Source organism: Triticum aestivum, chromosome 1A (genome assembly GCF_018294505.1).
Source record: "Triticum aestivum cultivar Chinese Spring chromosome 1A, IWGSC CS RefSeq v2.1, whole genome shotgun sequence".
NCBI lineage: Eukaryota > Viridiplantae > Streptophyta > Magnoliopsida > Poales > Poaceae > Triticum > Triticum aestivum.
The window spans coordinates 317,376,100-317,448,188 of NC_057794.1; positions in this window are offsets into that span (position 1 = coordinate 317,376,100).

Genomic DNA, 72,089 nt, shown 5'->3' on the forward strand with positions numbered 1-72,089 from the left:
ATCAGTTGTTGGGAGGACCTGGAAGCCGCATTCCTCGACAATTTCCAGGGCACTTACGTGCGACCCCCAGACGCCGATGACCTAAGTCACGTAATTCAGCAGCCAGAGGAATCGGCCAGGCAATTCTGGACACGGTTCCTAACAAAGAAAAATCAAATAGTCGACTGTCCGGACGCTGAGGCCCTAGCAGCCTTCAAACACAATATCCGTGACGAGTGGCTGGCCCGGCACCTTGGACAGGAAAAGCCGAAATCTATGGCAGCACTCACGACACTCATGACCCGCTTTTGCGCGGGAGAAGACAGCTGGCTTGCTCGTAGCAACAATATGACCAAGAACCCTGGTAATTCGGACACCAGGGACAGTAGTGGCAGGTCGCGTCGCAACAAGCAGAAGCGCCGCATTAACGGCGACAATGCTGAGGATACGGCAGTTAATGCCGGATTCAGAGGCTCTAAATCCGGTCAGCGGAAAAAGCCATTCAAAAGGAATCCTAGGGGCCCGTCCAGTTTGGACCGAATACTCGACCGCTCGTGCCAGATACATGGCACCCCCGAAAAGCCAGCCAATCACACCAACAGGGATTGTTGGGTGTTCAAGCAGGCAGGCAAGTTAAACGCCGAAAATGAAGACAAGGGGCTGCATAGCGATGACGACGAGGAGCCCCGGCCGCCGAACAACAGTGGACAGAAGGGTTTTCCCCCACAAGTGCGGACGGTGAACATGATATACGCAACCCATGTCCCCAAAAGGGAGCGGAAGCGTGCGTTAAGGGACGTATACGCGGTAGAGCCAGTCGCCCCAAAGTTCAACCCATGGTCCTCCTGCCCGATCACCTTTGATCGAAGGGACCATCCCACTAGCATCCGTCATGGCGGATTCGCCGCATTGGTTCTAGACCCAATTATTGACGGATTTCATCTCACTAGAGTCCTTATGGACGGCGGCAGCAGCCTGAACCTGCTTTACCAGGATACAGTGCGGAAAATGGGCATAGATCCCTCGAGGATTAAGCCCACCAAAACGACCTTTAAAGGCGTAATACCAGGTGTAGAGGCCAACTGTACAGGCTCAGTCACACTTGAAGTGGTCTTCGGATCTCCGGATAATTTCCGAAGCGAGGAGTTAATCTTCGACATAGTCCCGTTTCGCAGTGGCTATCACGCACTGCTCGGGCGAACCGCATTCGCTAAGTTCAATGCGGTACCGCATTACGCATACCTTAAGCTCAAGATGCCAGGCCCTCGAGGAGTAATTACGGTCAATGGAAACACCGAACGCTCCCTCCGAACGGAGGAGCACACGGCGGCCCTTGCAGCGGAAGTTCAAAGCAGCCTCTCCAGGCAGTTCTCCAGTCCGGCCACTAAACGACCGGACACCGTCAAGCGCGCCCGGAGTAACCTACAACAAGACCGCCTGGCACGATCCGAGCAGGCGTAGCAATGCGGCCCCAACCCCAACCCTCGCAAAAAGGCGACGCCAGTACTTCGCGTACATAACTACGCTCTAGAGATACCATGGGCACAGGGGGAGGGGCACCATCACGGCACGCCCAAAACACGGCTTAAACCGTACCAGGGGCTGCCGATTTTTTAATTTTCTCTTACTTTCAGGACTTCATCCTTCGGAAGGCCTGTTCGGCAGTTCAATTGCCGCACAAACGATGCAAGAACCAGGGAAGCAGACAAGCCACGCCGCACTACGGAACTCCCAGGTGGTCTCTATCACGAGCAGTATACCCGTTCCGCATACTATTCCGCAGCTTGCCCCTGGAACGGACATGTTAACTAGTCCAACCTTCCACTTATCGCATTATTTGTATCGTTCTGCTTTGATCGCAGCCCTTTTTAATAAACAATGCATAGCTTTCGTCTATTTTTGCATTACCTTTTTTCTTTATATATGTTCCTTAACGACATGTTGCACCCGTACACGTTGGTACGGCCAAAATACGCCAGGGGCTTTAGTACCCCTCAATATGGTGTGAGAAGTCCGAACACTTTAACAAGTGCGGCACCCCGAACTTATAGCATTATATGCATCGGCTCCGAATCATGTCTTGGGTCAATAGTTGGGTTTGCCCGGCTCCTATGTTTTGGTGCCTTACGTTCCGCTATATCGGCTAAGGTAGCACTAGGAGAACCACTGCGATTGTGCCCCGGTTGAGCTGGGTCGAGCACCTCAGTGGAGAAAGCTAAAACTGACTGTCATGATGAAGCGAGAGCTGGTCGCTGTTCGAGAGGTTTTTTCGAGTCCCTAAAGACTTATGCCGCTTAGGGCGAGGAGCCGGCTCTGTCCGGCCAAGGCGTGGATAGCGCCCCGAACTCGGTCTTCCGAATACCAGGGGCTTCGCCGAAATTTAAAATTATAGAATTCTATGGCTAAGTGAGAGTGTTCACGCATTATAGTCCGATTGCCTTGTTCGTTGGGCTGAGCGCCTCCCTCGAAGGACCCAAACATGGGAAAAAGAGCGCTCAGGTTTATCCCCGAACACCCCAGCACTAGCGGCACGGGGGCAGAAGCCGACGACTCGCCATCTCTCAGAATTGATAAACAGCCGCACAGAAGGTAATATTTTAAATTCCAACAGCATTGCTTAGCGCATATAAACAAGTTTTCAGCGCACAGGACAAAACGAGCAAGTTTCACTCAAAAATTACATCCCTAGAACATTCATCCGCCACAAGGCGGGCACCCTTCAGAACATCCTTATAGTAATTCTCGGGCTTGCGATGCTCTTTCCCCGGCGGTGGCCCGTCCTTCACAAGCTTCTCAGCATCCAGCTTGCCCCAGTGCACCTTAGCACGGGCAAGGGCCCTACGGGCACCTTCAATGCAGACGGAGCGCTTGATGACTTCGAGCCTTGGACAGGCCTCCACCAACCGCCGCACCAGCCCGAAATAGCTCCCAGGCAGAGCCCCTCCAGGCCACAGCCGAACAATGAGGCCCTTCATGGCCTGTTCGGCCGCCTTGTGGAGCTCGACCAGTTGCTTCAGCTGGTCGCTCAGGGGCACGGGGTGTCCGGCCTCAGCGTACTGAGACCAGAACACCTTCTCCATCGAGCTGCCCTCCTCGGCTCGATAGAATGCGGCGGCATCGGATACACTCCGGGGAAGATCTGCGAACGCTCCTGGAGAGCTCCGGATTCGGGTAAGTAACAAGTAACTCACGTTTATGTGTTTGCTTTGCATAAAGAATGCCTTACCCGCCGCTATCTTCTTCACCTCATCCAACTCCTGGAGGGTCTTCTGGGATTCGGCCTTGGCAGACTTGGCATTTTCGATAGCCACAGCGAGCTCGGACGCTTGCGTCTTCGAGTCAAGCTCCAAACTCTCATGTTTTTCCATGAGAGCCTGGAGCTCTTGCCGCACCTTGCCAACCTCGGCCTCATACTTCTCCCGCTCGATGCGCTCCGAGTCCGCCCTCTTCTCGGCCTCGTCCAACGCTTGCTTAAGGGTCGCCACCTCAGACGTGGCCCCTATAATAGCCACGATAATCCTGTCATTTTTTGCAATTGCACCTTTTTTATATATATTTAAACAAGGTATTTCTTACCTTCATTGTCCTCGAGCTGCTTCTTGGCACGACCGAGCTCTTGCTCGGTCCGCTCAAGGTTTTGCTTTAGCGTGTCCACTTCCGCAGTTAGTGCGGCGGACGCAAGCAGGGAAGCCTGCATATGCATATTGACTCATTTTTGTTAGACTCCTACGAATTCTATTTGATCATCTATTCGGCTTTTCTTCCCGAACGCCAAACAGAGCATCAGGGGCTACTGTCTATGCGGTACTATTATTTACACATTCTTTACTTACCTCAAAGCCTGTCAAAAGGCTAGTACAAGCTTCAGTCAGTCCGTCTTGGCGGACTGAACCTTCTGGACCACCGCACTCATAATAGCACGGTGCTCCTCGTCGATGGAGGCGCCTTGGAGCGCCTCCAACATATTGTCCGGCGCCTCCGGTTGGACGGGGGCCGCTGGCATGGTGGACTTGCTCCCCTTGGAAGGAGGTCCCCCGCTGGACTCTGGAACCTTTGAAGGTTCCGGAGCGGTGTCCGGCCTAGAGCCGGACTTGGAGCCCTGGGGGGTTTCATCCCCTTTACTGCTGGAGTCCGGGAGGTCGCCTTGCGGCGCCTCCAGGACCACCTCCTCCCGACTGGGAACCTGTTGGGACAACACTTCGGTGTCGTTCGTAGGGCGGGGGGAGGAAGCCGTCGGAAGCAAGTTCACATCCGACGAGTCCAGTGAGCCGCTCGACGACGCGTCGAGCTGGTCTTTGGGTGGGTTGCATAAACATATTTGACATGAGGGAAAGCTGTGCAATAAACGAATACTATGAATTACTCTGGTATCCGGATACTAACGATTTGGCCAGGGGCTTGGCCCTAGGCGCCCACTCCTCTCCGCCGCCGTCGGCGTCGGTGGAGCAGTCCGGAGGAAGGATTTTCCCCTTCTTGGACCCTTCGGCCTCCCCAGTTGGGGCGGCCTTCCTTTTCTTCCCTTCCCCCGCTGGAGGGGGAGGGGTCTCTTCTTCCTCCTCCTCGTCTTCGCGGGAGGAGTGCGTCTTGGATTCGTCGGATGATGAATCCGACACCTCCGGGCGTCGGGCACTCTTTCGAGTCCCCGTGGCCTTCTTCTTGACCTTCTTCTCCGGCACCACATAGGGTGCCGGAACCAGCAGCCTCGCCAAGCGAGCGTCCGCTGGGCCTTCGGGCAAAGGAGCCGGACAGTTGATCTGTCCGGACGTCACCTGCCAATCCTGTCAAAGGAAGGGAGCTTAGATCCCGCATGGAGTCAAACTATGAAAAACTGATACCCTGTAAAAGGAAAAAACAGCTTACCGCGAGAGCGTGACGCTGCGCACTGAATCCGCGATCCTCAGTAGCGGATGCGGGAGCCTCGGCGCCCTTGAAAAGCACCTTCCAGGCATCTTCGTACGTCGTGTCGAAGAGCCTGCTCAGAGTTTGGTGCCGCGCCGGGTCGAACTCCCACAGGTTGAAAGCCCGTTGTTGGCACGGGAGGATCAAGCGGATGAGCATAACCTGGACTACGTTGACAAGTTTGAGCTTCTTGTCCACCAGGGTTTTGACGCATGTTTGGAGTCCGGTCAGCTCTCCTTTTTTACCCCACGACAGGCCCGTCTCTTTCCAGGACGTGAGCCGCGTTGGGGGTCCGGACCGGAACTCGGGGGGTGCGACCCATTCGGCGTCGCGCGGCTCGGTGATGTAAAACCACCCCGATTGCCACCCCTTCAGGGTCTCCACAAAGGAGCCCTCGAGCCATAGGACGTTGGCCATCTTGCCCACCATGGCGCCTCCGCACTCCGCTTGGCTGCCGCGCACCACCTTCGGCTTGACGTTGAAAGTCTTGAGCCATAGGCCGAAATGGGGGGCGTATGCAGAGGAAGGCCTCGCACACGACGATAAACGCCGAGATGTTGAGGACGAAGTTCGGGGCCAGATCGTGGAAATCCAGGCCGTAGTAGAACATGAGCCCCCGAACAAATGGGTGGAGAGGGAAGCCCAGTCCGCGGAGGAAATGGGGGAGAAACACCACCCTCTCATGGGGCCTAGGGGTGGGGATGAGCTGCCCCTTCTTGGGGAGCCGATACGCGATGTCGTTAGACAGGTATCCGGCCTTCCTCAGCTTTTTGATATGTCCCTCCGTGACGGAGGAGACCATCCACTTGCCTCCTGCTCCGGACATGGCTGGAGAAGGTTGAGGTGGGGAGTGAGGACTTGGGCGCTGGAGCTCGAGTGCGCAAGAATATATAGGCGAAGGAGGAAGAAGGCGTAGGTGAAAAGGTGGATCTTTATCCCCTTATATGAGTGGATGCAACTACATGTCCCCACCATCCTGGTAAAACTCGCTTATCTCCAAGCCCCGTAATCGACGGTGCGGTTGGGTTACCCACGCCCGTATTGATGAGAATCCCGGGATAAGGGGACACGATCTCTACTTTAACAAGACGTGCCAAGGAAACCGCCTCGCATGACGCGGTGAGGTGGGATAATGAAACGACTCGAATCAAGGCTTGGCTGTGGTGTGACACGCTACGGAATACGTCAACAGATTAGATTGGTGTAAATATTATTCTCTCTATGGCAATATGTGGAAACTTATTTTGCAAAGTCGGACACTATCTTTGTGTTCACTATCTTCTATGAAGTACTTGGAGGAGGAACCCGCCTTGCAATGCCGAAGACAATATGCGTGCCGGACTCGTCGTCATTGAAGCCTGGTTCAGGGGCTACTGAGGGAGTCCTGGATTAGGGGGTGTTCGGATAGCCGGACTATACCTTCAGCCGGACTCCTGGACTATGAAGATACAAGATTGAAGACTTCGTCCCGTGTCCGAAAGGGACTTTCCTTGCGTGGAAGGCAAGCTTGGCGATACGGATATGTAGATCTCCTACCATTGTAACCGAGTCTATGTAACCCAACCCTACCCAGTGTCTGTATAAACCGGAGGGTTTTAGTCCGTAGGACAACATACACGTCAACAATCATATCATAGGCTAGCTTCTAGGGTTTAGCCTCCTCGATCTCGTGGTAGATCTACTCTTGTACTACCCATATCATCAATATTAATCAAGCAGGACATAGGGTTTTACCTCCATCGAGAGGGCCCGAACCTGGGTAAAACTTCGTGTCCCTTGTCTCCTGTTACCATCCGGCCTAGACGCACAGTTCGGGACCCCCTACCCGAGATCCACCGGTTTTGACACCAACAATGCCTCATTGAACCGGACATGCATCATACTTGATTGTTCATCATGCCATGTTTATGTGATGGTTTTTTACCTTGATGTTTGCTTATTTCTGGTTGTGCTTCTCCTTGATAGTTCCGGTTAGGTTGCTATTGTGAGGATCCGTTCGACTATGTTGGCCTGTCTTCTTCATGGACTCGTTCTTCTTCCTAGGGGGATTTCAGGCAAGATGACCGTCACTTTGGATCTCACTACTATCTTTGCTATGCTAGTTGTCTCGATGCTGTCGCTATGTCGCACCACCTACCACTTGTTTATCAAGCCTCCCAAATTGCCATGATAGCCTCTAACCTTTTCACCCTTCCTAGCAAACCTTTGTTTGGTTATGTTACCGCTTTGCTCAGCCCCTCTTATAGCGTTGCTAGTTGTAGGTTGTTCCGTGTTGGGACATGGATATCATGGGATATCACAATATCTCTTATTTAATTAATGCATCTATATACTTGGTAAAGGGTGGAAGGCTCGGCCTTATGCCTGGTGTTTTGTTCCACTCTTGCCACCCTAGTTTCCGTCATACCGGTGTTATGTTCCTTGATGTTGCGTCCCTAACACAATGAGGGGTATGGGACCCTCTTGACGTTTCACTTTGAATAAAACTCTTCCAGCAAGGCCCAACTTTTGTTTTAACATTTGCCATAATAATACTTGAACCTAATAATTAATTGGCATAGGGCGTCGTGAACCCAAGGTTTTTCTACATAGCAGGGGGGCCAGTGCTGATGGTGTTGGTCCCAAACGGGTAGACTGCGGGGCCACCTCAGGGAAACTCGAGGGCTGGTTTTACTCATAGGATGTCCCATCCGGACATGGCCTGATACGAGATACGCGCGGCTACTATCAGGGTGTCGGCACGCTGGGAGGTCTTGCTGGATTAGTTTTACCATTGTCAAAATGTCTTGTGCGTCGAGATTTCGAGTCTGATCAGAGGGTCTCGCGATGGAGGATTGGCTCCACGGATCATGAGCTTGTCATGGGCTAAGTTGGGGCACCCCTGCAGGGTTTAAACTTTTGAGAGCCGTGCCCGCGGTTATGTGGCAGATGGGAATTTGTTTATATCTGGTTGTAGAAGATTTGAAGTAAACTCTTTTAAAATACACCAACCGCGTTGCGTAACCGTGACTGTCTCCTTTCGGGGAAGTTCGAGAGGAGAACTCGGTGGGGTTATGTTTGAACATAAGTAGTCCAGGATCACTTATTGATCATCACTAGTTTACGACCGTTTGGGTAGTTTCTCATCTTACTCTTGTATTCGTAAGCTAGCCACCATACTTTGCTTAGTCGCTGCTACAACCTCACCACTTACCCTTTCCTACCCATTAAGCTTTGCTAGTCTTGATACCCATGGTAATGGGATTGCTGAGTCCTTGTGGCTCACATATTACTACACCAACAGTTGCAGGTATAGGTAATGCAATGTTCCAACGTGAGCACGACGTTTGCTTGTGTTGGAGTTCTTCTCCTGCTTCTTCTTCGTTCAGGGGATAGGTTCCTGGTCGACAACCTGGGCTAGCAGGGTGGATGTCGTTAGAGCTTTGGTTTGTGTACTCTTGTATGTTGTATTGATGTATCCTTGCGGCATTTGTATGCCTTGTATGTATCCCCATCTATTATGTAATGGTTGATGTAATGATATCCACCTTGCAAAAGCGTGTCAATATGCGTTTCTATCCTTGGTGGGACCTTCCAGTCTCTTTAGGATAGTATCACATATTGGGCGTGACAGCAGGGCCCGGCCCCGCGCATACCTCAGCCACTGCTGGGTCGTCTGGATCACCTGGACGAGACCAGGGGGTGAGGGGCTACGTGACCAGTTAGGCTCCTGAGTCGCGATGCTCAGGAGTCCCCCTTGATGTACAAACAACCCTTGGGAAGGATATTCGAGAGTAGGCCTTAGCGTTCTACGTCGGTAGGGCCCGGCCCCGCACATACCTCAGTCGCCGTTGGGTCGTCAGGATCGCCAGGACGAGACCAAGGGGTGAGGGGCTATGTGACCAGTTAAGCTCCTGAGTCGCGATGCTTAGGAGTCCCCCTTGACGTACGAACGGGCCTCCATACATTTCCTCGCTGAGGTCCCGCTCGGGAGGCCCGCGCAAAGACCAGGTCCGAGGGACCTGGCAGGGTGGCATATGTTGGGCGTGACCTAAGCGTAGCCCCCGTGCCCAGCCCCCTCGTGCGACTCTCCCGAAGTAAAAGTGTTGTGATGAAGCTGAACATCGAGCCTGGCGGCTCCCTGAGGTTAATGCAACTGTGAGGCCACCCCTAGTTGTTTATCACAGCACGGAGCATGGCGCTTTTGCACTTGCACGGGCATAGCCGCTCCTCGACCGTGTCGACTGCCAGCGCGGAGCATGGTGCTTCCACTGGTGCGTGGGTGGGGGCTCCCTCTGAGTGGAGCCCCCGGGGCGTGTACAGCCCTGCCCTGACACGTGACTTGCACGGCAAGGCTAGAGGAGGTGTGTTTGGGAACTCATGAGCCAGCGCGGGACTCACGAGGCCCTACCTGAAGGCAGGTTGCACCTGGATTTGATTTGGAACACTTGTGATGACCCTGCGAGATGGTTAGATAACCTACGCCGAATGAATCTCCTGAGGCTATCACGTGAGAAGGCCAAACACCAACGACCCCAGAAGATGACGTGAACGGGGACGGCGTGCCAGACAAAGCTCAACCGTTGGGTTTATCGATGCTGTAGGGACGGACCCGAGCACAGACGCCGTGCCCAGTCGTCTCATGCGAAAATCCTAAAGAAAGACAACCGGCGCGCGGCTCCAGTGGTGACGAGGCACCGTGTCACGCACCCTAGCTCGTCTGCCCGTGATTAGCTCATGCGAGAACAAAGTGATGACCCACAAGTATAGGGGATCTATTGTAGTCCTTTCTATAAGTAAGAGTGTCGAACCCAATGAGGAGCAGAAGGAAATGACAAGCGGTTTTCAGTAAGGTATTCTCTACAAGCACTGAAATTATCGATAACAAATAGTTTTGTGATAAGGTAATTTGTAACGGGTAACAAGTAACAAAAGTAAACAAGGTGCAGCAAGGTGGCCCACTCCTTTTTGTAGCAAAGGACAAGCCTAGACAAAGTCTTATATAAAATAAAACGGTCCCGAGGACACATGGGAATTGTCGTCAAGCTAGTTTTCATCACGCTCATATGATTCGCGTTCGTTACTTTGATAATTTGATATGTGGGTGGACCGGTACTTGGGTACTGCCCTTAGTTGGACAAGTATCCCACTTATGATTAACCCCTCTTGCAAGCATCCGCAACTACAAAAGAAGTATTAAGGTAAACCTAACCATAGCATGAAACATGTGGATCCAAATCAGCCCCTTACGAAGCAACGCATAAACTAGGGTTTAAGATTCTGTCACTCTAGCAACCCATCGTCTACTTATTACTTCCCAATGCCTTCCCTTAGGCCGAAATAATGGTGAAGTGTCATGTAGTCGATGTTCACATGACACCACTAGAGGAGAGACAACATACATCTCATCAAAATATCGAACGAATACCAAATTCACATGACTACTTATAGCAAGACTTCTCCCATGTCCTCAGGAACAAACGTAACTACTCACAAATCATATTCTTGTTCACAATAAGAGGGCTATTAATATGCATAAAGGATCTGAACATACGATCTTCCACCAAATAAACCAACTAGCATCAACTACAAGGAGTAATCAACAGTACTAGCAACCCATAGGTACCAATCTGAGGTTTTGAGACAAAGATTGGATACAAGAGATGAACTAGGGTTTGAGATGAGATGGTGCTGGTGAAGATGTTGATGGAGATTGACCCCCTCCTGATGAGAGGATCGATGGTGATGACTGGTGATGATTTCCCCCTCCCAGAGGGATGTTTCCCTGCCAGAATAGTTCCACTGGAGCCCTATATTGGTTCTGCCAAGGTTCCGCCTCGAGATGGCGACGCTTCGTCCCGAAAGCTTCCTTATGATTTTTTCCAGGGCAAAAGACTTCATATAGAAAAAGATGGGAACCGGAGGCCTGCCAGGGGGCCCACGAGACAGGGGGCGCCCAGGGGTAGGGCGCGCCCCCCACCCTCGTGGATGGTGGGTGGCCCCCCTCTGGTGCTTTCTTCGCCCAATATTTTATATATATTCTAAAATTGACTTCCGTGGAGTTTAGGGACTTTTGGAGTTGTGCAGAATAGGTCTCTAATATTTGCTCCTTGTCCATCCCAGAATTCCTGCTGCCGGCATTCTCCCTTTTCGTGCAAACCTTGTAAAATAAGAGAGAATAGGCATAAGTATTGTGATATAATATGTCCACATGTTTAGACCTCGCTTGTCCTCCAAGCTTAGGCATAAGTATTGTGACATAAAAGCATGATGCAAAATGGACGTATCAACTCCCCCAAGCTTAGACCTCGATTGTCCTCAAGCGGAAGCCGATAACGAAAAATATCTCCACATGTTTAGAGATAGAGGTGTCGATAAAATAAAATACGGACATGAGGGCATAATGATCATTCTTAGAACAGCAACACACACACACATATATATGTTGTCATATGATTTCTTATGCTAAAGTAACAATCTATTCACAATGTGAAGTATGAATCAGAAACTTCATTGAAAACTAACAAACTATAATCACAATCATTGAAGCAATTGCAATTTATCATAACATCAGAAAGAGTCAATATAAGAGCTTTTCAGCAAGTCCACATACTCAACTATCATTTAGTCTTTCACAATTGCTAACACTCACGCAATACTTATGAGTATGAAGCTTTAATCGGACACAGAGAAAGATAGGGGCCTATAGTTTTGCCTCCCAACCTTTTACCTCAAGGGTAATGTCAACAATAATAGTTTATGATAACTTACATCCAATTAGCTATATATATCAGGATCTTTCCAACACACAGTGCTTGCCAAAGGATAAAATGTAAAAAGGAAAGGTGAAGATCACCATGACTCTTGTATAAAGTATAGGACAAAAAAATAAAAGATAGGCCCTTCGTAGAGGGAAGCAAAGGTTGTCATGTGTTTTTATGGTTGGATGCACGAAATCATAATGCAAAAGAACGTCACTTTATATTGCCACTTGTGATATGGACCTTTATTATGCAGTCTATCACTTTTATTTCTTCCACATCACAAGATCGTATAAAGCTTATTTTCTCCAAACTAATAGATCATACATATTTAGAGAGCAATTTTTATTGCTTGCAACAATGAAAACTTACTTGAAGGATCTTACTCAATCCATAGGTAGATATTATGGACTCTCATGGCAAAACTAGGTTTAAGGATATTTGGAAGCACAAGTAGTATCTCTACTTGGTGCAAAGAATTTGGCTAGCATGAGGGAGAAAGGCAAGCTCAACATATTGGATGATCCATGACAATATAATTTATTTCGGATGTAAGAAAACATAACCCATTACGTTGTCTTCCTTGTCCAACATCAAATTTTTAGCATGTCATATTTTAATGAGTGCTCACAATCATAAAAGATGTCCAACATCAAACCTCTCTTTCTTTATTACTTCCTATTAATTGCAACGATGACCAAAACTATGTTTGTCAACTCTCAACACTTTTATTCACCATACTCTTTATATGTGAAGTCATTACTCTCCATAAGATAAATATGATCTCTTTATTTCTTTTTATTCTTTCTCTCTTTTTCTCAAGACCATAGCAAGATAAACAAGCCCTTGACTCAAAACTAATCTTTATTATATATAGCTCACGGACTCGATTACATAGAAGGATCATAAAGCAAAACTCAAAACTAAATCATACTAAAACTTTATTCTACTAGATCAAGATACCAAAAGGATCGAACTAAGAAAAACGGTAAAGATAAAAGTATGATGGTGATACGATACTGGGGCACTCCCTCAAGCTTGGCAGTTGCCAAGGGGAGTGCCCATACCCGATACTCAATTCTCCTTTGCTGGTAGTGATGATGGAGTTGTTGATGATGTAGGCTTGTTGTCCATCTTCCAAGGCATAGGCTCACCATCATAGAAGGATGATCGAGTCTCCGGGATCCTAAAATCTCCGTAAGGTAGGGGTTGATGACCCTCTCAAAAAACTTGTCCTTGGGGGCGCTTGAAGACGTCATAGTGATCTAGATCTGTTAGAGAAACAGCTCGAAATAAAAACAGGAGATATTTTCATGGTACGGTGGTCAAAACCTTCAGGAGATTATATAATGAATTTTTACCAACCAAAAGAAGTATCGTGCAAGAAAACGGAGTCCGGAGGGCACATGTGGTGCCCACGAGGCAGGGGGCATGCCCGGGGGGTAGGGCGCGCCCTCCACCCTCGTGGGCGCCTCGTGTCCTTTCCGGACCGCTTGTTATTTTCCTATTTTCTTAAAAATTCCAAAACAGAGAAAAATTGCTATTAGAACTGTTTTGGAGTCAGTTTACTTACCGTACCACATACCTATTCCTTTTCGGAGTCTAAAACGTTCTGGAAGGTGTCCCTTATATACTCCTCCGGGGTTACGGTTTCAATAACATTAGTTTCAACATTTATAGGATTACCTGAGATATAATGTTTGATTCTTTGACCATTCACCACCCTTGGATTTGTGCCTTCGAAGTTGTTGATTTTTATGGCACCGGAACAATAGACCTCCTCGATAACATAGGGAACTTCCCATTTAGAGCGGAGTTTTCCTGCAAAAAATCTTAAATGAGAGTTGTATAACAATACATAACCACCTACATTAAACTCACATTTTTGTATCCTTTTGTCATGCCATCTTTTAACTTCTTCTTTAAACAGTTTGGCATTCTCATAGGCCTGGGTTCTCCACTCATCAAGTGAGCTAATATCAAATAGCCTCTTCTCACTGGCAAGTTTGAAATCATAATTGAGCTCTTTAATGACCCAATATGCCTTATGTTCTAGTTCGAGAGGTAAGTGACATGCTTTTCCATAAACCATTTTTTATGGAGACATACCCATAGGATTTTTATATGCAGTTCTATAGGCCCATAGTGCATCATCAAGTTTCTTGGACCAATTCTTTCTAGACCTATTAATAGTCTTTTGCCAAATTAATTTGAGCTCTCTATTGCTAAGTTCTACTTGGCCACTAGACTGTGGGTGATAAGGATATGCAATTCTATGATTACCATCATACTTAGCAAGCATTTTACGAAAAGCACCATGAATAAAATGTGAACCACCATCAGTCATTAAGTATCTAGGGACTCCAAACCTTGGAAGAATAACTTCTTTAAGCATCTTAATAGAGGTGTTATGATCAGCACTACTAGTTGGAATAGCTTCTACCCACTTAGTAACGTAATCAACAACAACTAAAATATGTGTATATCCATTAGAGGAAGGAAACGGTCCCATATAATCAAAGCCCCAAACATCAAATGGTTCAATAACAAGTGAATAATTCATAGGCATTTCTTGACGTCTACTAATATTACCAATTCTTTGACATTCATCACAAGACAAGACAAACTTACGGGAATCTTTGAAGAGAGTAGGCCAATAAAAACAGATTGCAATACCTTATGTGCAGTTCTATCTCCAGCATGGTGTCCTCCATAAGCCTCGGAGTGACACTTGCGTAGGATCTGTTCCTGTTCATGCTCAGGTACACAACGTCTAATAACACCATCTACTCCTTTATAAACGTGTGGGTCATCCCAGAAGTAATATCTTAAATCATAGAAAAACTTTTTATTTTGTTGGTATGTGAAACTAGGTGGTATAAATTTAGGAACAATGTAATTAGCATAATCAGCATACCATGGAGCAGTAGGAGAAGCATTTATGATAGCTAATTGTTCATCGGGAAAGCTATCATCAATAGGTAGTGGGTCATCAAGAACATTCTCTAACCTAGACAAGTTGTCTGCAACGGGGTTCTCAGCTCCCTTTCTATCAATAATATGCAAATCAAATTCTTGTAGCAAGAGAACCCATCTAATAAGTCTAGGTTTAGCATCTTTCTTTTCCATAAGATATTTAATAGCAGCATGATCAATGTGAACAATTACTTTAGAATCAATAATATAAGGTCTGAACTTATCACAAGCAAATACAACTGCTACAAATTCCTTTTCAGTAGTAGCATAATTTCTCTGGGCACTATCTAGAGTTTTACTAGCATATTGGATAACATTTAATTTCTTATCAACTCTTTGTCCTAGAACAACACCTACAGCATAATCACTAGCATCACACATAATTTCAAAGGGTAAATTCCAATCAGGAGGCTGAACAATAGGTGCAGAAATCAAGGCTTTCTTAAGTATTTCAAATGCTTCTACACAATATCATCAAAGACAAAAGGAACATCTTTTTGTAAGAGATTAGTCAGAGGCCTAGAAATTGTTGAGAAGTCTTTAATGAACCTCCTATAAAAATCGGCATGACCAAGGAAACTTCTTATACCTTTAATGTCCTTTGGACACGGCATCTTTTCAATAGCATCAACTTTAGCTTTATCAACTTCAATACCTCATTCAGAAACTTTATGCCCCAAGAGAATACCTTCATTAACCATAAAGTGGCACTTCTCCCAATTCAAGATAAGATTAGTTTCTTCACATCTCTACAAAACTCGGTCAAGGTTGCTTAAGCAATCATCAAAAGAAGTTCCATATACGGAAAAATCATCCATGAAAACCTCAACAATCTTTTCACAAAAGTCAAAGAATATAGCAGTCATACATCTTTGAAAGGTAGCAGGTGCATTGCATAAACCAAAAGGCAAACATCTATAAGAAAAGGTACCAAAAGGGCAAGTAAAGGTGGTCTTTTCTTGGTCCTCTTTTGACACAGGTTTTTGTGAGAAACCAGAATAACCGTCTAGAAAGCAAAAATGTGTATGTTTGGGTAATCTTTCCAGCATTTGATCAATAAAAGGTAAAGGGTAATGATCCTTTTTAGTAGCTTAATTTAATTTACGGAAGTCAATTACCATTCTATAACATGTAAAAATTCTTTGTGGGATCAATTCATCTTTATCATTAGGAACAACAGTAATACCTCCTTTCTTAGGGACACAATGGACAGGACTTACCCACTAACTATCAGCAACAGGATAAATTATACCTGCCTCCAGAAGCTTTAGTATTTCTTTTCTTACCACTTCTTTCGTCTTAGGATTTAACTGTCGCCGGTGATCAACAACTGGTTTAGCGCCTTTCCCCAATTTTATTTTGTGCTGGCATAGAGTGGGACTAATGCCCTTAAGATCATCAAGAGTATATCCAATAGCAGCACGGTGCTTCTTCAGAGTTTTCAATAATTTCTCTTCTTCTTGCTCTGAAAGGTTAGCACTAATAATAACAGGATATATCTTCTTTTCATCAAGATAAGCATATTTAAGAGTATCAGCAATGGTTTAAGCTCAAACACGGGATCACCCTTGGGTGGAGGAGGATCCCCTAGAATTTTGACAGGCAAGTTATGTTTTAAAATAGGTCCTTTAAAGAATACTTCATCTATTTCCCTTCTTTCATTCATAAACATATCATTTTCATGGTCTAGCAAATATTGTTCTAAAGGATAATTAGGAGGCATGGAAATAGAAGCAAGACCAATAATTTCATCTTTACTAGGCAATTCTTTATCATGGGGTTGTCTACGAAATTTAGCAAAATTAAAATCATGAGACATATCCCCTAAACCAATAGTAACAACATCCTTTTTGAAATCTATCTTAGCATTAACAGTATTCAAGAAGAGTCTACCAAATATAATGGGACAAAAGTCATCTTGTGGGGAACCAAGAACAAGAAAATCAGTAGGATATTTAACTTTCCCACACAAGACTTCAACATCTCTAACAATCCCAACTGGTGAAATAGTATCTCTATTGGCAAGCTTAATAGTAACATCATTACCTTCTAACTCGGCAAGGTGCAATATCATGCATAATTTCGTCGTGTAAAGAATGAGGTATTGCACTCACACAAGCACCCATATCACATAATCCATGATAGCAATGATCTCCTATTTTAACAGAAATAGCATGCATGCCAACAACAAGTGAGGGAGTCCTGGACTAAGGGGTCCTCGAGCGTCCGGCCTGTTAGCCATGGGCCGGACTGATGGGCTGTGAAGATATGAAGACTGAAGACTGCACCCGAGTCTGGATGGGAATCTCCTTGGCATGGAAGGAAAGCTTGACGACCGGATATGTAGATTCCGTTCTTTGTAACAAACCTTGTGTAACCCTAGATCCTCCCGGTGTCTATATAAACCGGAGGACTTAGTCCGGATAGGACACTCATTATCATAGCCATACAAGCTAGACCTCTAGGGTTTAGTCATTACGATCTCGGGGTAGATCAACTCTTGTAATACTCACATTCATCAATATCAATCAAGCAGGACGTATGGTATTACCTCCATAGAGAGGGCCCGAACCTGGGTAAACATCGTGTCCCTTGTCTCCTGTTACCATCGACCTTAGACGCACAGTTCAGGACCCCCTACCCGAGATCTGCCGGTTTTGACACCGACATTGGTGATTTCATTGAGAGTTCCTCTGTGCTGTCTCTAAAAGGTTTGATGGCCCCTTCAGTCGTCAATAATGATACCATCCAAGGAGAAACTTTTCTCCCCGGACAGATCTTCATGTTCGGCGGCTTCGCATTACGGGTCAATTCGCTTGGCCATTTGGAGCAGATCGAAAGATACGCCCCTAGCCATCAGGTCAGATTTGGGAGCTTGAACTACGTTGCAAACATCCGTCGAGACTTGATCTTCGCTGGATTCGAGACCGCGATAGCCGCTCCCAGCCACCCCGATGATCATGACCTAAATCTGTCATCAGGCTGCATCCAGGAGATCGCTCCTGTAACCGCTCTGGCCTAGATCCTGAGCAAGCTGCGTCACCCAAGGACGGGAGGATCAACCCCACCACGGAGGCCACATATTCCATGGCGTTGGAGCCGCATACAGACTTAACCTCTCACGACGTCTCTATCAGCGGAACTTCAGGCTCGTCTCCGGTCGTAAGTTCCGAACCACGTGAGACTACGGATGTCGAGCTTGATCATTTATCGATCTTCAAATTCAGTGCTGCAGACATCTTCCAGCGTTCGCCTTTGGGCGATGTGCTAAAATCATTAAAAAACCTGTCCTTGACAGAGGACTCACAGCCGAACTATATCCGGCTCGAACTAGGGGCTGACAGTGGAGAATTTTGTTTCCCACCCGCCACCCACTTCATAGCCACGGTCGAGGATATGACCGACGAGCTTGGCTACAACTCCGAGGACATCGACAGTATGGACGACGATGCCGGATAAGAAGAGGTCCAGAACCCGTCGTTCACCGGACGCTGGACGACCACTTCCTTGTATGATGTGTACATGGTGGATGCACCAAAGGAGAACAGCAGTAAGGACAAGGAAGATCCAGCTGAGGATAAACCTTCTGAAATATAGTCCAAGCACCGGCATCAGCGGCGCCGCTCTAAATCACGCCGCAGCAAAGACAGTGGTACCGTCACAGGAGAAGACAACACTCCAGAAGGTGTCGAAGACAACGAAGACCCCGAAGATATAGCTAATGAACAAGATGAACGGGAAAGAGGGCAGGTTTGCCCCGGTAAACAGGCCACGCACAAATATTCGGAGGACGATAATTACCTTCCGCTCTCCGAGGACGAGGTGAGCCTCGGCATCGAGGATTTCATCATGTCTGAGGAACCTCTTGAGCAGGAGCGCCTCAAGCGCTAGCTAATTGCCACTACATGGAGCCTGAAAAAGAAGCAGCAGCAGCTTCAAGCTGACCAAGATCTGCTAAATGATAAATGGACCGATGTCCTAGCAGCCGAAGAGTACGGCCTCAAGCGCCCAACTAAAAGCTACCCAAAGCGCAAACTGTTACCTCAGTTTGACGAGTAGGCGCCGAACTACATACCTCCATCGTACAATGCGGCGGACCGACCACCACGTGGTCGAGACAAAACGGAAACTCACGCCGAACTCCAGCCAGCCCCGCCTCAGCGCACAGGCAGAGGTAAATTAGCCCATGGGCATACATATGACCTCCACAAACCCTGAACAGTGAACCAGGACACACTAGATCAATCTACGGATCACGAGGGTGTGCCTCGACACGCGACGAAGGCCACCTATCCGGACGTGACAAACTTAGTCACGCATGGGCCGAAAACCGCAGACGGACTGCATCCAAGCTACGTCGTGATACGACCCGATATAGAGGCGCCACACACCCTCATTGCTTCACTGATGAGGTCCTGGATCATGAATTCCCAGAAGGGTTCAAACTTGTGAATATAGAATCATACGATGGAACCACGGACTCCGCGGTGTGGATCGAAGACTTCATTCTCCACATTCATATGGCCCGCGGCGACAACCTCCATGCTATCAAATACCTCCCTTTAAAACTGAAAGGGCCAGCTCAGCACTGGCTCAACAGTCTGCCTGCAAATTCAATTGGCAGCCGGGAGGACTTGGAAGAGGCTTTCCTTGATAACTTCCAAGGTACATATTCGACCTCCGGATGCTGATGACTTAAGCCATATAGTTCAACAGCCCGGAGAGTCCGCCAGGAAATTCTGGACTAGGTTCTTAACTAAAAAGAACCAAATCGTCAATTGTCCGGATGCCGAATCCCTAGCAGCCTTCAAACACAGCATCCGCAAAGAATGGCTCGCTCGCCACCTCGGCCAAGAAAAGCCAAAATCCATGGCAGCCCTCACGGCACTCATGACTCGCTTTTGTGCGGGTGAGGACAGTTGGTTGGCCCGTAGCAAAAACAATGCAAGTGACGCCGGCACCCCTGAAGCTAAAACTAGCAAAGACAAATCTCGACGCAACAGATACAAGCACCGAAACAACGGTGATAACACCAAGGACACGACAGTCAATGCCAGATTCAGAGGCCCTAAGTCCGGTCAGCGGAAGAAGTTGTTCCAAAAGAACAATTCAGGCCCATCCAGCTTGGACCGCATACTCGATCATCCATGCCAGATTCATGGCACCCCAGACAAGCCACCCAATCATACAAATAGAGATTGATGGGTTTTTAAACAGGCCGGCAAATTAAACACCGATAATAGGGAAAAGGGATCGCAAAGCGAGGACAATGATGAAGATCCCCAGCAACCAAACACGGGGGGATAGAAGAAGTTTCCCCCTCAGGTCAAAACGGTGATATATGCTACCCACATCCCCAAGAGGGAGCGCAAGCGTGCGCTCAGGGACGTCCACGCGATAGAGCGAGTCGCCCCAAAATTTAATCCATGGTCTTCATGCCCAATCACTTTTGATCGCAGGGATCATCCGACCAGTATCCGGCATGGTGGCTCAACCGCACTGGTCTTAGACCCAATAATTGATGGGTTCCACCTGACTCGCGTCCTTATGGACGGAGGTAGCAGCCTCAATCTGCTCTATCAGGATACAATGCGAAAAATGGGCATTAACCCATCAAGGATCAAGCCCACCAGGACTACCTTCAAAGGAGTCATACCAGGTGTAGAGGCCCGCTATACGGGCTCAATCACACTCGAGGTTGTCTTCGGATCTTCGGACAACTTTCGAAGCGAGGAGTTAATCTCCGATATCGTCCCCTTTCGCAACGGCTATCACGCACTGCTCGGACGAACTGTGTTCGCTCGATTCATCGCAGTACCACACTATGCTTACCTCAACCTCAAGATGCCCTGTCCACGCGGTGTCATAACGGTTAATGGAAATACGGAACGCTCCCTCCGTACAGAAGAGCACATAGCTGCCTTAGCAGCAGAAGTACAGAACGGCCTTCTCAAGCAGTACCTTAACTCGGCTGCCGAGCCCACGGACACCGTTAAGAGGGTCCGAACTACTCTGCGGGAGGAGAGCTCATCTCATCAAGAGCTCGACTAGCAATCCGGCCTCTGTCGCGGTTCCGATCAAGTGGTGGCATTCGTGCCGCGCGTACATAACTACGCGCTCAAAATCCCATGGGCATTGACGGAGGCACAACTAGCTTGTGGTCCGTAGTATGGCTCAACCGACGTCGGATACACATATACTTTCATTTTTACTTATTTCCTTTTCAGGTCTCAATCCCACAGGCACCATCCGATGGCCTGGTCATCGGTCCTCTTGAAGGATAAACACACCAAGACGGCGAGAAACGCAGACATATGGGGGACTTTTTAGGTGATTCCGTTAACAATAACTTTACCTATTTTTCAGGACCCACATGCAGCTCTCCCTTGGTTTCGGCATGTCAAATAGCTTGTTGCTCATCGCACCACCTGTATCAATGCGTTTTGACGTACTAATTAAATTACAATGAGAACAGTTTGCGGCGGGAGCTGTAAGGCTCCAACCTTTTTGTACCTTTTTGGTTTTCTTTCTTCTTTCTCTTTTTCAGCTCCCCTGTGGATAACCCTATCAGGTAGCACCCGTACACTTTGGTATGTTTCATGTTCGCCAGGGGCTGCAAAGCACCCCACATTACGACAACAAAAGTCCAAACACTTTTTATAAGTATAGTTTGGCACCCCGAATTTAGCATTATATGCATTGGCTCCGAATCATGTCTTTGGTCAATAGTTGGGTTGCCCGGCTACTGTGCTTGCTACCTTACATTCCACTACATCGGCTAAGGTAGTAAAGGGAGAACTACTACGGTTGTGCCTTGGTTTATCCAACGGAGCACATTAGTAGAGAAAGCCGAAAACTGACTGTCATGATGCGGCGAGAGCCGGTCAGCTGTTCGGAGGTTACAAATCGTTGGATATTTCTTCCGCATTATGCGAAGGATTGGTACTTCCCGATCAGACGCTTATAGCACTCTAGTTCTGATACTAGGGGCTATGCCCATGTTTTTATTGTCACACTCCTATGGCTAAGTGAGGGCGTTACAGCCGCATAGTCTGGTTGCCTGGTTCGTTGCACTAAACAACTCCTTCAAGGATCATCCAATTGGATCAAGATTGTTTATATTCCATCCCGAACACCCCCGTACTACCTACATGGGGGCAGAAGTCGACGACTGGTTAACCCTCAGATTTTATACAACACGGCCGCACAGGAAGTAAAAATTTAAAAACATAACAAGCATTATATGGCATAAACACTTTGTTTTACAAGGTAGAGGGAGCTTGAGTATAGTCACTCAAAGATAACGTCTTTTGCACAATGATCCGCAACAATGCGGGATCCCTCGAGGACACCATCAAAATACAACTCGGGTCGGCGGTGCTCCTTGCCCTCAGGTGGCCCCTCGATCATTAGCTTCTTGGCATCCATCTTTGCCAATGCGTCTTGACATAGGCAAAGGCCATACGTGCACCTTCGATACAGACCGACCGCTTTATCACCTCCAGACGTGGGCAAGCATCAATAAGCCGCTTCACAAGACCGAAGTAGCTGCTGGGCATCAGCGCGGCAGGCCACAGTCAGACTATAAGCTCCTTCATGGCTAGCTCGACCGCCTTGTGCAGCTTGACCAGCTATTTCAGCTGGATGCTGAAGGACAAAGGATGTTCTGGTCCAAGATATTGAGACCAAAACAGCTTCTCCATAGAACTCCTTTCTTCGGCCCGATAGAACTCGACAACATCTGATATGCTACGCGGCAAATCCGTAAACACCCCTGGAGAACTCCAAATTCGGGTAAGTAATAGGAACGTTTCCTTCACAGACTTGCTTTGCATAACAAAAGCCTTACCCGCCGCGATCTTCCAGGCCGCCTTGATTTCCTGAAGGGCGCTCCAGGCTTCGGCTCGAGCCTCCTGCGCGCTCTGGAGGGCCTTCGCAAGTTCGGACGCTTGCGTCTTTGGAATCACGCTCCAAGGACTCGCACTTCTTGACGGCGTCCCGGAGCTCTTGCTAAACCTCGCCAACCCGTGCCTCGTGCTTCTCGCGCGCGGTGCGTTCCTTGGCCGCTTTGTCCTTAGCCTTCTTTAATGCCTTCTTGAGGGCCGCCACCTCGGTCATGGCCCCTAATAAAGTTCATGGCACTTTAGTCAGCACGAACCATTCATCCTTCCTAAACATACATGCAGGTTACTGCATACCTTTGATGTCCTCCAGCTGCTTCTTCACAAGGCCGAGCTCTTCCACGGTCTGCTCCAGGTCCTGCTTCAGCCCGGAGACCTCCGCAGTGTGAGCGGCAGCAACCGGCAGCGACGCCTCCTTATTCATATAGACATATTATGTTAGACTCCTGCGAAAACTATTTTGGTCCCCTGTTCGGCTTTTCCTTTCCGGACACCGAACAGAGCATCAGGGGCTACTATCCACATTGTGATATTTTTTCTATAATTGTTACCTCAAAGCCTGTTAAAAGGCTAGTGCAGGCCTCGGTCAGTCCGCTTTTGGTGGACTGAATCTTTTCGATCACCGTACCCATAAGGACACGGTCCTCATCCACAATGGTGACGCCTTGTAGCGCCTCCAGCAGGTTGTCCGATGCCTCTGGTTGGACAGAGGTCATCGGTGGAACAGACACGCCTCCTCCTTTCAGGGAAGGCCGTTCGCTGGACTCTGGAGCAGTATAGGTCTCCGGAATGGTATCCGGCTGAGGGCCGAAGGGAACTTGGCCCCCACTGCCAGTCCCCATGGGGGATTTTTCCCCCATGTGTCCGGCAGCCGAGGAGTCATCCTGCGTCGCCACCTTAACGATTTCAGGAATCTCCCCCTGGTCTGGGAAGATCCTTTGGGACACCACCTCGTCATCACCCTTGGGTGAAGCAGAATGAGCGGGCGGCGGAGACATGCTAGCCATCTCCATTGAGTCTAGTGAATCCTCTGTCGAGGATCGCGGGCAGCCATCACGGGCCGGACTGTAATGGCATAGTTTAAACATATTAATATTATAAGCTGGAAATGCCAGGAATTGGGAGGTGCGTAGGGTTTTGGTACTTACGAGGCAGCCCGAGGCTTGATCCGGGGCATTCGCTCAGGACTGCTTTTGACATCCCATGCTGAGTTATCCGCAAGGGAGCCTTTCCCCCTCTTGGGCGCTTTCGCCTCCAGATTCGTGGGGGCCTCTCTTTTGTTCTTTCCCCCCTCCTGGGGGAAGCCGCTTTCTTCTTCCTCCTCTCCATCGTCTTCCGCGACCGAAGAGTAAGTCTCGTCTTCGGACGACACGTCCAAAGCACCCTTTCGGCGAAGGCTACTCCTGCTCCCTTTGGCCTTCTTCTCCGGCACATCATAATGTGCCGGGAATAGCATCTTCGTTAGGAGTGGGTTTTCCTCGTCTTCGAGAAGTGGAGCAGGACAATTAATCCGCTCCGCTATGTCGATCCAGGCCTGCAAATTGATAAGAAGTCTTAGGCTCCTCCCAAAATATGCCAGTAAAGGCTATACCTTACATACATGAAAGAACTTTTCGAATTGGCCTAGCGCTTTAAGCTGAGCCCACAATCTTCGGTCATGCGCGGTGGTGTCTTGCCGGCCTTGAAGAGCACTTTCCAGATATCTTTGTGCGTTGTGCCGAAGAGCTCTCGTAACATCTGATGCTTGGCTGGATTGAACTCCCATAAACAGCAAGTCCGGTGTTTGCACGGAAGGATCCAGCGAATTAGCATAACCTGGATCATGTTAACGAGTTTGACATTCTTGGTTAGCATGTTCTGAATGCACGTCTAGAGCCCGGTCAGCTCGCTCGAATAGTCCCAGGCGAGGCCCTTCTCTTGCCAGGAGGTAAGCCGCAACGGAGTTCCGGATCGAAATTCAGGGGCCGCCGCCCAGTTGGTGTCACGCGGCTCGGTGATGTAGAACCACCCCGATTACCACCCCCTCACCGTCTCCACGAAGGAACCTTCGGGCCATATCACATTGGGCATCTTGCCCACCATGGTGCCTCCGCACTCTGCCTGTTGGCCTCTCACCACCTTCGGCTTTACGTTGAAAGTCTTCAGCCATAGGCCAAAGTGAGGCGGGATGCGTAGGAAGGCCTCGCAAATGATTATGAATGCCGAGATGTTGAGGACAAAATTGGGGGCTAGATCATGAAAATCTAGCCCGTAGTAAAACATCAGTCCACGGACAAATGGGTGGAGAGGCAATCCTAGCCCACGGACGAAGTGTGCGAGAAATACTACCCTCTCATGGGGCTCTGGGGTAGGGACGATCTGTCCTTCGGCCGGGAGATGGTGAACAATCTCCTTGGCTAGGTATCCGGCCTCTCAAAGCTCCTTGATGTCTTTCTTCTTGACGGAAGAAGCCATCCACTTGCCACCAGCTCTTGATCTGGACATGGTTGGAGTGCTTTCTTGAGTGGGAAACAGATGAGAACTTGGGCGCTGGAGCTCAAGGGCGGAAAGGCAGAAGAAGAGAGAAGGCGTGGGAGAAGAAAGGGGAATCTTATCTCCTTATAAGGGCAGTGAATATTGAACGCCACCCCACTCGCCTCAAAATTTGCCTGCTCCCGAGGGCTGTGTAAACGGCATGGTTGGGTTACCCACTCCTGTATTGATGAGAATCTCGTAATAAGGGGACACGATCTCCGCTTTGACAAGACCTGCCAATGGCAACCGCGTCTCAAAACATAGAGCAGCAGGCAAAGAACGGTTCGAAATTATGACTGGATGGACGTGATGTCATGTTGTAAAATTTGTCAGCAGATTGGACTCGTGTGTTATTATATTCTCTCTACGGTTGTGTGTGGTGTGTGTTATAGGTCCGGACACGATCAATTCGTCCGAAGACTATTCTAGAGTTCGGAAGGAGGAACCTGTTTGCAATGCCGAAGACAGCACTATGCGCCGGATACCTTGTCATTGAAGCCAGGTTCAAGGGCTACTGAGGGAGTCCTGGACTAAGGGGTCCTCGGGTGTACGCCATGTTAGCCATGGGCCGGACTGATGGGCTGTGAAGATACAAAGACCAAATACTGCACCCGAGTCCGGATGGGACTCTCCTTGGCGTGGAAGGCAAGCTCGACGACCGGATATGTAGATTCCCTTCTTTGTAACCGACCTTGTGTAACCCTAGATCCTCCCGGTGTCTATATAAACCGGAGGACTTAGTCCGGATAGGTCACTCATTATCATAGCCATACAAGCTAGACCTCTAGGGTTTAGTCATTACGATCTCAGGGTAGATTAACTCTTGTAATACTCAAATTCATCAATATCAATCAAGCAGGACATAGGGTATTACCTCCATAGAGAGGGCCCGAACCTGGGTAAACATCGTGAACCTTGTCTCCTGTTACCATCAACCTTAGACGCACAGTTCGGGACCCCCTACCCGAGATCCGCCGGTTTTGACACCGACAACAGGTCTATGTTTATCTTTAGTATCGGGTCTAGCAATTCTAGCAGCTTCATCACAAAAGTAAATAACATGCCCATCAATATTATCAACCAAGAGATCTTTAACCATAGCATTTCTAGGTTCAACTTTAATTTGCTCAAAGGGTTTCGGTGTTCTAATATTACTTTTTTTACCACAGTTGAAGCTTTAGCATGATCCTTTATTCTAACAGGGAAAGGTGGTTTCTCAATATAAGCGGTGGGAACAATAGGATCAACATTTTAAGTGATGGTCTTTTCTTCAACTTTAATAGGTTCAACTACTTTTACTTCAATGGGAGGATGATATTTAAGCCACTTCTCCTTAGGGAGATCAACATGAGTAGAAAATGATTCATAGAAAGAAGCTACTATCTTAGAGTCAAGTCCATATTTAGTGCTAAATTCACGAAAAGCATCGGTATCCACAAAAGATTTAAGACAATCAAACTTAGGTGTTATACTTGAATCCTTACCTTCGTCGAGTTCCCAATCTTCAGAGTTGCGTTTAATTCTTTCCAATAAATCCGATTTGAATTCAATAGTCTTCATCATAAAAGAACCAGTACAAGAAGTATCGAGAATGGAGCGATTATTGAGAGAAAGCCGAGCATAAAATTTTTGAATAATAATTCTCTTGAGAGGTCATGATTGGGGCATGAATATAACATTGACTTAAGCCTCCCCCAATCTTGAGCAATTCTTTCTCCTTCGTGAGGCCAAAAATTATATATATAATTACGATCACGATGAACCAGATGCATAGGATAAAACTTCTGATGAAATTCCAATTTCAGTCGGTTGTAGTTCCATGATCCAATATCATCGCATAGCCTAAACCATGTCAATGACTTTCCCTTCAAAGATAAAGGGAAGACCTTCTTCTTGATAACATCCTCGGGGATACCTGCAAGCTTAAATAACCCACAAACTTCATACACATAGATTAGGTGCAAATCGAGATGCAATGTTCCATCTCGTGTAAAAGGATTAGCTAGCAGTTTCTCTATCATACCCGAAGGAAATTCAAAGTAAATATTTTCAGTAGGTTCAGTAGGTTGAGGAGAAACTCTTTGCTCTACTGGTTGGGGTGAAGATACCCCGAACAAGCCCCTCAAAGGATTACTTTCCATAGTAACAAGCGACAGTAAATTTCAGCACACTATATAAATTTTTCCTTACCAAATTCCACCTACCAAAGGCGCTTCACTCCCCGGCAACGGTGCCATGAAAGAGCCTTGATGACGCACAAGTATAGGGCATCTATCGTAGTCCTTTCTATAAGTAAGAGTGTCAAACTCAATGAGGAGCAGAAGGAAATGACAAGCGGTTTTCAGTAAGGTATTCTCTGCAAGCACTGAAATTATTGGTAACAGATAGTTTTATGATAAGGTAATTTGTAACGGGTAAAAAGTAACAAAAGTAAACAAGGTGCAGCACGGTGGCCCAATCCTTTTTGTAGCAAAGGACAAGCCTGGACAAAGTCTTATTTAAAGGAAAACGGTCCCGAGGACACATGGGAATTGTCGTCAAGCTAGTTTTCATCACGCTCATATGATTCGCGTTCATTACTTTGATAATTTGATATCTGGGTGGACCGGTGCTTGGGTACTGCCCTTACTTGGACAAGTATCCCACCTATGATTAACCCCTCTTGCAAGCATCCGCAACTACAAAAGAAGTATTAAGGTAAACCTATCCATAGCATGAAACATGTGGATCCAAATCAGCCCCTTACGAAGCAACACATAAACTAGGGTTTAAGCTTCTGTCACTCTAGCAACCCATCATCTACCTATTACTTCCCAATGCCTTCCCCTAGGCCCAAATAATGGTGAAGTGTCATGTAGTCGACATTCACATGACACCACTAGAGGAGAGACAACATACATCTCATCAAAATATCGAACGAATACCAAATTCACATGACTACTTATAGCAAGACTTCTCCCATGTCCTCAGGAACAAATGTAACTACTCACAAATCATATTCATGTTCATAATCAGAGGGATATTAATATGCATAAAGGATCAGAACATATGATCTTCCACCAAATAAACCAACTAGCATCAACTACAAGGAGTAATCAACACTACTAGCAACCCACAGGTACCAATCTGAGGTTTTGAGACAAAGATTGGATACAAGAGATGAACTAGGGTTTGAGATGAGATGGTGCTGGTGAAGATGTTGATGGAGATTGACCCCCTCCCGATGAGAGGATCGATGGTGATGACGATGGTGATGATTTCCCCCTCCCAAAGGGATGTTTCCCCGGCAGAACAGCTCCGCCGGAGCCCTAGATTGGTTCCGTCAAGGTTCCGCCTCGAGATGGCGGCGCTTCGTCCCGAAAGCTTCCTTCTATTTTTTTCCAGGGCAAAAGACTTCATATAGCAAAAGATGGGCACCGGAGGCCTGCCAGGGGTCCCACGAGACAGGGGGCGCGCCCAGGGGGTAGGGCGCGCCCCCACCCTCGTGGATGGTGGGTGGCCCCCCTCTGGTGCTTTCTTCACCCAATATTTTTTATATATTCCAAAACTGACTTCTGTGGAGTTTCAGGACTTTTGGAGTTGTGTAGAATAGGTCTCTAATATTTGCTCCTTTTCCAGCCCAGAATTCCAGCTGCCGGCATTCTTCCTCTTCGGGCAAACCTTGTAAAATAAGAGAGAATAGGCATAAGTATTGTGACATAATGTGTAATAACAGCCCATAATGCAATAGATATTGATATAAAAGCATGATGCAAAATGGACGTATCACAAAGCACCAAGGGCCATGGGAGGTGACGTGCACGGGAACTGGCCTGCAAGCCAGAGCTCAGCCTCTTAGGTTTAGCTACGCTGCAGGGATGGACCCAAGCACAGACGTCATGCCCGCCCTTAATCATGAGGCGGTTGTGGGTGGGTTTGCAAGGGCATACGACAATCATGGCAACAAAGTGCCGGACAAGCAGATGATAATCATGCAATAACTCATGGAAGGAGGTAAGCCAACTCTAAATAGATGTAAAGAACGAGACGTGCCATAGGGACGAACCCATGCGGCCTGGGGATGATGCAGCCCGAGGGGCGCTCCCAGCTGAAGAACTAGAAGATGCAAGAATGATACATGTCGCAGGGACAAGCCCATGCGATCTGGGGATAATGCAGCCCGTGGGGCGCCCCCAACTGAATAAACCAGAAAATGTCACCTGGCACCGTTGCTGAAGAGATGTTGGGGTAGCTAAAGATGCATGCTGAAGAAGCCACTCCTCACGAGCCGCCTGGGTCCTGAACCTCGGGAGGCTCTAGGTGCTCAGGGGGCTCGCAAAGAACCGTCGCCATCTCCGCCAGGACCGCCTGGTGCTTGGCCTCCTAAGCCACCAAAACGCTCCGCAAGCAACGCTGGAAGGTAACAGCCGCGTTCGGCGGGCCAAAAGGCATGCGAACGTAGTTGTGAGGGGGGCCCTCACACTGACCAATGTGTGATGGCTAGAAGCGCTCCTGGGATGCGGCCCTGTTGAGCCCTAGAATGTTGACGCAGACGCGTAGCTCGTTGTCCTCGCCAGGACAAGGGGTCGCGCCAGGTGGTGGGCGGCGGTCGCCGCGCATGGCTCTCGCCTCTTGAAGCTCCTCGGTCGCCTTGGTGATGAACTCCTAAGCACCTGGCACCCCGTGCCTTGTGCCCTCGTGAGGGAAACACGCATTGAAGCACGCCTACATGTGGTGCCCAAGCGCCTCCCTCGTGACGTTGGCTAAGTCAGAGGCCCTCCAGAAGAGAGCCCCCGAGCCTAGCCTGAGAGGGGCGTTGGGAGCGCCTTCCTATGCGAGCAAGGGAGGCCCCCCATCCGTGGGCGTCGGTCCTGAGATGGTGCTGCTGGAGACACTGCTCTCCTGAGGCTCTTAGCGGAGCAGCTGCTTCTTCTTCTTGGGGACAGCCTCGGGAGGGTAGATGGTGCCTTCGTTGTCTCGATCCTTGACCGTTGCAGCCTGGTAGGCACGCTCGAGAGACCACACCGCATCCTTCTCCTCGCAGGCGATCGTGATGATGTCATGGTTCCCTGGCATCTTGAGGACATTGTAACCATGATGAGTCACCGCCATGAACTTGCCCTGGGCTGGATATCCAAGGATGGCATTGTACGGAACGCGGATGTGGGCGACGTCGAAGTCGATGAGCTTGGTGCGATAGTTGTCGCACTGGCCGAAGGTGACAGGGAGGCGGATCTGCCCTATCAGGGTGGTGGAGCCGTCGATCACTCCTGAGAAAGGCTTGGTGGGCTACAGCTGATCATAGGGCACTTGGAGGCGGTCGAATGTCTCAATGGAAAGAACATTGAGCCTCACACCACCATCGATGAGGGTCTTGGTGATGAGGACATTGCTGATGACGGGCGAGCAAAGCATCTGGAGGGTGCCGGAAGTTGTCACGCACTTGAGCTGGTTGGACGAGCTGAAGGTGGTGGTGCACTTGGACCACCTGAGTGGACAAGTGGCATCGAGCCCGGGGAGGGCCGAGTTCACCTCACGGGCGAACTGCTTGAAGATGCATTGAGAGGCTGGGGCCTGAGCACCGCCCAGGATGCAGGCAATGGCGTGAGGCTCCTAGAAGCCCCCGGCCCCCTCGTCCTAGTGGTGGTCGTGTGGCAGTGGAGGGAGGCCGGCGTTGCCCTAAGGACGGTCCTCACGAGGTTGATCTCTCCAGGCCCCTCGGGTGGTTGGCCCTGTCAACAGTCCCCACGAGGCTGGTCGCTCCACTCCTGGCGGGGGCTGTGGTCATCCCAGCGTCCTCCACTTCGACCTCCTCCACGGTCGTAACCTCGATCATTGTGCTCGGGGCGACGACCGAGGCGCCCGTCACGGATGGCCCTGAGCTCTTGACAGTCACTGGTGTTGTGGTTGTGTACGTTGTGGAAGACGCAGAACGGACAGCTGCCCTTGGATGACTCTGGGTAGTCGCCGCCGCGCTTCATCTTCGGTTCAGCCGCGAGCACGGCCGCCCGCTTACGCTTCACGTCCTTAGCCTTGGCTTTCTTGTCTTCTGGGTCAGCCGCTAGGAGCTTGAGGAGGGAGAGGCGCCCTTCCTCAGCTCCCGCGCACTTGGTCGCCATGTTGAACATCTCTAGAGCCGTGCACAGGTCCTCGTGTATGGCGAGCTCCTCCTTCATCTTGACATCGCGGACGCCATCAGAGAATGCTGATATGATGGCTTCGTCCAACACCTTGGGGATCTTGACGTGAACGCTATTGAAGCGCTGGATGTACTTCTGTAGGGTTTCCCAAGACTGCTGATTGATGCGCCGCAGGTATCCCGCGGCAGGCGGGCGGTCGCGAGTGCCCTAGAAGTTGGTGACGAAACGCTCGCGCATCTCGCCCAGGAGGAGATCAATCCCGCGAGCAGGTTCAAGAGCCACTAGGGTGCACCATCCTTGAGAACCATGGGAAACCAGTTCGCCATGACTTTCTTGTCGCCGTTGGCCGCCTCGATGCTCAGCTCATAGAGCTGCAAGAACTTGGTAGGGTCGGGGGTGTCGTCGTAGCATCGAGGCAGGTCGGGCTTGAACTTCCCCGACCAGATGACGTGACGTAGCTCGGGAGTGAAGGCTCGGCAGCCCGTGGTGGACACGGGAGCCCGGCGTGGAGGTGGAGCCTGATCTTGGCGCTCATGCACCACCACCGCAGGCGGCGCGCAGTCTTGACGTGGTGGTGCAGCGAGCGCTGGAGCATCTTCTTGCGGCCCCTGGACCTCCTGGAAGCTTTCTTCTTCACGCGCGGGCGCCCTGCACGGCGGGTCACGCCATGGGGCCGCGCGCCTTGGTTCGAGGGCGACGTCTTGACGGGGAGGTGGCAGAGGCGCTCCATGGGCTACGTCACCCGCGGCAGGCGGCGGGCGAGGTAGCGAGAGGGACGGCGCAGGAGAGCCCCCAACGGCGATGCGGTCCAGCCAGTCTTCGTAGAAGTCCTCGACGGGGCGGTAGCGTAGGAGCTCGCGCGCCATGAGCAGCGCAACCTGCGCGCCCGCCGGCCCGCGACGAGCATGAGACGATGAAGCAGCCGGAGTCAGCAACGGGGTGGCCGTGCATCCATCACGCCACAAAGAGGGGTGCAGCGACGAAGCTTTCTGCTCGTGCCCTGCCGGGCCGGTGGCGGCGTTAGCGGCTGGCAATGGGGAACGACGGGGAGGCCCGCCGACGGGCGCCGTCTGGGCGATGTGAGCGGCGAGAGCGGCCCGACGCTCAGCACGGGCTCGACAAGCATTAGCCATGGAAGTGATGGAGCGGCGGCGATTCAATCGGCAGAAGAGAGGCTCCGACGCACCCCTACCTGGCACGCCAAATGTCGGATTCGGGGTTCCGCAGACCCGTGCGAGGTTCAAACTCTGGGGTGTGTGCAAAGCTCTCGTCCTCCCCGGTCTGCCTGCTCAATGATTACAAGGCCTAACTCGACGAACCCAAGGGACAAGAGACACAACAGTTTATCCTGATTCGGGCCACCTTGCGGTGTAATACCCTACTCCAGCTTTGTGGTGGATTGCCTCGAGGGGCTGAGGATGAACTAGTACAGTGGTAGAACAGCCTCAGCGGGTGAGGTGTTCTTGCGCTCATGAGCTAGTGAGATGGTCAGGGTGGAATGGATCCAATCCGATCCGATCCCCTCTATGGTGGTGGCTAAGTCCTATTTATAGTGGCCTTGGTCCTCTTCCCAAAATGTAGGCGGGAAGGGATCCCACAACGACCAAATTTGAAGGGAGACAACTAGTACACGTTATCCTGACAAAGGTGGTCTTCGCCTGCAAAAGCCTCTGGTGGTGATGCTGCAATGGGCTCCGCGATGACCTCCGTCCTGGAGGTCTTGGTCTTGTTGCACCAATATGGAAACCTTTGCTTGATTCCTCAGGACCCCACACCTGCGCTTGCCTCCTTAGCACCAAACAGGAAACTGGTACACTGCGCCCACTGGCGCCCGCCTGGCCTTGGTCGTCACGGCTCACGTCATATGAACCTCGCGAGGTGCATCTTGCATAGATATCTCCGCTCCTCGGGAGCCAGCCTGGTGAGGCTGCCCCCAGGGAGGTCTTGGTGTCGTCCACCTTGCGAGGCTTGGCACCTCGCGAGGGTCTTGTGTTGTTGTTGTCAAAGCTATGCCATACCAGGCTATCGATGGAGCCACGCCTTGGGCCGCAGGCAGGCAAATCTGGGAACCCCCGGTCCCAGGACGCCAACAGGAGGGGACCGACGGTTCAGCCGGTCGTGGCTGGCAGCTCAGGGGGGTGGAGGTTGAAGATGAACTGCAGGCCCTCCCTAAACTACATGTGAAATGCCTCTCTGCTACTTGTTTGTTCAGTTTCGACAGTAACATTCAGATTCCACAGTAAATTTCAGTTTCGATAGTTAAATTCAGAGTCAATAGTTTTTACCTCATCTATTGTAGTCAGGTGTTTTCTGGTGATGTAAATTTTACATCTATCACTCTTTGGTAGTGTATTTTACATCATCTATTGGAAATGCTATTAGAATCTCACTTGAGATTAATGATGTCTGTCTTGTACTACTTCAGCCTCGACGTCTTACGGCTCGCCGGAGCTGCTCCAACGACGAAACCATCCATCACAATAGAGCAGTGCCCTGGACGCCATCTACAGATTCCTCAGATCTTCCGCCACACCTCTGACAGCCACCTCTGCCTCAACTTCTTCAGTGTCCAACCCAATGATGTTGAGGTCGACACGACTACGACAAAGAGGTTGCACACTTGTCGCATCACTTATTACTCTACATTCATGTCGATCCATTAGGGCTATTTTGGTTCAAAGGAAAAACATAGCAATAGGAAATTTTCATATCACACTCTACTATTCAATTATTCATGAATTTTGTTGAAAGGAATGGAGAAAAACATCCACCTGGACCTACTTTTCAAAATCCTATGCATAAAAACAAGACAAAGTGCATTAATGGCAGAATAACATTCTAACTGTGCACGCTTTCATCTGGTTCACTTTAATTTGGCCATGTGTCTTTCCATTCCTCTACTCTTCCAATTCCTGTGAACCAAACACCCAAGTTGACAGAAATCATGTGTTTACAAATTCTTTGTTTCCCACGTGCATTCCTATCCTATTCCAGTATTTTTCCTATCCCTGAGTTTTTAGAATCTTGCAAGCCAAAGGAGACCTTACAGAATTACTTCAGTTACAGGTAGGTGTCTAAGAAAATTTTGTGTGGTTTGTCCTGCTCCTGCCACAATGTTGTCCACCTCACTTGAGCTGCTCCATCGAGAGAAGCATCCACCAAACCAGACATCACAACTCCTGACCGTCTTTCGCTGCCTCAGATCTCCTTCCCTGCCACCGGCACCCACCACAACTGCATCACCATCATTGACTCAACAGATGAACCTGAGGAGTACATGGGTCCACAAGAGAGGTCGCACTCTTTTGTTTCTGCTTATGTTATGCATTGCTTAATATTACCTACTACTTTATCGTCCTGTTCACCTCTTAGACCCCAAGTCAGGTCCAAATTAATGTTCAAACCTGAGTTTTAAAATTACTTGTGAGGCACATATCGAGGCAAATATGAATAGTATCTTTGTCTATTATCTGGTTCACCTATGGTATGCCTATGTTGTTCATCTTGGGTGGGAAACAAATAGTAAAGCAATCATCATCTGTCTTTTTATTAAATTAAAGCTATCATCAGCCTGCTATCATTATTTTTGGATCCATCCATTGGTTGTTACCATCACTCTAGATTTCTGCATGCTCTCCTTACATAATATCACTATATTTTTTCATATCCATGTCAGATATTGTACACGGTCATGCTGAACATGTAGAGAAAAAGAGAAGAGTTTTGTGCAGCAAACAATGTCATGCAAGCATCGCTCCATGGTGGGTTCAATGGAAAACCCTCCCCCTCTCCAGATTGTAATCCAGAGGAAGATATCTATTCTGAGGCAGATTCAGACGCATCTGAGAACTCCTATTTACCCCCAAGGTGTTTGCTTTAACTTGGTATGATGATGTTGGTCATATCATGCATATGTTGCCTTTCAGTGCCTACTTTCGACATCATATATGTTATATGCTTAGTTTAGACATGTTCTATAATGCCACCTATTTAGTTTCTATATCATATATGGGAATTATGTAGTCTCATCTCTTTTAGCTAGCCATAATATATGTGAAATATGTAATGCCATCCTATTTAGCCAGACATCATATATTTGAATGATATCTTGCCATCCTTTTCTTCATTACATTTCCATTTGTTGACAATGTTTGTACATTAAACTACTCTTCCTGTGAATCAGCCATTTGAGTGGGTAATGGAAAAATCTGTAGTGAAAACAAGGTCTTCAGAGCAGACAGTGGTACCTATCGAAGCAGATCTCTTGTTGGGTCCCGATAGCTCCCCAGAGATGGATTTGGGTCCCCCACCGAGGTGTATGCTCTAACTTGGCACGGTTATACTGCTCATATCATGCATATGGTGTCTTGCACTGCATAGTTTAGAGATCATATACACAATACTGCTCATATCATGCATATGGTGTCTTGCACTGCATAGTTCAGACATCATATATGCGAATGCCCTCTACTTATCATATAAATCACATATGTGAATTAAATCATGTGATCCTAATTACTTAGATAACATGTATGTGAATTATATCATGCGAACCTGTTTACTAAAGAGATCATATAATTATCGCATGCCATCCTATTTAGTTAGTCATCATATCTTTGAATTATGTCATGCTATGCTATCTAGTTCAGATAGACATCATATATGTGAAATTAGGGCATGTTATCCCCTTTAGTTAAACAATATACATGTCAACTATTTCATGCGCTCTTTTTCCATACTGTCTATTGCATCTGTCTCTCATACAATGTTTGTACATTCAAATACGTTTCCTGTTTATCAGCCATTTGAATTGGAGCGGGTGATGGCGGTATCTAGTGGAGTAAAAACATGGTCTTTAAATAAAATAGTGCTACCTTTTGGTGGAGATAGCACCCCCGGTTGTACATGCACGGGAACCATCCCTACCACACATACCCCAGACTCTCGCAGATTGTACCCCTGCTGAGATGGACAAAGAACCAGCTTCACCCAATCTAACCCCAACCCCAGCAGATAGTAACCTAGTTCCTATTGACACAGCACCATCTCCACCACAGAGCTCCCAAACAAGAGCAGTTAGTGAGGCAGCTCCAGTGCCCAAAGCGCCAGTACTACCATAGCAAACCCCAAGTCCACCAGTTAGTACACCTATTCCTGTGGAGGAAGCACAACCAGCCAGTCGTAGTTTATCATCTATCGCATTTGATGTCGTTAAATCCTATGTGCATATCTTCCCATCATAGAAATATTATACTGAAGATGAAGGAAAATGCCAGTTGCAGGTGTTTGTCCAGGAGTTATGTGTAAGTAATGTTATTCATGGCAATTACTTTGCTTTGTCCCATACATTCTACCTCCATGATGGTTATAATACAGTAAATTTTCCCATTTTTCTCTATAGAGAAGGACCGATTTGGAAACTCAGGATGAGGTAACCTGTGCTAATACCTCTGCTATCTTCAAGAATGCTTGGTGGCAGTATCGGAATTACCTAAAGAAAACGTACTTCACTGGCAAAGAAACTCATCAAATTCCCTTACGTTCTCCTAAGACACATTTACTGGACGATGACTAGGAACGCCTTGTTCTGTACTGTTCTTGAACCAAGAATGTGGTAAGCTCAATGAGCTCATTTTCTATTTTTTAAGTACTACATTCTTGCGTCTTACTATACTCTATTCATGTAGAACAAGTGCTTAAACCCAAAGAACAACCGTTCTCATTTAAGATTCCATTGCTATCGTGCATACTGCTTTGCTCTTGTATCACTGTATTTACTCATACAAACTTATTTTTAAATTGAAGGATCCAACCGAAACTCAAATGGCACAACAAGTATGTTTACGCATGTTTTTTACCAGGTTTGCTCTTGTAAATATCTCTGTTGATTTCAATTTCAATTGTGTATACAGTTGACTTCTCATATCATGCACATTACTAGCATCACAATAGAGCCAATAGTGTTGTTGTACATGTAGACCCATGGTACCCATCTGAAATCTTGTTGTGCCGTGTAGTTTCCCACGCTTTGTATTCTTTCAGTGCTGCTTTGTCTTGAACTAACACGATTTGAACCGTGTCTCTATTTGATTTGGCAAGACAATGCAGTGACCATAGGACATAGATATATGTTTGTTTTATGCTTTTATTATGTACTACTTGGCAATAGAAGACTTGGTAGTTTAACCTTGTCCACCTTACTAATGAATTGATTCACCGAAATGAGTTTCATATACTAGTACATGCTAGACCTATTATGTGTCTGCTTGTTTCTTCTTTTAGAATGCTAACAGAGTATTGGGGAAGAGTGCCTTATTAAGCAATGGTAAAGGAAGTAATGCAAATAAGGTTTAGGATAGTGAGACATCCTTGTTGGTCTCCAACAAAGCTGATAAAACAACTAAGGAAAACTATCTTGAAGACAGTGAGACAACCCCAAAGTCTTGTCTTGGTTTAGTGTTTGAGTTACTGGCCACTACCGCTTGCACAAGATATTCACACTCGTTGTCTGAATCAGTTCGGTTTATTGAGTCTCAACTACAAGCTGAAAGACATCAATCAGCTGTGTTGCGACAAGAAGCAGAAGGACTGCGGAAGTCCCTGGAGCATTCAGATGCATACTTTCTGGTGCAACAACAAGCGTTGGAGGATTTTAGCGCCAAACAGGACAAAGCTAATAAGATTGCTAAGCTTATTGCCAGCATGGTGGATACCCAGGATAATGTTCCTTGAGCTCTTCTGAAGTTGTTTCAGTTATGGACTTGTTTTGCTACCACACTTATTTGCACTGGTGGCCAATTTAGACGGCCAGTGTATGTAATATGCTGCTTTGTTCCCTATATTTGCACTCGTGGCGAACTTTGATGCCCAGTGGATGTAATATGTGTAATAGCCGTAATAGCCTAGCGTTAGTTGTTTCCTTATTTATTTCCTTATTGTCTTGTTTAGTTGTTTGCTTGTAGTCATTGTAGTTCTTTTTCCGCATTTTTCTAATGGCCACAGTAACCTATTTTTATAACTAGGCCACAATAACCATGGCAACACACGGACTATTGTGACCATGGTCCTGCTACCTGATGTAGTGACCGCGACCCTCCACGGGCTGTATGATCCACGGGCCTTCTACGGGTCGTAGGATCCATGGGCCTTCTACGGGCCATAGGATCCATGGGCCTTCTACGGGTCGTCTCATCTATGGGCCTTCTATGGGTCATATAATCGTTTCGCCAAACATGGGTCGTACTATTCGTGGACCAATAACGGGCCGCAAAATGGGATGTAAATGGGCTAGAATGGAAATCGTTTGTTTTATGGCTCGACCATAACGGGCCGTTAATAGGATGTATTTGATAACGCTATGGAAATAGCCCAATGGGTTAACGGGTCACAAAAAGGCCGACTGTAACCACGGCTGAATTTGGCCCACAAGCGGAACATGCCAGTAACGGACCATAGGTAATCGAATTCTGGATATGAGCCCAAGAATAAATGGGCCCTTAGAAGGCCGAAAGTTAACACGGGCTGGAAACGGCCGACGGACTAATGGGTCGTTAATGGGTATAAAGCGATAGATTGTTCATTACGGGCCAGTTTCACAATGTGCCGTTAATGGGCCAAGAGTCACAAAGGGCCTCATATGGGTCGAATGACGTCATGGGCCGGAAGTTACAATGGGCTGGAATCATATTGGACGGCCCAAATGACGCTACTGGGCCTAATTCGGATAAGCCGTAACGGGCCATCGCTTAGCGGGCTGTAAATGGGCTATATGCGAACACGTCGTTAACAAGCTTTCCGTGGGCCGGCCCGCTACCTTTTGACCAAGTCAAACTGGTCGGCCTTTTCATCGGAATGGGCATATATTGGGTCGTGCCACGTGTCGACGTATCATAGGTGCCTTCGGTCCAATGAGTTGATGACATTTGTCCCAACAGTGAGCCCACACGTGGTTGCTATGGCCATTCAGAATTTTACACGTGGAAAATCCCCATTGGTCCGGGCTATTAACGGGTTATCGGATCCAAACCGGAACCCGATAGCTTAACGGCGACCCGTTACGGTGGATGCCACGTGTCGATTACCCTAGACGAAAGCACTTCTATGACGCGTGATTTATCATCATGGAAGTGGACACTTCTGTGATGATATTTTTGGTAATGTCATGGAACACTTCTACGACAGCACATGTATGACTATCTTGATTCTGTCATAAAATCGTCATGGATGTACATGCATGATAGAAAACATGACCTACTTTTACAAACACATATCATCACGGAAGTGTATTTTTTGTAGTGGTAGCTAGTCGGTTATGGGTTACCGAGGGTGATTCCTCTTTCACCGCCTCCAATGATGCCTCTGTCGTGCAACCCCTCAAGTGTGAACCTATCAAAGGTGATTCCTCCAAGTTCACCTTGACGATTACATCGAGTGGGAATCCATTGAGGGTGATTCCTTGGATTTCCCCCTCGATGACACGGACACACTGTTACCTTTACCTATTGCCCCTTTTACTAGTGTTGTGCGACTGAAGGGACAGGCGGTACCACCCCGGTAGAGGTGGACCTGAGTTCCCGGCAGTCTCTTGTGAGTTGGGTGGACCTGGAGGGTACGCGTGAGATAATTACGAGGCATGGTCGGGCAGGCAGACCGCACTAGAAATGGATGGGCCTGACCATTGTCGTAAGTCCTTGAGACAGGGCGACAGGATCACTGATCATCTTCGCGCGCTCCTAAGACACTAACGGGTTTGGATATGTGATCTGAGTAGGCCTCTAGCCTTTTTCGCACAAACCATCACGCACGAATAAAAGTGGCACTCAATGTCGTACGATTCTCCAAAAGCTCTTTGGACGTTAGTGATTGAGCGGCACGCGCCCGGTTGGACGGTAACCACATGCGCTTGTATAAGGGGGTGGGTCTGCTCCAGGCCGTGTATGCAACACACAGGAGTGCAAAGGGCGATTGGCCCAAGACCCCTGAGCGCTTAGGATGTAGACCCGTGTGCTAGCCTCTCTATTGAGCCTAGGTAGGACTAAGGTATGTCGATCAGCCGAGGCCGGACATGGCCAGGGAAAGTGTGTCCGACCGGAGTTAATTGAGTGTTTTGGGTAAGTTGGTGCACCCTTGCAGGGAAGTATATCTATTCGAATAGGTGTGTCCATGCTAACATACACTCAGAGTTGTGTCCTGATCTATTACAACTAGGACTGTATACTAGAGACACTAAGCGGATATGATAGTCCTGGATCACTTCCTCACGGGGTAGACAAGGAAGGATCTCTGGGCGTTGCTATTATATACTTGTTACTATATGATACGTTACTCTCCTCTCTTCTGTTGCTGCAAGATTCTGCAAGATGCTAGTCTTCGTTAGGCTAGGTGTTCCCTTCTATTCTGGCATTCTGCAGTATAGTCCACAGATACAGCCCCTTTGTTACTGATGCATACTTAGCATAGATCTGATGTAATTCTTGCGAGTACTTTGGATGAGTACTCACAATTGCTTTGCTACCTTTTTCCCCTTTACCCGATTGCTACGATCAGATGACGGAGCCCAGGAGCTAGCTGATCCCGTCCATGACTACTACTACCCCAATGGAGCCTACTACTACGTGGAGACCCTGGCGATCAGGAGTAGTTAGGAGGCCCCAGACAGGAGGCATGCGCATTTTCGATCTAGTTATCATTGTTTTACTCAGTCTTCTTAAGGCAAACTTGTTTACTTATGTCTGCACTCAGATGTTGTAGCTTCCGCTGACTTATGTATTCGAGCCTTCGTGGCCCTGGCTTGAAATATAAAGCTTTATGTTTGGATTTGTGTCTAGAATTGTGTTGTGATATCTTCCCATGAGTCTCTGATCTTGATCATGTGCAATTGCGTGTATGGTTAGTGCATGATTAAGTCGGGGGTGTCACAAGTTGGTATTAGAACCGACTCCCTATAGGAAGCCCCTTTCCAACTCCTTGGCCGAAGTTGAGTCTAGTCTTTGAAAAACTATTTTACTAACATTGTTGTGTGGCTTACGGGCCCACGTCACAAATGGGTGGTATTAGGATCTTTTATTCCTCTCCTATACTCTAGGATTCTGATCTCTCTTCTATTTGGGTTAAAGATTTTGCTAACTCTAACTCTAGGTTCTCGTAACTACTTCCTCCCGGAGAGCCCCTCATTCCAGATGATCGCTTGGTGCACCAGAAGTATTCCGAATATACTCTTCGATGTTTTCCCGAGACCCTTGTGCCCACCGCCTTTGCAATTCCCTAACACCGATAAGTCTCTATGGATAACTACATGCACTTGCTATTCATACAATCATTTCTCATTGCTCTTGTTATTACAAGATACCCCGAAACATTTTCCTATATTATAAGAATCCATAATGACTACTGCCTTGCAGCTCCTTCCTACATGAATACACCTAAGAATGATTCCTCACACTTACTGAGGATTCATTCATCCCAAGTGATCATGTGTTTCACAAAATTCTTCAAAATACTATCCGGTCATTACAAAATCCTCTAGAGCATATTGCTCTTGAAATTCTTGCCTACTTGCATTATGGTGAATCCCATATGTCTAGTGATCTTATTGGCTCCTTTGTCGCTATCATTTTGAGTCCCTTGATTCAATATGTTGTGAATGCTCGAAGTCCTTAGTCGAATCCTATAATTCATCCTTCCGGCTCTCACATCATTTCCGATATGAGCTAGTTTTCAACCAATAAAACCTTGACCGATTGTGCCTCTAAGTCTATTCAACTTACTCATCTTTGATCAAAGCTTCTAATTCTGATATACCGATCTAGAAATCATAATTTCTTTGTATGAAAGCATTGAATTATTCGGATGTTTCTATAATCCGATGCCTTTGCATTCTTTCTTCCTCTGGTTGAGTACCGATACTCACATTAGCTCCATTGTGCACCGCCAGACCCATTGATGGGTTATTATTCGATAGTGTCCTTCCCATTCAAAATCTTGTGAGTTCTTCCCCAGATACATAATGCCTTTGGTAAATTGTATCCTCTACTTTTGACAACCATGCTCTACTATTGAGCTTGTGTTATTTACTCTTGAAGTTTGTGGTATATGTTCTTGAGATGCCCCTATGGGTTGAACCAATGCCTTCCCTAATCTGTGTGAACCCAGAAACTTATATGGGTCATAATCTACTGTTGTTTCGACAGATAAAATTTCAACACTACAACTTCTTCGAAAGCGGGAAGTAAATGAAAGGTTATGTGTTGAAGAAGTGGGAGTCGACCTTGAACTTTGTGTTCATGCCCATGGTACCGATGTAGACCATCATAGAAGCTTCTTTTAAAATATTTAATCATCTAAATGATCCTTCTGGTAACATTAAATTTGACCCCGTGTAGTTATGGTTCTGACCAAGCTGACCTTATTCAATATATCTGAAAGAAATCCATTCCAGTGCCTCGTCTATTTTTTGACAAGGTTAAAGTATCTTATGTAGCAAGTCAATGGCCAAGTTCAACTTATATTATGATCTATCTTTGAGTATTACACCTTTGGTATCTCGATAATATTACAGAACTGCATTACTCCTTATGAGTTCTTCATCAAGTATTGCTTCTCGCCAATTTCAGTTTTTCCCTAGGTTCTGAGTTGTTTGTCACTTGTGAATGCCTATAAGTGAATTGAATCCACTGAAATTCAATACCCCTAGTAATTTTTTGCTGGAAGTGATGAGGACACCACAACCATCGACAAATCTCCAACAATTATAAGTCAAATCACAAGAAGTCACACTAAACTAATAAGTGACTAGGTGAACGCTAACTTAAGTTTACTTGGTAACCTTGATGACACAACTATGCTTTCATCCCCATTGTTGTTCGTTTAACTTAGGTATCACATGGAAGAAATCCAACAACCTATGATCACTTGAAGCAACCAATTTGGAGGAACAATTTTGGAGAAAACAAGTTTCAAGTGAAGTTGATGCTATCAGTTTTTCCTCTGATATTTCATTGTGCCACACCCATGTGGTGGAGATATGGGGCCATAGGGGTACATCACTAGAATCTATATCAAATTTACTTTCCAATGCAAAAACCTCACATCATTTGGAGTTGTGAGTCAAAAGCTCTAGTCACTTTCATGAAGGTGTCCAGGCGGTCAAGGCTTCGCGAATTTCCGAGGAGCTCTCCAACAACTCCCAAATTTGACTGCTTATTCCCCCAAGGAAGCCATGCAAACCTATTTACTTTTGAAACCATTTTCACACCTAACTAAGGGGGTTGTCCCTGCTATAAAACCCCATCTCCCCCATCCTCTTAGGAACCTTTTGTCAAACCATTCAACTACAAGCTTATGCAGCAAGACTGCTAGAGAGATCCGAGAGATCCTTGCCACCTTTGCTCATGTGAGTTCATCCGGATTCGCGAGAAGGAGCCCCAGGTTCCCCCTAATTCATGCTCTACAATTCCAGCCATTTTGTGTGGTTTAGTCCTGGTTTTTGGTTCTGCAATTGTTCGGACAACGGGTTGGAGTTCTTGTAGCTCCAGTCAGCCATCCCCAACGTATGGGTTGCATCCAACCTTGGTAAGTATAAAGCTAGTTATCCCGGCTGCTTGCAGCTAGTTATCCCTCCCGATTTGATCCTATGACATGAAGATCGGGCCACCCTCGGGTGTGAACTCGTTCACCGGGTTCCCACCTATCATCTGGTATCAGAGCCTTTGTTGACACGATATCATCTATTATCCAAGTTTATCTTGCTATCATACCTTTAGACTGAGTGTTTTTCATGCTATATTTTCTTCCCTAGAAGTCCAAAGCCTAGCCAAAAATAAATCCAAGCCTTGTTGGTGCTGAGATCTTGTTGTTGCATACCTTGCATGTTCTGCATCTTTTAGATCTTCACCAAGTTCATCGGCATAGTTGTTTTCATATTTGGTTGTTATGCTTTGGAAAAAGAGAGGAAAAATGGCAAAAAATCAAAGAGAGAAAGAAAAGAGTGGCAGAAAAAAATCAAGAGATAAAAAGAAAGTGTTGCGTAAGATCCAAAAGTTTCAACTTGGTAGAAAAATTTCAGAAGCTTGTGTGTTGTGTATTTTAAATCTTGGTGCAAAGGTGCGGTAGATCTATCCCCGTATTTTCTTGGTTGCATCAACTTGATTTCAGCACAAGCCCCTTTTTTTTACCCCATCGAGCTCCAACATGAGTATTAAGTTAAAAACAGAGTAACGCCTTAAGCAAGATGACATGACGTAGAGGGATAAACTCATGCAATATGATGAAAACCCCATCTTGTTATCCTCGATGGCAACAATACAATATGTGCCTTGCTGCCCCTACTGTCACTGGGAAAGGACACTGCAAGATTGAACCCAAAGCTAAGCACTTCTCCCATTGCAAGAAAGATCAATCTAGTAGGCCAAACCAAACTGATAATTCGAAGAGACTTGCAAAGATAACCAATCATACATAAAAGAATTCAGAGAAGATTCAAATATTGTTCATAGATAGTGTCGGTGTCAAAACCGGCGGATCTCGGGTAGGGGGTCCTGAACTGTGTGTCTAAGGCAAATGGTAACAGGAAGCAGGGGACATGATGTTTACCCAGGTTCGGGCCCTCTTGATTGAGGTAATACCCTACATCCTGCTTGATTGTTCTTGATGATATGAGTATTACAAGAGTTGATCAACCACAAGATCGTAGAGGCTAAACCCTTGAAGCTAGCCTATGGTATGATTGTATATCCTACGGACTAAACCCTCCGGTTTATATAGACACCGGAGGGGGCTAGGGTTACATAGAGTCGGTTACAAGGGAGGAGATCTTCTTATCCGTATTGCCTAGCTTGCCTTACACGCCAAGGAGAGTCCCATCCGAACACGGGACAAAGTCTTCAATCTTGTATCTTCAAAGTCCAATACTTCGGCCAAAGGATATAGTCTGGCTGTCCGGAGACCCCCTAATCCAGGACTCCCTCAGTAGCCCCTGAACCAGGCTTCAATGACGATGAGTCCGGCGCGCAGTATTGTCTTCGGCATTGCAAGGCGGGCTCCTCCTTCGAATACTCCATAGAAGATTTTGAACACCAGAATAGTGTCCGGCTCTGCAAAACAAGTTCCACATACTACCGCAGAGAGAATAATATTTGCACAAATCTAATCTGCTGACATGTTCTGACAGCACAACATTATGTCATGGCTCGGTCATTATTCGAACCATTTTTCTCAACCAGCACCGCACATAACATGGGGCGCTTTTCTCGACACGTCCTGTCAAAGCAGAGATTGTGTCCCCCTTATTACGGGATTCTCATCAATACGGATGTGGGTAACCCAACCGCGCCATCAATTACGGCGCCTGGGGAATAAGCGGTTTTACCAGGCAAGTGGGGAGACGCATCGCCTCTTCTGCCCTTATAAAGGGACAAGGATTTACTCTTTTCACCCACGCCTTCTTCCTCCTTGCTTACCCATTCCCGCACACTCGAGCTCTAGCGCCCAATCACGCGTTCTTCTTCTCAAACCACTCCAAGCATGTCCGGAGCAGGAGGCAAGTGGACGGTCTCCTTCGTCACGGAGGAGAACATCAAAAAGTTATAGGAAGCCGGATATCTGGCTGCGGATATCGCGCACCGGCTGTGCTACGTCTTGAGCTTGCGTTTGGTTTTCCCCGAAGAGGAAGAGATGATGCAGCAGAGTAGCATAAGTATTTCCCTCAGTTTTTGAGAACCAAGGTATCAATCCAGTAGGAGCCCATGCTCAAGTCCCTCGTACCTGTACAAAGCGATAGATACTCGCAACCAACGCGATTAGGGGTTGTTAAGCCCTTCACGGTCACTTATGAGAGTGAGATCTGACAGACAGAATATTTTTGGTATTTTTGATATAAAGATGCAAAGTAAAAAAGTAAATAGCAAAACAATATAAAAGTGATGGAGATCGATATGATGAGAATAGACCCGGGGGCCATAGGTTTCACTAGTGGCTTCTCTCAAGAGCATAAGTATTCTACGGTGGGTGAACAAATTACTGTTGAGCAGTTGATAGAATTGTGCATAATTATGAGAATATCTAGGCATGATCATGTATATAGGCATCACGTCCGTGACAAGTAGATCGAAACGATTCTGCATCCACTACTATTACTCCACTCATCGACCGCTATCGAGCATGCATCTAGAGTATTAAGTTAAAAACAGAGTAACGCCTTAAGCAAGATGACATAATGTAGAGAGATAAATTCATGCAATATGAAATAAACCCCATCTTGTTATCCTCGATGGCAACGATACAATACGTGCCTTGCTGCCCCTTCTGTCACTGGGTAAGGACACCGCAAGATCAAACCCAAAGCTAAGCACTTCTCCCATGGCAAGAACTACCAATCTAGTTGGCCAAACCAAACGGATAATTCGAAGAGACTTGCAAAGATAACCAATCATGCAAAAAGAATTCAGTGAAGATTCAAATATTATTCATAGATAGACTTGATCATAAACCCACAATTCATCGATCTCAACAAACACACCTCAAAAAGGAAGATTACGTCGAATAGATCTCCACAAGAGAGGGGGGAACTTTGTATTGAGATTCAAAGAGAGAGAAGAAGCCATCTAGCTACTCACTATGGACCCGAAGGTCTGAGGTAAACTACTCACACTTCATTGGAGGGGCTAGGATGATGTAGAAGCGCTCCGTGATGACGGACCTCTTCCGGCGGAGCTCCGTAACAGGCCCCAAGATGGGATCTTGTGGATACAGAAAGTTGTGGCGGTGGAATTAGGTTTTTGGCTCCTGTTCTGGTCGTTTGGGGGTACGTGTGTATATATAGGAGGAAGGAGTATGTCGGTGGAGCACCGAGGGGCCCATGAGGCAGGGGGCGCGCCCCCACCCTCGTGACCACCTCTTTGATCCCTTGAAGTAGGGTCCAAGTCTCCTGGATCATGTTCGGTGAGAAAATCACATTTCCGAAGATTTTATTCCGTTTGGACTCCGTTTGATATTTCGTTTATCCGAAACACTAAAATAGGCAAAAAAATAGCAATTCTGGGCTGGGCCTCCGGTTAATAGGTTAGTCCCAAAAATAATATAAAAGTGGAAAATAAAGCCCAATATAGTCCAAAATAGTAGATAATATAGCATGGAGCAATCAAAAATTATAGATACGTTGGAGACGTATCAGGCTGCCAGATGCGGGGCAGATCATCCCAATGCCCGAACCCCATGAGAGGGTAGTTTTTCTTACCCATTTTGTCCGTGGACTGGGATTTCCCCTCCACCCATTTGTCCGCGGGCTCATGTTCTACTACGGGTTGGATTTTCATGATCTGGCCCTCAATTTCATCCTCAACATCTCGGCGTTTATCGTCGTGTGTGAGGCCTTCCTCCGCATCAGGCCCCACTTCGGCCTATGGCTGAAAACCTTCAATGTTAAACCGAAGGTGGTGGGTGGCCAGCAAGCAGAGTGCGGAGGCGTCATGGTGGGCAAGATGCCTAACGTCACCTGACTCGAGGGCACCTATGTGGATACCATAAAGGGGTGGCAATCGGGGTGGTTTTACATCACTGAGCCGCGCGACTCCAACTGGGTGGCGGCCCCCAAATTTCGATCCGGAATCCCCACGCAGCTCGCCTCCTAGAAAGAGAAGTGCCTGTCCTGGGGTTCTTTGGTAGAGTTGACCGGACTCCAGACCTGCATCCAGAACATCACGGGCAAGAACATCAAGCTCGTCAACGTGGTCCAGGTCATGCTCTTCCGCCGGATCCTCCCGTGTCAATGACGGGCATTCGATTTGTGGGAGTTCGACTCGGCCAAGCACCAAACGCTGCGAGAGCTCTATGAGATGACGCACGAGGACGTCTGGAGGGTGTTGTTCAAGGGCGCCGAGATTCCTCCTTCCCTCACCGAGGACCGCGGACTCAGCACAAAGTGCCGCGCCAATCCGGTAAGTATTTATATATCTCAGGGTATTGCCCGGTTTAGTGATATGCAGGATCTAAGCTTCTATGCCATTAACAGGACTGGATAAAGACAGCGGAGCAGCTTGATTACCCAGCCCCCCTGCCCGAAGATCCTGCGGGCGCTCTCCTAATGGAGATGCTGACTCCGGGACCTTACGAGGTGCCGGTGAAGAATACCAAGAAGAAGGTCGCGGGGACCCGAAAGGGTCTCCGACGCAAGGTTGTATCGGACTCATCGTTCGATGACTCCGACGCGCACTCCTCCCACGAAGATGAGGAGGAGGAAGAGGAAAGTCCCCCCTCAGCCTGGGGAGACAAGAAAAGGAAGGCCGACCCAACCGGGGAGGCCGAAGGGTCCAAGAAGGGCAAGACCCTCCCTCTGGACTGCTCCACGACGGCCGCCTACAACGGCGATGAGTGGCTACCCATGGTCAAGCCCCTGGCGAAGTCGTAAGTATCCGAACACCATAGTAATTCATGGTATGTTGTACTGCACTGATTCTTCTCATGCCGAACATGACTATGCAGTCCATCCCGAGCTCATCTCGATGTAACTTTGTCGAGTGGTTCGTTGGACTCATCGGATATGAACAGCGGTTCTCTTCCGACCGCCTCCACTCCTTGCCCTGCGGACAACATCGAGGTGTTGTCTCAACAGGCACCGGGCCAAGGGGAGGCAGTCCTGGGGGTGCCTCGAGGCGACCTTCCGGACCTTGGGCGCAAAGGGAGCCGGACTCCCATGGGCTCTAGGTTCGGCCCCCAGCCGAACACTGCACCGGAATGTTCGATGGTTCCGGACTCCAGCGGGCGACCCCCCATTAAGGGGGCAAGCCTCCCGTGCCGGTGTCCTCTGTCTATCCAGAGGCACCGGACAACTTGCTGGAAGCGCTTCGCGGTGCTTCCATCGACGAAGAGCACCGCACTATCATGAGTGCGGTGATCGAGAAAGTTCAGTCCGCCAAGAACGGACTGACCGAAGCTTGCACCAGCTCCTAACAGGCTTTGAGGTAAGCAATGAAGATATAGGAAAATATGCCCACATGGATACTAGCCCCTGATGCTCTGTTCGGTGTTCGGAAAGAAAGGCCGGATAGAGGATCAAATGATAACTCAGGAGTCTAATCAGAAAAATGTCTATGTGTATGTGCAGGCTTCACTGCTGGCCGCCGCCGCACGTACTGTGGAGGTCTCTGCGCTGAAGCAGGACCTGGAGCGGTCCGAGGATGAGCTCGGCCTTACCAAGAGGCAGCTCGAGGAGAGCAAAGGTAAGAAATACCCTTGTCTATATATTTAAAAAGAAACTTGGGTGTAAAGTAATAGGATCATCATGGATATTCTAGGGGCCACGGCCGAAGTGGCAACCCTGAGGAAGGCGTTGTCCGAGGCCGAAGACAAAGCGGCCAAGGAGCGCATTGAACGGGAGAAGCAAGAAGCTCGAGTAGGCGAGGTGCAGCAAGATCCCGAGGCTCTCGCCAAAAAGCACGAGTCCTTGGAGCTTGACTCTAAGACGCGAGAGTCCGAGCTCGCGCAGGTGCTTGAAAGCGTCCGGAGCGCCAAGGCCGAAGCACACAAGGCCCTCCAGGAGATTGATGCAGTGAAGAAGATAGCACCGGGTAAGGCATTCATTATGCAAAGCAAGCACGTGAAGGAGACTTTCCTTTTTCTTACCTGAGTTCGGAGCTCTCAAGGAGCGTTTGCAGATCTTCCCCGCAGTGTACTAGATGTCGCGGAGTTTTACCGAGCTAAGGAGGGGAGCTCGACAGAGAAGTTGTTCTAGTCTCAGTATACTCGGACCGAACACCCCGTGTATAACACCCACGATGCGGCTATATCTCCCACGTGTCGGAGCACGACTTAGAGGCATAACCGCATTGTAGGCATGTCGCCAGAGGGGTAATCTTTACACATCCCATGTACTGAATAAGAAAGAGGTACAGAGTTGGCTTACAATCGCCACTTCACACAATACATGAATATAACATTACATCAACCAGATACAAACAAGGTCTGGCTACGGAACCAAAATAAAAGAAGACTACCCCTAATGCAAAAGATCCCCGATCGCCCCGACTGGGATCCACTACTGATCAACTAAAACGAAACAACACAATGAACAAGATCTTCATCGTGCTCCTCCTTGAGCTCGGTTGCGTCACCTGCACGGACATCATTGGCACCTGCAACTAGTTTTGGAAGTAAATCTATGAGTCACGGGGACTCAGCAATCTCACACCCTCGTGATCAAGACTATTTAAGCTTATGGGTAGGAAAAGGTATGTGAGGTGGAGTTGCAGCAAGCACTAGCATATATGGTGGCTAACTTACGCAAATAAGAGCGAGAAGAGAAGCAAAGCACGGTCGTGAACTAGAAGTGATCAAGAAGTGATCCTGAAACTACTTACGTTCAAGCATAACACAAGAACCATGTTCACTTCCCGAACTCCGCCGGAAAGAGACCATCAAGGCTACACATGCGGTTGATGCATTTTAATTAAGTTAAGTTTCAAGTTCTCTACAACCTGACATTAACAGATTCCCATCTGCCCATAACCGCGGGCATGGCTTTCGAAAGTTCAAATCCCTGCAGGGGTGTCCCAACTTAGCCCATCACAAGCTCTCACGGCCAACGAAGGATATTTCTTCTCCCAAGACAATCTGATCAGACTCGGAATCCCGGTTACAAGACATCTCGACAATGGTAAAACTAAACCAGCAAAGCCACCCGAATGTGCCGACAAATCCCGATAGAAGCTGCACATATCTCGTTCTCAGGGCACACCGGATTGTCCAAGGTTCCGGTAGGCCAACCCAGAGTTGCCCCTGGTGGTCACCGGCTGCTGACAGGTTGGACCAACACTCAGAGGAGCACTGGCCTGGGGGTTTAAAATAAAGACGACCCTTGAGTCTGCAGAACCCAAGGGAAAAAGGTTTAGGTGGCAAATGGTAAAACCAATGTTGGGCCTTGCTCGAGGAGTTTTATTCAAGGCGAACTGTCAAGGGGTTCCCATTATAACCCAACCACGTAAGGAACGCAAAATCAAGGAACATAACACCGGTATGACGGAAACTAGGGCGGCAAGAGTGGAACAAAACACCAGGCATAAGGCCGAGCCTTCCACCCTTTACCAAGTATATAGATGCATTAATTAAACTAAGAGATATTGTGATATCCCAACAATAATCATGTTCCAACAAGGAACAAACTTCATCTTCACCTGCAACTAACAACGCTATAAGAGCGGCTGAGCAAAGTGGTAACATAGCCAAACAACGGTTTGCTAGGACAAGGTGGGTTAGAGGCTTGGCATGACAATATGGGAGGCATGATATAGCAAGTGGTAGGTATCGCGGCATAGGCATAGCAATAGAGCGAGCAACTAGCAAGCAAAGATAGAAGTGATTTCGAGGGTATGGTCATCTTGCCTGAATCCCGCAAGGAAGAAGAACGAGTCCATGAAGAAGACAAATGGACATAGTCGAACGGATCCTCACAAACGCGACGTTATCGGAACTAACCCAAAGAAGCAACACCGGAAAGAAAGCAAACAACATGGTAAACAAACATCACATAAGCATGGCATGATGCACAACCAAGTATGATGCATGTCCGGTTTAAATATGCATGCCATGGCAAAGTGCAACAACCAAAACTACAAATTAAGTGGAGCTCAATATGCAACGGGTTGCATATTGACGGAACACCACATCAATTATTTAGTTCTCTCCTAGTTAGGTACTCAACAATATTAAATGTTGGTTAACATGGCAAGAGGTGAGGCATAACAAAACTACACCATCTAAACAATTTAAATGGGGTCGGATATAACAAATAACGAATCCGGTAAATCCCCATATGCCTTAGTAAAGGAAGTAGACGTTCTCGCGACGGCGGTAGTGGAAGTAGTCGTTCTCGCACGCTCTAGGGTCGACGGTAGAAGTTCTCGCGATCTCGGCGACAGTAGTGGTACATGTTTATCGTTGCATGAGTTTCCGTAGACGTTCATGTCATCTGTGTCGTGGTACTTGGGGTCTTCGAACTTTCCGGTCCCGTTCTTGCGACGGTAGTCATTCATGTTCGTTTGGAGAGGTACTTGATGACTCCAACGTCTTCGGGACGACGGTAGTGGTACACATGAAGGTAGTCGGACTTGATGGATTCGAGGGCTCCGAGCGTCGTGCACAGTTCGTAGACGTTCGGGTCTCCCGTAGAGGTACTAGACGCATCCCGGATATGTAGTCGTACATGCACGTAGATGAACTTGGCGGGTCCTCGACGTCCTGGTACTTGGCGTTCGGTGCGGTACTTGCCGAGCAAGAGGTGAAGTCGTGGTTCGATGGTATTGACCGCAAAGGTGGTTGCAGTCACGGAAGGCCGTCGGAGAAGGAGCAGGGGCGCGAGGAGGGCCATGGCAGGCACGGGTCTGCCGAGCCTGCAACTACGGTTGATGACGACGGTAGAGGAGACTTTGGGGTCGGCCCTGGCGCCAACTTGACCATGGAGACAACGGAGGTTGGCGGCTGGAGGTGGAGGGGAACACGATGAGGCGGACGACGGCGGCAAGCTCGCTGGCACAGCTGGTGGCGGAGCTCGCCGGGCGACAGAGGCGCGGCACTGGCGAAGGGAGGCCATGGCAGATGGGGGTGGCACGGAGCAGCAACCTGCTGCTGGTCACCGGCGTGGACAAGGCAAGGGGCGGCGGAGCGTCATGGCTGAGGGAGCAGAGGGGGAGGCTGAGCAGGGCATGCTGGTGGCCCCGTGGGCGGCGAGGAGGCCGACGGGGCTCCGGCCTGGATCCCTGGATCGAAGGAGGAGGGAGGCTGAGGGGCGCTGGAGGGAGATCGAGAGGGGGTTCGAGCAGCTGGGGGTGGGGATCGGGCTGCGAGGGAGAGATGGGGTCGGGCACAAGAGTGAGATCGAGAGAAGGAGGAGGTCGAGCGAGGCAACAGTGCTCGCTGCCTCTGGCGGCGCAAGGGAGAGGGTACGAGAAGGAGGGATCGAGGGGAGATGGGATCGGGCGTGCTAGGGTTACCGCGGGGCGCGGTTGGGCCTTGGAGGTCGGCCCAGAAGAGAAGGGGGTTGCGCCTAGATCTTGGTTGGGCTATCTCTCTCTCTTATTCCCTCTCTTTCTCTTCTAAAGCCCAGATAAAAAATAGCAAAGGAAAGAAAAAGAAAGGAAGGGTGGAGACAGGATTTAGGCATGGGGATAAATTTCATGGACTCGCAAAAATGTGCACGGTCCGAGAAAATAGAAAAGGTCAAGTTTGAAAGATTAAATTCAAATTCCTTTGAATTTAATTCAAAAGGCTTGAACTAGGATAGGTTTTTCAAAGTGCCCAAAAATGATGAGAATTTAGGTGGAGCTCCGGAAAATGACGAAAGGATATATGGCAAAGTTAGAGGCCAAGAATTGTGATAACAAAGGCATTAGGATTTTTGAAAGTGTGTTATGGTGAATTTGAAATTAAAGAAATATTGAATATAGCTCCCTACTATCGGGAGGATATGTTTTAAAGAGAAACCACCAGGTGAGTTCCCTCGATTTAAATTGATCAAAGATCCATGCCATTTATTTAGTTGAGTTTTAAAACGGGTTGCATGATGACATGATGCAATGCACATGACGCAATGAACCAAAAGAAAATCACATGACGAAACCCGGAAACCCTGGAAGGCATTTGAAGCTCCGGTCTTGGGGCATCACAACACTCCACCACTACGAGAGGATCTCGTCCCGAGATCTAGGATGGCACCGGATAGAAAACGGAAGAGGAAGAGGTAAAACAAAGTTGCTTATTTGACAAACGAGTGAAACCAAAGAACCTTGATAGGTTGAAGAAATGAAAGAAAGAATACAACAAATATGAACAAAGTTGCAAACACTCCGTTAGACAAGAGGAACAAGGAACATTACGAGAACCTTGTAGGTTGAAAGACAAAAGAAAAGGATTGCAATGGACAAGAAGTACATGCAAACACTCCAGTAGAAACGAGATGTACAAGGATCGATAAAGATCAATTATAACAACACTCCAGTTAAAAGAAGATAGAGAAGGAATAAGAATGATATAATTTGGACAGCACTCCGACTGTAAATGGAAGGAACAGAACATGATATTGACAAAACAAGATGATGGGTCAAAGAGAGCAACATCACAATGCCTCCGGAAGAAAAGAATAGAAGTTACATCATTGTAATAAAACAATGGAGTTGAAAATGCCAACTTCTGCCACAAATGAGCTTGGAAAGCACCCTTCCAAGAAGGTTAAAACGGAGTTGTTGGAAAAAACAACAACGAAACGAGTAAGTTTGTAGTGGGCTTATGGAAAACATCTCAAAATTATGAGGTGAAATTATGTCACTATGGAAACAATGGATTTGGATTGATATGAACAAGGAGACGAGAAACTTATCTCACCGGTAGGATAAATGAAGAACTTGGATCATTTATAAGCGCCATAATTAGCAACAATCCTTATGGAAGGCTTTAGGTGAAATATAACCCAAGATAACCCCAAAGAAGATATTGATGGGTTTAAATATATCATTCTTGTGAATGAAGAATGATATATTACCACCTCAAAAGATAAGGGAGAAACAATTTCACTCCGGCTTGCAAGATGAAGAATGCTTGAACTCCTCTGAAAAGAATCTTGATGAATGTTTCGAGAACGGATTAAGTCCTTGATGAACCATCATGTAGAGCCTCCATGAAGAACTCCGGTAAAAGAATGATCAAACGAAAGGAAAGAGAAGTTGAAAACACAAGGTGAAGCCTTGTAATTATATATATGGATCTTCATGGTGATGAGAGCTTGGAGCTCCGGGAAAAGAAAAGATGAATCAAGTGAAACCGAGAATTTGATGAGCCTCCGGAATAAGGAATTAATCCCTTGGATGAAACAATAATAAGAATTACGTTATGCGTATCCTTCATCAATTTAAATTAATGACATTCCACGGATTTGGCATACCACTTATTCTCATAGAAAAAGGATTGAAAAGAGATATAGCGCAAACTTGAGAAAGGTCTCCAACGATCCACCGGTAGGATTGAAACAACGAATGAATTGATATGATAACGAATGAAGAGAACTCTTGACCGAACCACCGTAAGAATTGAAAAACGAACAAAGTAAAGGAATGAATCACCGATAAGAATTTGAAAATGAACAAAGATACTTGGGGAAATTTAGATACAAGAGAATGAAGAGATCATGAGCTGATTACATAATACTTGCATGAAGCACCGATAAGATTTGGAGAACAATAGCTGAAAGCTGGAATGAATAATATTTGAAAAGATGGCCTTCGGAGGAAATAAGTGGAAACAACTCATGAAATGCTCCGGATGGGTGAAAAGAATTCTCACGATCGAAAACAATTATGAGAGGATGGCATAAGGCTAGCACCACGAGTCTTGAGAGAATGGGTAAGATTTGGAGGAAAAACTCTTCTTCGATCTTCAAATGTTGAGAATGACGATAAGAAACACCACCAAATTGTTGAGATATTCTGGGATGAAAATTAGAAAGGTTGAAACAATGATGAAAAGAAATGAAAGATCTTGGAGAAAGGCATTTGACTGATGTCAATTCATTCTTACGTCAAACTTTGAAATGTATTTGAAAAGCTCCGAGAAAATTAGAAGAGTCAGGTAAGATCCTGGGAAAAGACCTGTGGGTTAGGGCCCACTCAAAAGAAACATCGTTGAAAGATTTGAAAGAGAGATTGCGCCGGTAGAATTAAATGGTTTGAATGAGATAACAACCTCAAAATAGGTTGAACGGGTCTTGAATGAAAAGACGAGTCTTCTGAGATGTCTTCAGCACTCCCGAACAAATGAATAGCGAGAAGTGAATGATTATGAGGTGCACCGGCATGAGAAAGCATTTGAAGCGAGGAAAATAAAATGATCAACCTTGAAAGGCTCGAGTTGGAACCACCGGAGAAGAAAAGAATGAAGAATGGTGAATGAGAGGCTCCGTTAGTATCTTTCTGAGAATCACCGGATAAGAAGATTGAAGGGAAAGAATGGAGAGGTTTTGCATCAATAAAATAGATACTTGATGAAGAAATCTGAGTCCTTCAAGAAACAAAGGGAGGGAGGGTGGGAAAACAAAGGCAACTTGGGGACGGATGAAACGAACACCGTTGAGAAAACTGAGATTGGATCTTGCGGATGTTGATAATGATCGGATCCACTTGACGAGAAACACACCAGTTGGAAAGAATTGACATGACAACCTCGATGATCAAGAAGGATTAGTATTTACATAGAAATGTGAGAACACCACTTAGGTAAGGTATGGAATTAACATTTGACTTTGAAGCAACTCGAATACCACAACTGAAAACAAAACAAAGGATTAGCTTGCAGAATAAGCCGGAACAAACATATGATAGAGATTTCGTCTGAAGTTTTCGTGGTGGGGCCCACACGGGCTCGATCGTACAACACCATCATGTACAAGGCAGTGCACATGACATACGAAGCGTCCCCCAGTCAGCATAGCCAAGGACTTTTTAAGACACAACAAGACCAGTGTAAAACCAACCATGGATAGCGGACCACTAGATGTCGAACCCCAATTTCAAATCATACATCTGTTGGAAAGATATCCTAGGAGCTACTTGAATTCCCACTTATAAACTCCCGAAACTTTCCGGTTATGTAATCAGGTGTTGCGGATACAGGGGAAGCATAATATCTCACCCAAAACTAGCAAATCCTACATCCAGCTGTATCCATCCTTCAACACATAACCAAGAAACCTTCGGAAATCGTTTACGTCAACCTTCGAAAAGCACCTGTTATACGAGTTATGGCAATACTCCCGAACTCCCGCCCCAGTATTGGGTGGCATCGAGGTTATCTCACCAACAACTGCATAAAAGAGATTTTCGATGTTGGCGAAACTTAGGTATTCCAGAACTGCAACGATAAAATTGTGACGACAACACCTCGGAGCTCAACTCCCCGGGACACTGCCACAACCCCTAAATGTCAGGAGGCACCAAGAACAATGTTCTTGTCACAAAACCATCGGAACGACTCCAAGATACCCGCGTGATCCTAAAAAAATTTAGTGAAATTTGAGAAGAGAAGAGCCCAAACTCTACATCAGGATGCCTCACCAGAGCGACGAAGGGACTGAGGAGTAAAAAGAATCCTACTCTCCGATATATATAATCCTAAAAGACACAAAACATTTTTCTAGACTCAACAACGCCAGCGATTCGATCAAGCAGGGGGCTCCTAGGTCGGGGAAGGCTCTGATTACCAACTTATAATACCCACGATGCGGCTATATCTCCCACGTGTCGGAGCATGACTTAGAGGCATAACCGCATTGTAGGCATGTCGCAAGAGGGGTAATCTTTACACATCCCATGTACTGAATAAGAAAGAGGTACAAAGTTGGCTTACAATCGCCACTTCACACAATACATGAATATAACATTACATCAACCAGATACAAACAAGGTCCGACTACGAAACCAAAATAAAAGAAGACTACCCCTAATGCAAAAGATCCCCGATCGCCCCGACTGGGCTCCACTACTGATCAACTGAAACGAAACAACACAATGAACGAGATATTCATCGAGCTCCTCCTTGAGCTCGGTTGCGTCACCTGCGCGGACATCATCGGCACCTGCAACTGGTTTTGGAAGTAAATCTGTGAGTCACGGGACTCAGCAATCTCACACCCTCGCGATCAAGACTATTTAAGCTTATGGGTAGGAAAAGGTATGTGAGGTGGAGCTGCAGCAAGCACAAGCATATATGGTGGCTAACTTACGCAAATAAGAGCGAGAAGAGAAGCAAAGCACGGTCATGAACTAGAAGTGATCAAGAAGTGATCCTGAAACTACTTACGTTCAAGCATAACACAAGAACCGTGTTCACTTTCCGGACTCCGCCGGAAAGAGACCATCAAGGCTACACATGCGGTTGATGCATTTTAATTAAGTTAAGTTTCAAGTTCTCTACAACCTGACATTAACAGATTCACATCTGCCCATAACCGCGGGCATGGCTTTCGAAAGTTCAAATCCCTGCAGGGGTGTCCCAACTTAGCCCATCACAAGCTCTCACGGCCAACGAAGGATATTTCTTCTCCCAAGACAATCTGATCAGACTCGGAATCCCGGTTACAAGACATCTCGACAATGGTAAAACTAAACCAGCAAAGCCACCCGAATGTGCCAACAAATCCCGATAGAAGCTGCACATATCTCGTTCTTAGGGCACACCGGATTGTCCAAGGTTCCGGTAGGCCAACCCAGAGTTGCCCCTGGTGGTCACTGGCTGCTGACAGGTTGGACCAACACTCAGAGGAGCACTGGCCCGGGGGTTTAAAATAAAGATGACACTTGAGTCTGCAGAACCCAAGGGAAAAAGGCTTAGGTGGCAAATGGTAAAACCAATGTTGGGCCTTGCTCGAGGAGTTTTATTCAAGGCGAACTGTCAAGGGGTTCCCATTATAACCCAACCACGTATGGAACGCAAAATCAAGGAACATAACACCGGTATGACGGAAACTAGGGCGGCAAGAGAGGAACAAAACACCATGCATAAGGCCGAGCCTTCCACCCTTTACCAAGTATATAGATGCATTAATTAAAATAAGAGATATTGTGATATCCCAACAATAATCATGTTCCAACAAGGAACAAACTTCATCTTCACCTGCAACTAACAACGCTATAAGAGGGGCTGAGCAAAGCGGTAACATAGCCAAACAACGGTTTGCTAGGACAAGGTGGGTTAGAGGCTTGGCCTGACAATATGAGAGGCATGATATAGCAAGTGGTAGGTACCGCGGCATAGGCATAGCAATAGAGCGAGCAACTAGCAAGCAAAGATAGAAGTGATTTCGAGGGTATGATCATCTTGCCTGAATCCCGCAAGGAAGAAGAACGAGTTCATGAAGAAGACAAACGGACATAGTCGAACGGATCCTCACAAATGCGACGTTATCAGAACTAACCCGAAGAAGCAACACCGGAAAGAAAGCAAACAACGTGGTAAACAACCATCACATAAGCATGGCATGATGCACAACCAAGTATGATGCATGTCCGGTTTAAATATGCATGACATGGCAAAGTGCAACAACCAAAACTACAAATTAAGTGGAGCTCAATATGCAACGGGTTGCATATTGACGGAACACCACATCAATTATTTAGTTCTCTCCTGGTTAGGTACTCAACAATATTAAATGTTGGTTAACATGGCAAGAGGTGAGGCATAACAAAACTACACCATCTAAACAATTTAAATGGGGCCGGATATAACAAATAACGAATCTGGTAAATCCCCATATGCCTTAGTAATTTATTGCAACAACAATCTAAACATTTTAATTGTTGTTATCATGATGCGGATGACATGAACAAGTTTATGCAATTTTTATTAAAAGTTGACAAGAGCATTATGAAGCATTTTTCACCGTGGTGGAAAGGAAAGGGGGCCACGGCAACGATAACGAAAACGGTGCCACGGCAGCGTTCCGGTTCTGGTAACTCTATTGAGGTACCGATGCAAAGGAGAAGTGTGCGGATGCGTGCAAAAGATGGTGGGGCGCTCCCGGATTCTGGGTGTCCCACGACTTGGCGACAAGGAAATGAGTGATAATTTGGACACGGTGCAATCACGAGCATCTCAAACATCGCAAGCATTCGTTCACGGACGTCGTCTCGAGGTTATACCTTCGAAGCGTGCAAGCGGGACAGTTCTCGTTCGGTGCAAAGTAGAGGAAGTAGACGTTCTCGCGACGGCGGTAGTGGAAGTAGTCGTTCTCGCACGCTCTAGGGTCGGCGGTAGAAGTTCTCGCGATCTCGGCGACAGTAGTGGTACATGTTTATCATTGCATGAGTTTCCGTAGACGTTCATGTCATCGGTGTCGTGGTACTTGGGGTCTTCGGACTTTCCGGTCCCGTTCTTGCGACGGTAGTCGTTCATGTTTGTTTGGAGAGGTACTTGATGACTCCAACGTCTTCGGGGCGACGGTAGTGGTACACATGAAGGTAGTCGGACTTGATGGATTCAAGGGCTCCGAGCGTCGTGCACAGTTCGTAGACGTTCGGGTCTCCCGTAGAGGTACTAGACGCATCCCGGATATGTAGTCGTACATGCACGTAGATGAACTTGGCGGGTCCTCGACGTCCTGGTACTTGGCGTTCGGTGCGGTACTTGCCGAGCAAGAGGCGAAGTCGTGGTTCGATGGTATTGACCGCGAAGGTGGTTGCAGTCATGGAAGGCCGTCAGAGAGGGAGCAGGGGCGCGAGGAGGGCCATGGCAGGCACGGGTCTGCCGGACCTGCAACTACGGTTGATGACGACGATAGAGGAGACTTTGGGGTCGGCCCTGGCACCAACTTGACCATGGAGACAACGGAGGTTGGCGGCTGGAGGTGGAGGGGAACACGTCGAGGCGGACGACAGTGGCAAGCTCGCTGGCACGGCTGGTGGCGGAGCTCGCCGGGCGACGGAGGCACGGCGCTGGCGAAGGGAGGCCATGGCAGATGGGGGCGGCACGAAGCAGCAACCTGCTGCTGGTCACCGATGCGGACGAGGCAAGGGGTGGCAGAGCATCATGGCTGAGGGAGCAGAGGGGGAGGCTAAGCAGGGCATGCTGGTGGCCCCGTGGGCGTGACGGCGGCGAGGAGGCAGACGGGGCTCCGGCCTGGATCCCTGGATCGAAGGAGGAGGGAGGCTGAGGGGCGCTGGAGGGAGATCGAGAGGGGGTTCGAGCAACTGGGGATGGGGATCGGGCTGCGAGGGAGAGATGGGGTCGGGCACAAGAGTGAGATCGAGAGAAGGAGGAGGTCGAGCGAGGCAGCAGTGCCCGCTGACTCTGGCGGCGCGAGGGAGAGGGTTCGAGAAGGAGGGATCGAGGGGAGATGGGATCGGGCATGCTAGGGTTACCGTGGGGCGCGGTTGGGCCTTGGAGGCCGGCCCAGAAGAGAAGGGGGTTGCGCCTAGATCTTGGCTGGGCTCTCTCTCTCTCTCTTATTCCCTCTCTTTCTCTTCTAAAGCCCAGATAAAAAATAGCAAAGGAAAGAAAAGGAAAGGAAGGGTGGAGACAGGATTTATGCATGGGGATAAATTTCCTGGACTCGCAAAAATGTGCACGGTCCTAGAAAATAGAAAAGGTCAAGTTTGAAAGATTGAATTCAAATTCCTTTGAATTTAATTCAAAAGGCTTGAACTAGGACATGTTTTTCAAAGTGCCCAAAAATGGTGAGAATTTAGGTGGAGCTCCGAAAAATGACGAAAGGATATATGGCAAATTTAGAGGCCAAGAGTTGTGATAACAAAGGCATTAGGATTTTTGCAAGTGTGTTATGGTGAATCTGAAATTAAAGAAATATTGAATATAGCTCCCTACTATTGGGAGGATATGTTTTAAAGAGAAACCACCATGTGAATTCCCTTGATTTAAATGGATCAAAGATCCATGCCATTTATTTAGTTGAGTTTTAAAACGGTCGCATGATGACATGATGCAATGCACATGACGCAACGAACCAAAATAAAATCACATGACGAAACCCGGAAACCCTGGAAGGCATCTGAAGCTCCGGTCTTGGGGCGACAAACCGTGCCCTTGAGCGACCAGCTAAAGCAGTTGGTCGAGCTTCACAAGGCGGCCGAACAAGCCATGAGGGGCCTTATAGTCCGGATGTGGCCTGGCGAGCCCCTGTCCGGCAGCTACTTCGGTCTGGTAAGGCGGCTTGTCGACGCGTGCCCACGACTTGAAGTCATAAAGCGGTCCGTCTGCATCGAGGGTGCGCGCAGGGCTTTTGCCCGGGCGAAGGTGCACTGGGTGAAGCTGGACGCCGTGAAGCTGGTGAAGGAGGGGCCGCCGGAGGGCAAGGAGCATCGCTGCCCCGAGATGTACTATGAGAGTGTCCTGAAGGGTTCCCGCCTTGTGGCGGATGAGTGTGTCAAGGATGTAATTTTTGAATGAACATGCTCATGTGATCCTATAATATGAAACGAGTTCATTTGCGCCATGCGACGCTTTTTTTATTTAAAATATTACCTTTTGTGCGGCCATTTATAAAATCTGAGAGTTGGCCAGTCATTGGCTTCTGCCCGCATGTAACTAGTACTAGGGTGTTCGGGATACTGAGCACTCTTTACCCCAATTTTGGGTCCTTCAAGGGAGGTGTTCAATGCAACGAACTAGGAAATCGGACTATAATGCTTTATCACTCTCACTTAGCCATAGAAGTCTATAATTTTAAATTTTGGCGAAGCCCCTGGTATTCGGAAGGCCGAATTTGGGGCGCTATACACGCCTAAGCCGGACAAGGCCGACTCCTCGCCCGAAGCGGAAAAAGTCTGTAAGGACATGAGACCTCTCGAACAGCGACTAGTCTCTCGCCTTATCATGACAGTCATTTTTTGGCTTTCTCTACTGAGGTGCTTGTCCGGAAGAACCGGGACACAATCGCAGTAGTTCTCCCACCGCTACCTTAGCCGATATAGAGGAACGCAAGGTACCAAAGCATTGTTGGAAATATGCCCTAGAGGCAATAATAAAATGGTTATTATTATATTTCCTTGTTCATGGTAATTGTCTATTGTTCATGCTATAATTGTGTTATCCGGAAATCGTAATACATGTGTGAATACATAGACCACAACATGTCCCTAGTGAGCCTCTAGTTAACTAGCTCGTTGATCAATAGATAATCATGGTTTCCTGACTATGGACATTGGATGTCATTGATAACGGGATCACATCATTAGGAGAATGATGTGATGGACAAGACCCAATCCTAAGCATAGCACAAGATCGTGTAGTTCGTTTGCTAGAGCTTTTCCAATGTCGTCGTGTAACTCCCGGATGCCGTAGGAGTGCTTTGGGTGTACCAAACATCACAACGTAACTTGGTGACTATAAAGGTATACTACAGGTATCCCCGAAAGTATCTGTTGGGTTGACACGGATCGAGACTGGGATTTGTCACTCCGTATGACGGAGAGGTATCTCTGGGCCCACTTGGTAATGCATCATCATAATGAGCTCAATGTGACCAAGTGTTTGGTCACGGGATCATGCATTACGGTATGAGTAAAGTGACTTGCCGGTAACGAGATTGAATGAGGTATTGGGATACCGACGATCGAATCTCGGGCAGGTAACGTACTGATTGACAAAGGGAATTGAATACGGGATTGATTGAATCCTCGACATCGTGGTTCATCCAATGAGATCATCGTGGAACATGTGGGAGCCAATATGGGTATCCAGATCCCGCTGTTGGTTATTGACTGGAGAGTCGTCTCGGTCATGTCTGCGTGTCTCCTGAACCCGTAGGGTCTACACACTTAAGGTTCGGTGACACTAGGGTTGTAGAGATATTAGTATGAGGTAACCCGAAAGTTGTTCGGGGTCCTGGATGAGACCCCGTACGTCACGAGGAGTTCCGGAATGGTCCGGAGGTGAAGATTTATATATAGGAAGTCCAGTTTCGGCCATCGGGAAAGTTTCGGGGGTAATCGGTATTGTACCGGGACCACCGGAAGGGTCCCGAGGGTCCACCGGGTGGGGCCACCTATCTCGGAGGGCCCCATGGGCTGAAGTGGGAGGGGAACCAGCCCCTGGTGGGCTGGTGCGCCCCCATGGGCCTCCCCCTGTGCCTAGGGTTGGAAACCCTAGGTGTGGGGGCGCCCCACTTGGCTTGGGGGGCAAGTCCCCCTTGGCCGGCGCCCCCCCCCCCCCTTGGAGATCCCATCTCCTAGGGCCGGCGCCCCCCTTAGGGGCCATATATATAGTGGGGGGAGGGAGGGCAGCCGTACTCAAGTCCCTAGCGCCTCCCTCTCCCCTCGTAACACCTCTCTCTCTCTCTCTCTCTCTCGTTGGAGCTTGGCAAAGCCCTACCGAGATCACCGCTGCTTCCACCACCACGCCGTCATGCTGCTGGATCTCCATCAACCTCTCCTTCCCTTGATGGATCAATAAGGAGGAGACGTCTTCCCAACCGTACGTGTGTTGAACGCAAAGGTGCCGTTCGTTCGGCGCTAGGTCATCAGTGATTTGGATCACGACGAGTACGACTCCATCAACCCCGTTCTCTTGAATGCTTTCGCTCGCGATCTACAAGGGTATGTAGATGCACTCCCCTCTCCCTTGTTGCTAGATGACTCCATAGATTGATCTTGGTGATGCATAGAAAATTTTAAAATTCTGCTACGTTCCCCAACAGTGGTATCAGAGCTAGGTCTATGTGTAGTTTCTATGCACGAGTAGAACACAAGTTGGTGTGGGCGTCGATTTTGTCAATTTGCTTGCCATTACTAGTCTTATCTTGATTCGGCGGCATCGTGGGATGAAGCGGCCCGAACCGACCTTACACGTACGCTTACGTGAGACTGGTTCCACCGACTGACATGCACTAGTTGCATAAGGTGGCTAGCGGGTGTCTGTCTCTCCCACTTTAGTCGGATCAGATTCGATGAAAAGGGTCCTTATGAAGGGTAAATAGAAATTGGCATATCACATTGTGGTTTTGGCGTAGGTAAGAAACGTTCTTGCTAGAAACCTATAGCAGCCACGTAAAAAACTTGCAACAACAATTAGAGGACGTCTAACTTGTTTTTGCAGCATGTGCCATGTGATGTGATATGGCCAAAAGGATGTGATGTATGAGATTGATCATGTTCTTGTAATAGGAATCACGACTTGCATGTCAATGAGTATGACAACCGGCAAGAGCCATAGGAGTTGTCTTAATTTATTTATGACCTGCGTGTCAACATAAACGTCATGTAATTACTTTACTTTATTGCTAAACCGTTAGCCATAATAGTAGAAGTAATAGATGACGAGACAACTTCATGAAGACACGATGATGGAGATCATGGTGTCAAGCGGGTGACGATGATGATCAATGCGCCCCGAAGATGGAGCTCAAAAGGAGCAAATGATATTGGCCATATCATGTCACTATTTGATTGCATGTGATGTTTATCATGTTTTTTGCTTCTTATTTGCTTAGAACGACGGTAGTAAATAAGATGATCCCTCACAATAATTTCAAGAAAGTGTTCCCCCTAACTGTGCGCCTTTGCGAAAGTTCGTTGTCTCGAAGCACCACGTGATGATCGGGTGTGATAGATTCTAACGTTCACATACAACGGGTGTAAGCCAGATTTACACATGAAAAACACTTAGGTTGACTTGACGAGCCTAGCATGTACAAACATGGCCTCGGAACACAAGAGACCGAAAGGTCGAACATGAGTCGTATGGAAGATACGATCAACATGGGGATGTTCACCGATGATGACTAGTCCGTCTCACGTGATGATCGGACATGACCTAGTTGACTCGGATCATGTATCACTTAGATGACTAGAGGGATGTCTATCTGAGTGGGAGTTCATTAAATAATTTGATTAGATGAACTTAATTATCATGAACTTAGTCTAAAAACCTTTGCAAAATGTCTTGTAGATCAAATGGCCAACGCTCATGTCAACCTCAACTTCAACGCGTTCCTAGAGAAAACCAAGCTGAAAGATGATGGCAGCAACTATACAGACTGGGTCCGAAACCTGTGGATCATCCTCATAGCTGCCAGGAAAGCATATGTCCTAGAAGCACCGCTAGGTGATGCACCCATCCCATAGAACCAAGACGTTATGAACGCTTGGCAGTCACATGCTGATGATTACTCCCTCGTTCAGTGCGGCATGCTTTACAGCTTAGAACCGGGGCTCCAAAAGCGTTTTGAGCGACACGGAGCATATGAGATGTTCGAAGAGCTGAAAATGGTTTTCCAAGCTCATGCCCGGGTCGAGAGATATGAAGTCTCTGACAAGTTCTACAGTTGTAAGATGGAGGGAAATAGTTCTGTCAGTGAGCACATACTCAAAATTTTTGGGTTGCACAATCGCTTGTCCCAGCTGGACATTAACCTCCCGGACGAGGCGGTCATTGACAGAATCCTTCAGTCACTCCCACCTAGCTACAAGAGCTTTGTGATGAACTACAATATGCAGGGGATGGTGAAAACTATTCCTGAAGTATTTTCAATGCTGAAATCAGCGGAGGTGGAAATCAAAAAGGAACATCAAGTGTTGATGGCCAATAAAACCACTAGTTTCAAGAAAGGCAAGGGTAAGAAGAACTTCAAGAAGGACGGCAAGGGAGTTGCCACGCCCGATAAACCAGTTGCCAGGAAGAAGTCAAAGAATGGACCCAAACCTGAGACTGAGTGCTTTTATTGCAAGGGAAAGGGACACTGGAAGCGGAACTTCCCCAAATACTTAGCGGACAAGAAGGCCGGCAACACTAAAGGTATATGTGATATACATGTAATTGATGTGTACCTTACCAGTACTCGTAGTAGCTCCTGTATATTTGATACCGGTGCGGTTGCTCATATTTGTAACTCAAAACAGGAGCTGCGGAATAAGCGGAGACTGGCGAAGGACGAGGTGACGATGCGCGTCGGGAATGGTTCCAAGGTCGATGTGATCGCCGTCGGCACGCTACCTCTACATTTGCCTACGAGATTAGTTTTAAACCTCAATAATTGTTATTTAGTGCCAGCTTTGAGCATGAACATTGTATTTGGATCTTGTTTAATATGAGATGGCTACTCGTTTAAATCCGAGAATAATGGTTGTTCTATTTATATGAGAGATATGTTTTATGGTCATGCTCCGCTGGTCAAAGGTTTATCCTTAATGAATCTCGAAAGTGATGTTACACATATTCATAGTGTGAATACCAAAAGATGTAAGATTGATAATGATAGTCCCACATATTTGTGGCACTGCCGCCTTGGTCACATCGGTGTCAAACGCATGAAGAAGCTCCATACAGATGGACTTTTGGAGTCTCTTGATTTCGAATCATTTGACACGTGTGAACCATGCCTCATGGGTAAATGACCAAGACTCCATTCTCCGGAACAATGGAGCGAGCAACCAACTTATTGGAAATTATACATACTGATGTGTGTGGTCCAATGAGCGCTGAGGCTCGCGGTGGCTATCGTTATGTTCTCACTCTCACTAATGACTTAAGTAGATATGGGTATGTCTATTTGATGAAACACAAGTCTGAGACCTTTGAAAAGTTCAAGGAATTTCGGAATGAGGTAGAGAATCAACGTGACCGAAAGATAAAATTCTTATGATCAGATCGTGGGGGAGAATATTTAAGTCACGAATTTGGTAAGCACTTAAGGAAATGTGGAATCATTTCACAACTCACGCCGCCTAGAACACCTCAGCGTAACGGTGTGTCTGAACGTCGTAGTCGCACTCTATTGGATATGGTGCGATCTATGATGTCACTCACTTATTTACCGCTATCATTTTGGGGATATGCTCTAGAGACAGCTACATTCACTTTAAATAGGGCACCGTCTAAATCCGTTCAGACGACACCTTATGAATTATGGTTTGGGAAGAAACCTAAGCTGTCGTTTCTAAAAGTTTGGGGATGCGATGCTTATGTCAAGAAACTTCAACCTGAAAAGCTTGAACCCAAGTCAGAAAAATGCGTCTTCATAGGATACCCTAAGGAAACCATTGGGTATACCTTCTACCTCAGATCCGAAGGCAAGATCTTTGTTGCCAAGAACGGGTCCTTTCTGGAGAAAGAGTTTCTCTCGAGAGAAGTAAGTGGGAGGAAAGTAGAACTCGATGAAGTACTACCTCTTGAACCGGAAAGTAGCGCAGCTCAGGAAGAAGTTCATGTGGTGCCTGCACCGACTAGAGAGGAAGTTAATGATGATGATCAAGGTACTTCGGATCAAGTTGCTACTGAACTTTGAAGGTCCACAAGGACACGTTCCACACCAGAATGGTATGGAAACCCTGTCCTGGAAATCATGTTGTTAGACAACGGTGAACCTTCGAACTATGAAGAAGCAATGGCGGGCCCAGATTCCAACAAATGGCTTTAAGCCATGCAATCCGAGATAGGATCCATGTATGAAAACAAAGTATGGACTTTGACAGACTTGCCCGATGATCAGCGAGCGATAGAGAATAAATGGATCTTTAAGAAGAAGATGGACGCGGATGGCAATGTTACCATCTATAAGGCTCGACTTGTTGCTAAGGGTTATCTACAAGTTCAAGGGGTTGACTACGATGAGACCTTCTCACCCGTAGCGAAACTGAAGTCCGTCCGAATCATGTTAGCAATTGCCGCATACTATGATTATGAGATATGGCAAATGGACGTCAAAACGGCATTCCTTAACGGCTTTCTTAAGGAAGAATTGTATATGATGCAGCCGAGAGGTTTTGTCGATCCTAAGAATGCTAACAAGGTATGCAAGCTCCAGCACTCCATCTATGGGCTGGTGCAAGCATCTCAGAGTTGGAACATTCGCTTTAATGAAATGATCAAAGCTTTTGGGTTTATGCAGACTTATGGAGAAGCCTGCGTTTACAAGAAAGTGAGTGGGAGCTCTGTAGCATTTCTCATATTATATGTGGATGACATACTTTTGATGGGAAATGATATAGAACTTTGGACAGTATTAAGGCCTACTTGAATAAGTGTTTTTCAATGAAGGACCTTGCAGAAGCTGCTTACATATTAGGCATCAAGATCTATAGAGATAGATCGAGACGCCTCATAGGTCTTTCACAAAGCACATACCTTGATAAGATATTGAAGAAGTTAAATATGGATCAGTCCAAGAAGGGGTTCTTGCCTGTGTTGCAAGGTGTGAAATTGAGCTCAGCTCAATGTCTGACCACGGCAGAAGATAGAGAAAAGATGAGTGTCATCCCCTATGCCTCAGCCATAGGGTCTATCATGTATGCCATGTTGTGTACCAGACCTGATGTAAATCTTGTCGTGAGTTTGGTAGGTAGGTACCAAAGTAATCCCGGCATGGAACACTGGACAGCGGTCAAGAACATCCTGAAGTACCTAAAAAGGACTAAGGATATGTTTCTCGTATATGGAGGTGACGAGGAGCTCGTCGTAAAGGGTTACGTCGGCGCTAGCTTCGACACAGATCTGGATGACTCTAAGTCACAAACCGGATACGTGTATATTTTGAATGGTGGGGCAGTTAGCTGGTGCAGTTGCAAGCAAAGCGTCGTGGCGGGATCTACATGTGAAGCGGAGTACATGGCAGCCTCGGAGGCAGCGCATGAAGCAATCTGGATGAAGGAGTTCATCACCGACCTAGGAGTCATACCCAATGCGTCGGGGCCGATCACTCTCTTCTGTGACAACACTGGAGCTATTGCCCTTGCCAAGGAGCCCAGGTTTCACAAGAAGACCAGGCACATCAAGCGTCGCTTCAACTCCATTCGTGAAAATGTTCAAGATAGAGACATAGATATTGGCAAAGTACATACAGATCTGAATGTCGCAGATCCGTTGACTAAACCTCTTCCACGAGCAAAACATGATCAACACCAGAACTCTATGGGTGTTCGATTCATCACAATGTAACTAGATTATTGACTCTAGTGCAAGTGGGAGACTATTGGAAATATGCCCTAGAGGCAATAATAAAATGGTTATTATTATATTTCCTTGTTCATGGTAATTGTCTATTGTTCATGCTATAATTGTGTTATCCGGAAATCGTAATACATGTGTGAATACATAGACCACAACATGTCCCTAGTGAGCCTCTAGTTAACTAGCTCATTGATCAATAGATAGTCATGGTTTCCTGACTATGGACATTGGATGTCATTGATAACGGGATCACATCATTAGGAGAATGATGTGATGGACAAGACCCAATCCTAAGCATAGCACAAGATCGTGTAGTTCGTTTGCTAGAGCTTTTCCAATGTCAAGTATCATTTCCTTAGACCATGAGATCGTGTAACTCCCGGATGCCGTAGGAGTGCTTTGGGTGTACCAAACGTCAGAACGTAACTGGGTGACAATAAAGGTATACTACAGGTATCCCCGAAAGTATCTGTTGGGTTGACACGGATCGAGACTGGGATTTGTCACTCCGTATGACGAAGAGGTATCTCTGGGCCCACTCGGTAATGCATCATCATAATGAGCTCAATGTGACCAAGTGTTTGGTCATGGGATCATGCATTACGGTACGAGTAAAGTGACTTGCCGGTAACGAGATTGAACGAGGTATTGGGATACCGACGATCGAATCTTGGGCAGGTAACGTACCGATTGACAAAGGGAATTGAATACGGGATTGATTGAATCCTCGACATCGTGGTTCATCTGATGAGATCATCATGGAACATGTGGGAGCCAACATGGGTATCCAGCTCCCGTTGTTGGTTATTGACCGGAGAGTCGTCTCGGTCATGTCTGCGTGTCTCCCGAACCCGTAGGGTCTACACACTTAAGGTTCGGTGACGCTAGGGTTGTAGAGATATTAGTATGCGGTAACACGAAAGTTGTTCAGAGTCTCGGATGAGATCCCAGACGTCACGAGGTGTTCTGGAATGGTCCAGAGGTGAAGATTTATATATAGGAAGTCCAGTTTCGGCCATCGGGAAAGTTTTGGGGTAATCGGTATTGTACCGGGACCACCGGAAGGGTCTCGGGGGTCCACCGGGTGGGGCCACCTATCCCGAAGGGCCCCATGGGCTGAAGTGGGAGGGGAACCAGCCCCTGGTGGACTGGTGCACCCCCCATGGGCCTCCCCCTGCGCCTAGGGTTGGAAACCCTAGGGGTGGGGGCGCCCCACTTGGCTTGGGGGCAAGTCCCCCTTGGCCACCGCCCCCCCTTTGGAGATCCCATCTCCTAGGGCCGGCACCCCCCCTTAGGGGCCCTATATATAGTGGGGAAGGGAGGGCAGCCGTACCCAAGTCCCTGGTGCCTCCCTCTTCCCTCGTAACACCTCTCTCTCTCTCTCGTTGGATCTTGGCGAAGCCCTGCCGAGATCACCGATGCTTCCACCACCACGCCGTTGTGCTGCTGGATCTCCATCAACCTCTCCTTCCCTTGCTGGATCAAGAAGGAGGAGACGTCTTCCCAACCGTACATGTGTTGAACGCAGAGGTGTCGTCCGTTCGGCGCTAGGTCATTGGTGATTTGGATCACGACGAGTACGACTCCATCAACACCGTTCTCTTGAACGCTTCCGCTCGCGATCTACAAGGGTATGTAGATGCACTCCCCTCTCCCTCGTTGCTAGATGACTCCATAGATTGATCTTGGTGATGCGTAGAAAATTTTAGAATTCTGCTACGTGCCCCAACAAGCATGGGAGCCGGGCAAACCCAACATTTGACCAAAGACATGATTCGGAGTTGATGCATATAATGCTATAAGTTCGGGGTGCCGCACTGCCGAAATTGTTCAGACTTCTTGCACCGTATTATGGGGTAAACGAAAGCCCCTGGCGTACTGACCGTACCCGAATGTGCGGGTGCGGATTGTCGTAAATGGACATATAAGAGAGAGAGAGAGAAAAAAGCTTAAATAATGCAATGATAGACTAATGATATGCATTGTTATTTAAATAATACGTTGAAGCGTACTGGTACAAGTAGTGCAATAAGCAGAAAGTAGGACAATTCGAAATGTCCTATCCCAGGGCAAGCTGTGCATAGATAGTGAAAAACTGGTATATCAATTATTATTAGAGATCACCTGGGGGTTCTTGTGTTCATCTTAGCTTCTTGCCGCCTTGGTTGTTGCTTCCGGAATGTGTCCGGCAATCATACTGCTGGAAAGGGCTTCCAGAGAGTTAGGCCCTGAAATAGAAAACAAATGATAAAGGTATACAGCCCCTTGGGCGGTTAAGCCGCATTGCGGGACGTGCCCTGATCGTGCCCCCGCCTATGTCCATGGTATTTTTAGTGCGTAGTTATGTACGTGCGGCATAGATTTCGTCGCTTGACTGGGACGGGGGCGGAATTGCTAGGCGAGCTCTGAACGTGCCAGGCGATCCTGCTGCAGCTTGTTTCGGACTCGCTTGAATCCGGGGGCTATGACGCCGAATTAGTGGTCTGCCTTAAAAGGCTGCTTTGTGCTTCTGCTGCAAGGGCCGCAGTGTGCTCTTC